The sequence below is a fragment of the Pseudonaja textilis genome, chromosome 4 (genome assembly GCF_049901715.1).
Source record: "Pseudonaja textilis isolate UNSWEBS1 chromosome 4, rPseTex1.2, whole genome shotgun sequence".
NCBI classification, from domain to species: domain Eukaryota; kingdom Metazoa; phylum Chordata; class Lepidosauria; order Squamata; family Elapidae; genus Pseudonaja; species Pseudonaja textilis.
In genome coordinates, this window is record NC_141993.1 from 87,933,232 (window position 1) to 88,002,879 (window position 69,648).

The 69,648-nt window shown below is 42.6% G+C and overlaps 2 protein-coding genes across 5 annotated transcripts in view; both read left to right on the plus strand.

Moving 5' to 3' along the window:
• Positions 1-15,648: 15,648 nt before the first annotated feature.
• Positions 15,649-48,243, plus strand: LOC113452021 (cytochrome P450 2J2-like). Of its 4 annotated transcripts, none has more exons than XM_026723427.2 (9): positions 15,649-15,914; positions 16,597-16,759; positions 20,689-20,838; positions 26,626-26,786; positions 33,671-33,847; positions 34,270-34,411; positions 35,107-35,294; positions 36,327-36,468; positions 47,845-48,243. In XM_026723427.2, exons 1-9 carry the CDS (start codon positions 15,744-15,746, stop codon positions 48,027-48,029), a joined length of 1,479 nt encoding a protein of 492 aa, XP_026579212.2. In that variant the 5' UTR covers positions 15,649-15,743; the 3' UTR covers positions 48,030-48,243. The 4 variants fall into 4 exon arrangements, with proteins under 4 accessions (XP_026579212.2, XP_087789762.1, XP_087789763.1 ...); XM_087933636.1 differs by having other exon boundaries at positions 15,728-15,914; positions 35,149-35,294; XM_087933637.1 differs by lacking the exons at positions 15,649-15,914; positions 26,626-26,786 and having other exon boundaries at positions 16,645-16,759.
• Positions 48,244-53,043: 4,800 nt separating this feature from the next.
• LOC113454783 (cytochrome P450 2D20-like) overlaps positions 53,044-69,648 on the plus strand; it is an 80,979-nt gene continuing 64,374 nt past the window's right edge. The window contains exons 1-6 of the mRNA XM_087933793.1: positions 53,044-53,126; positions 55,337-55,457; positions 57,853-57,994; positions 59,690-59,877; positions 60,391-60,532; positions 61,524-61,648. Coding sequence (XP_087789919.1) covers positions 53,044-53,126; positions 55,337-55,457; positions 57,853-57,994; positions 59,690-59,877; positions 60,391-60,532; positions 61,524-61,648 — 801 coding nt within the window. The remainder of the gene's footprint in view (positions 53,127-55,336; positions 55,458-57,852; positions 57,995-59,689; positions 59,878-60,390; positions 60,533-61,523; positions 61,649-69,648) is intronic.

Here is a 69,648-nt window from a genome sequence, read left to right on the forward strand (position 1 = left end):
CCTGAGCAGTGGGTTGGACTAGTAGATCTCCAAGTCTTCTCTTCTCTTCTCTTCTCTTCTCTTCTCTTCTCTTCTCTTCTCTTCTCTTCTCTTCTCTTCTCTTCTCTTCTCTTCTCTATTCTATTCATCTTTCCAATATCTCATCTCTTCTCTTCTTTTCTCTTCTCTTCTCTTCTCTTTCTAAAAGAGTCATTTTAATCTAGTGGTTAAAGGACCATGCTAGAAAGCGAGTGTCAGGTTCTTAAGATTTTGAGCTGCCCTGAAAAATTGTTCTTCATCTGATGGGTTGTTACCTGAATGAAAATTGCCCAAATAAGCAGTACTATGCATATGAATTATTGAGCGAGCTGTAAAAAAAAGATCAACATCAAACCCTTTCAGACTACAAGGAACTTTAAGACACTACTGAGGACAGACATCATCTTCAATAGAGGAGAATGGCGGCCTGATGAACCTAAATTGCTCCCAGTGCTACCATTTGCTCAGTAGGAGTGAGTTGTAAAAATGTATTGAAGAACTTCCATGTGATGTATAACTCATGTAGATCCTGTGGAGGATGACCTTGTTAGTCAATAGGAGCCCCAACCCCCAAAAAGTCTGGTCACACCCTTTCAGGGAGTCTTAAGACACTGTTGAGAGTGTCAATGCAGGAGAACGATTGTTAAGAACCATGAGGAGATGGGGGAGGAGAAGGAATTGTAAGGAACGATATTGGGGAATTAAAAGAAAAGATACAAAAGATGGATGAGAAATTTAGGAACAGACAAGTAAAAATGAACAGAGACTGCATGTGCTAGAATGAAGAATGCAGAAGAGAAAAGGATGGAAGAGCCCCACCAAGCTAGTGCCTCTGCCCGACGCCTGTGCCGCTGCAGCATTTGGAGATGCCGCCGCGTTTGGAGGTGTGCGGGGATGGGGACGGTGAGGGCTCCTCCCTGCAACCAGAGCCTCGCTGGACCGCTTGAAGCAGAGTGTTTCCAGCACGGCTCTGGTTGCAGGGAGGAGCCCTCACCGGCCCCACATGGCTGTGCCAAATGCCACAGCGACGCTCCAAATGCTGTGGCAGCACAGGCAGAAAGGAAAGCAATGGTGGCAGAAGGTGTCCCAATAGGAAGTGCCACGCTGACACCGATGCCAACATCCATACCGCCGCATGCCCACTGGCCCAGCGTGCAGGTAGCACCATACCTGGGTCTTCAGCAAAAGTACTTGGCGAGAGTAGGGAGGTTGGTGGCAAGGCATGGTGGCTGCCTGCAGGGCGCCTCTAATGACAAGCCCCCCCCCCACTCTCTTCCCCCCATTTCACATGTTTTCAAATAGGCCTAAATTTAGGGGGAGGGGCTTAATTTCATTTTATGCCTGTAAAACATACTGGGACTTCCTTTTGGGGGCGCGGGTGTATTGTTGGAGAAACACGGTCCCACTATCATGGACGGAGGCAGGGGTGGGATTCTACTAGTTTGGATCGGTTCTATAGAACCGGCTGTTAGTTTGGAGAACCAGTAAAGCAGGCCTCTGGCTGGCCCCGCCCCTCTCCACCTGCTTCTCTGCTATCTGCCCCGTCAGTCCCAATCGCACATGCTCAACCTCCCTGCAGCCTGCTTGCCAAGCCAGCCATTGCTGCCTGCCTTTTGCTGCGGTCCTGCCTGAACTGATTATCTCCTTGGGTGAGTGCAAGACCCGGTCGCCTTCCCCGCCACTTGCCTTTTGTTTTGCCCCTTCCCTCCCACCACTTGTAAGGCCCAGCCCTCCCTGTACCTCCCCCCACTGCTCCACCTCCCCTCACTGACCCAGGCCTTGCAATGCCTCCCCTCACTGATCTGGGGCCTCCCCTTGCCCATCCGGGGCTTCCCCTCACAATCCAGGGCCTCCCCTTGTCAACCAGGGCCTTGCAATGCCTCCCCTCGCTGATCCAGGACCTCCCCTTGCAGGACCTCCCCTTGCAATGCCTCCCCTCGCCAACCCAGGCATTGCAATGGCTCCTCTCAGCAATCTGGGGCCTCCGCTTGCTGAACCGGGACCTTTGCGCTCAGGGTGATGCAGCGATGGTAGTAGCAGCCGGAGCATGCCACGGCCGTTCTCTGCCTCTGCTGCGCTGGGGCTGAGAGGGGCGGCGCACGTGATCCCCATAGCTACTGAGAGCTCCTTGGGGCTGCTTGCCTTCGGTAGCTGCCGAATCTGCGCAGCACTGCCGCCGGATGAAGGGCGCAGCCCCGGGGTTCCCACCTCCCTTTCGGAGTGACGTCCCCGACTCCGCCGCCCAAGAGAAGCAAGCGGCAGTGGAGGTGATCCAAAAAGTGGGGGGAAGGGACTCCCGGGGCTCCTCAATTTCTTCTTCTCCCGCCACCCGCTCGTGTGTGTGTGTGTGTGTGTGTGTGATGAGAGAGAGTTTGGTGTGTGTGTGTGTGTGTGTGAGACAGAGAGAGATAAAGATAAGGAAGGGAAGGAAGGAAGGGCAAGAAAGAGGAAGGGAGAGAAAAAGAGCAAGAAAGAAAGAGGAAGGGGAGGAGGAAAGAAAGAGCAAGCAAGAAAGAAAAAGTGAGAGAGAAAGGAAGTGAAAGAAAGAAAGGGGTGGAAGGAAGGGGCAGAAAGAAAAAGAAAAAAGAGGGAGGGGAGAGAAGGAGAAAGAGAGGGGGGACAGAGAAAGAGAGAGGGAAAGAGAGGGGGGAAAGAGAAAGAGAGAGGGGGAAAGAGAGGGAAAGAGAGAATCCCACCCCTGAATACTTGTTTTTAATTTAAAAAGTTAAAATGTTGTGGAGCAAGTCATCAGCCTGTAGCATCATCCACAAGGAAAACCTTTGAATGCTATTTCAGTCACATAAGTGTTTGTAGGAAAAACAGACTTCCAGCTGGGCACTGCATTGATGTTGAGCTGAGGAGCGGATCGCCGCTCTGAAAGGATCAGATTTTCGCTGTTTGGTGGCTTCCAGGAGCATGTTGGACCTTGGACGGGTAGATAGACGAAAGGGGAAGACCTGGAGATCTCGGGGAGGTGCCTCGATCCCAGAGATTACAAGAGAATCCCCTGAAAACCAGCAGCAGAAGAGGGAGATCGTACAGATCGGAACTGTTAAGTTTGAGCAATGAGAGGCTGAACCAGAGCATGAGTGCAACAATACTTTATTTTACAATAAAGGGCTGACCGTGCTTGCCACGCCTGGAACTGGCTCGCAGCAATCAGCAACTGGTTGGACCCCGCAGCCTGCTTTTATAGCTGGCTGCTGGAGAGAACCAACCAATGGGAATGGGGGAATAACGCCCACACAAAGTGAGTGGACCTGAGTGAGAACTCCTAGAGTTCTCAGGACATAACACCCCTTCCCCCCAGATGCGAACATGCATAGTCCCTGAGGTAGACGGGGGGTTTGTGTTGGCGCCTGGAACGGCGCAGCTCGGGAACATTGTCTGTCTGTTCGGTATCAGTCTGTGACGGTTGAGCCGGCATAGTGTCGCCAACGCTCCCTCCGGACTGGGCATCCTCGGAAACCACCGGGTTGGTTACTGGGGTCGAGCTCTCGTGGGTTGGATCAGGCTGGTCAACTCTCTGGGCGCTGTTGTCCGAGTTTGGGTTGACCGGAGCGACCGCTGGTGCAGACTGGTCGTTGGGTGCGATGTGGCTGGGCGACGGATGTGGTGGTTCCTCTTCGACTGGAGACTCTGGATTCTTGTTGGCAAGGGTGCTGGGGCGCCTTCTAAGCTGGTCTATGTGTCTCCTCCAGGCGCGACCATCCTCCAGCCTGACCCTATACGATCTCGGCCCGGTGACGGCGATGACCTCGCCTGGAATCCAAAGTGGGTCCCCAGCAAAATTCCTTGCGAATACTGGCTCCTGTAACATAAAATGTCTAACCCCCGAAGTAGAAGCGAGGGGAGAGTCAGGGCAGTATTGAGGGTGAAGTCTGTCCAATACAGTCCTCAGGCGCCGGCCCATCAGAAGTTCCGCAGGTGACTTATTGGTGACTGTACAGGGGGTTGAGTGCTGGCTCATCAGGAACCGTGCGAGTTTGTGGTGCCAGTCATCCCTGCCAAACCTAGCGAGGGCCTCTTTGGTGGTCCTGACGGCCCTTTCAGCCAACCCATTACTGGCAGGGTGAAATGGGGCTGTGAAAATGTGGCGAATGCCCAGGTTGGCAGCAAAACGGCTGAATTCTACTGATGCGAACTGTGGGCCATTATCGGAGACAATGGAGTCGGGTAGTCCATGTGTAACGAACAGGCGCGTTAACACGTTGGTGATTGCTAGTGTGGTGGTCGTGGATAGCTGTGCCACGTCTATCCATTTGGAATAAGCGCCCACGACCACTAGGAACATCTTTCCATGCACAGGGCCAGCCAGATCGATATGGATTCTAGACCAAGGGCGCTGGCGCTCCCATCTGGTAGGGGTGGCGATGGGGGAGCAGGACGGGATTCCTGGCAAATGCTGCAGGAACTTACCCAATTGACAATGTCCTCGCCTAGACCCGCCACCACACGTAGCTGCGTGCTAATGACTTCATTCTCACGATGCCGGGTGTCCCTCGTGCAACGCCTCCAGGACTCGGGTACGCAGCGAGGTTGGAATGACCACTCGAGTGCCCCACAGTAGACAACCCTGCAAACTGGACAGCTCCTGCATGCGAGTCTTAAAGGGTGCGAATTTGTTATCAACGTTGCCTCCCAGCCACCCCCTCCTCACCCAGTCGAGCACCTGGGCGAGCGCTTGGTCTGCCTTGGTTTTAGCGGCGATGTCAAGGGCGGTGATGGGCAGGTCCAACTGGGTGATTTCGAAAATGGCGTTGACAGGAGCTGGGTCTTCAGCCGGAGCGGGTAAGGGGCAGCGACTGAGAGCGTCGGCGTGGGATAGAGTTTTGCCCGGGCGGTGAATAAGTTTGTATGAGTAGGCCGCTAGGAAAAGTGTCCACCTAGTCATCCTAGGGGAAAGGACTTGAGGTGTCTGTTTGTCGCCGGCCAGTAGGCCCAGGAGGGGCTTATGGTCGGTGACCAGTTCGAAGAAGTGGCCAAAAAGGAATTCGTGAAACTTTTTCACGGCCGCAAAAGCTGCTAGGGCTTCCTTGTCTATTTGGCTGTAGTTTCGCTCCGTGGCCGAGAGCGTCCTGGAGAAAAAGGCGATGGGGGCCTCGGCGCCATTGGGGAGTCTGTGACTAAGGACCGCCCCAATTCCAAAAGGGGATGCGTCTGCTGCCAGTACTAAAGGAAGGTTGGGGTCGAATTGGATGAGCACTGCCTCTGACGTAAGTAGTGATTTGACGGCGTTAAACGCCTGGTCTTCTTTGTGCCCCCAGTGCCACGGTGACTTTTTGTCTAGTAATCTGTGTAGGGGTTCGGCTACTGAGGCTTTATGGGGCAAGAAGTATGCATAAAAGTTCAGCAGCCCCAAGAAAGCTTGTAGCTCCGTTTTGGAGGTTGGTGTGGGAGCTTCGTGGATTGCCCTAACCTTGGACTCCAGGGGGTGAATGCCAGAGGCGTCAATTTTATAGCCCAGAAAGTCCACCTGTCTAGTGGCAATGGCGCATTTTTCTTTTTTTAACTTGAGGCCATGCTGTCTGAACCTCTCTAACACTGCTCGCACTCTCTGGAAGAGTTGGGGTCTGTCCCTGGCCGAGACCAAGATGTCGTCAAGTAGGGTACTACACCAGGGAGGCCCTGTAAAATCCGCTCCATGAGGGATTGAAAATACCCGGGCAACACTTACGCCAAATTGGAGACGCTTGCATCGAAGGCACCCCTGTGAGTGACGATGGTCTGAAGTTCCACTGTTTGGTTATCAACAGGGAACTGCTGATATGCTTGAGACATGTCCAATTTAGCAAAAATACTGCCCGGCTCGAATGTGTGTAATAAGTGCTGAATGACGGGCACAGGGTAGGCGCTAACTTGTAAATATTTATTGATTGTTGTCTTGTAGTCCGAGCAAATTCTCAGGCTACCATCTTTTTAAGGGGTGTGACAATGGGCGTCTCCCACTTGGCGAAATCTGTTGGCTCAATGACCCCTTGTTTTAGTAGTTTATCCAATTCAGCGTCTAGTTTTGGTCGAATAGCAAATGGAACTCTACGTGGTTTTAATCTGATTGGGACTGCCTGGGGTCAACGGTGAACGAGATGGGGGTTCCATTATAACACCCCAGCTCCTCGCTGAACACATCTGCGTAGTCAGCGAATAAGGAGTCAGTGTCTGAGGTTGAGACAGCATGGACTCCTGTTAGCCCTAGGCCGAGGTGGGGAAACCAATCGAGCCCCAATAAGGTGGGTAGATTGCCGTTAACTACCACTAGAGGTAGGTGGCCTTTAAAAGCTCTAAAACTGACAAAGAACTTGCCTCTGCCGATCACGGGAATGGCCTTCCCCTGGTAGTCCTTCAGACCGAACTGGCATCTCTGAAGCCGGGTAGTAGATAGGCTGGGATGGAGTCTCTTGAGGGTGCTCCACGAGATTATTGAGAGCGCTGACCCTGTGTCAACCTCCATGTGGCACGGTTTACCTTCTAGGGAAACGGAGAGAGAAATTTTACTAACAGTGTGGCAAGTACGCCTGGCAAGGCGGTGCGTGCAACAGTTTAATACTTGCCTCTGTGGTCCCGAGTGCGAGGACGGGGGTCTGTGTGCAGTGCTTTGAGGGGCTTGGCAGACTCTCACGGTGTGCCCCTCTTATGGCAGTTGTTGCAAGTGGCTCCTTTAAACTTGCAGGTGGCCCTTTGATGCGATCCCCACAGGCTAGGCACAGTGTGATGTGCTTGGGTGGACCGGTGTATTCTTGTTTGGCCCCTACCTGCGACCGTCTGTCGTTGGCGAGGCGGTGGACGCCGTTTCATCGTTGTGGGTTTCCTCCGCTCCACCTCTTCGGAATGGACTGGGAACGATGCCAACTTGGCACTTGGGCCCTGAATTTCGGTGGCTGAGTTCGTTGCTAGCTCAGCTGCTAGGGCCTCCTCGACCGCTTGCGCGAGGTTGAGGTCTTTTTGCTAGCAGGCGCCTCTGTAGGTTGAGATCCTTGACCCCACAAACTAATTGATCGAGGAGCATGTCCTCCAGGTATGTTCCAAACCCGCAGTGCAGGGCTGCTGTTCTGAGGGCGGCCATATATTGATTGATGGTCTCCTTACTTGATTGCTTCCTCATACGGAACGTGAACCTCCTGGCGATTTGTGAAGGCCTGGGAGCGTAGTGGTTAGTGAGGATCTCAAGCAACTCGGACCACGGAACGTTTTTCAATTCTCTCGGCGCCACGAGTGCTGCGGCGGTATCGTAAACGGTGGCTCCGCAGTAGATTAGGAAATAGGATTTTTCCGATGCTCTCCGCATCCGCCAGGCCGACCGCATCTATGTAATGATTGAAGCGGTTCTTATACGATTCCCACTTCTCTTCGTCTGGTTTAAACGCCGGAATACTGGGTTGGAACTCATGGTGCTGGAACGGCTGGGCTACCTGCGGAAAAGATCTCTCTGGGACAACGGGCGCTCGTGAGTTACTAGTGATATCAGCTCTGGAGAGGTTTTTTGCTACCCTCTCTTTTTCTCTCTGGGTTACCACGTTGGCTGCTAGCCGTTGGAGGTGTCTTGATTCGCGCCAAAAGTGGGCGTTAGTGACTTCCTACAGCGCTGTGCTGTGTCTCCTACTGGCTCGAAATTCAAATGACACCCGCTTGAATTTCGCGCCAAATACAGAGCGGCTGCGCTCGCAGCGCTTCACTTTCCCGTAGCGGGCTAACAAGCGGCTACAGACGCTTCTAACTTTTTGAACCAGACCGCTTTCTCTGGCTGCGGATCAGCGTTTGCTCTTTTGATCGCTCGTTTTGTTGGCTGACCGCTCTCTCTGGCTGCGGATCAGCATTTCCTTATCGCCAGCCGATCGCTCTCTGGGCTGCGGATCGGTGGCTAGTGACTCAGCGGTTGCATGGTGCTTCTGGTAGCCATCCCATCCTCGTCGCCAGTGTTAAGTTTGAGCAATGAGAGGCTGAACCAGAGCATGAGTGCAACAATACTTTATTTTACAATAAAGGGCTGACCGTGCTTGCCACACCTGGAACTGGCTCGCAGCAATCAGCAACTGGTTGGACCCCGCAGCCTGCTTTTATAGCTGGCTGCTGGAGAGAACCAACCAATGGGAATGGGGGAATAACGCCCACACAAAGTGAGTGGACCTGAGTGAGAACTCCTAGAGTTCTCAGGACATAACAGGAACCATAGACGTTGGCAGCCCAGCAGCTTAAAGAAGAAGGAAGGAAGCAAAGAGTGGAGAAGGAAGGAAGCAAAGACTGGCAATTTTTGATCCAACAAATTTATAACATGAACTTAGGCACTAACTTTGAAAATATTATAATTACAATTTATTCTACACAAAAGGCAAACATTATGGTAAATGGGGAATATACCCGGACATTAAAGATAGAGAAAGGAGTCAGACAGGGGTGCCCATTATCACCCTTGCTCTTCACACTATCCTTGGAAATATTATTAACATGAATCAGACAGAATCCAGAAATAAAGGAGTTAAAGATCAAGAAAGAAGAATACAAATTGCAATCATTTGATATGGTTTTATTGTTGAAGACCCAATAGAAAGAGGACAAGAATTAATGAAGGAATTAGAATGATTCGGAACTGTCACGGGACTTAAAATCAATAGAAAGAAATCAAAATTAATAACTAAAAATTTAACAGAAAAACAGATTTAGAGAAGGAAATGGGACTACAAGTGACAAAGAAAATTAAATATTTAGGCATATGGTTGATGGCACATTGTAAGACATTAATAGAGAACAATTATAATAAACTACTACAACAGGTTAAAAAAGATTTAGAATTATGGGTTAAACTACAACTTTCTTTACTAGGAAGGATTGCCGCTATCAAAATGATGATTCTCCCCAAATTTATATATCTATTTCAGACAATACCAATTAGAATAGAGAAAAAGTGTTTTGTGGAACTTAATAGGACAATAGCAAAATTTATCTGGCCAGGGAAAAAAAACCTAGAATAAACCAAAAGGCAATACAAGATACGAAGAGCAGGGGTGGTATGGCACTCCCGAATTGGGAATTACATTGTAACGCAGCTTCTCTAGTATGGTTGAAAGAATGGGTGAACTTATCTAATAAAAGAATATTAGTATTGAAAGGCCACGACCTACAGAGGGCCTGCATGCCTTTCTGTGGGATACTGAGACCACCAAACAGAAATACTTTCATAGACATCTAATTAGAGATGCTTTACTGTTTAATTGGATTAAAATTAGGAAAAACACTTTATAAAGATTCCAAGCTGGATATCAACAATTGAAGTGATGATTCATCCCAATAATCTGGATATGAATAAGATGTTAAAATATAAAGATTTATTAGACACACAAGGAAATTTGAAATCTTGGCAGGACCTACAGGAACAAGGGCCACAAATTGATCGGTGGGCATATCTCCAAGTGCAGAATAGGTATAGACAAGATAAGAAAGAATAGGGAATTGATACGAAACTACATCAATTAGAATTTTATTAGGCCCAGACAAAAAAAAACATAACAAAATTTTATAATTATCTATTGGAGATAGAATCAGAGGAAGAAATAGTCTAGGGTAATATGATAGCTTGGAGTCAAAACATAGGCTGTCATATTACTTTAATAGAATGGGAGAACCTCTGGAATAGAAACAATAAAGTTACAATATTGGCAGCATACAAGGAAAATGCCTATAAAATGTTCTACTGATGGCACCTCCCCACTTCGAGATTGGCAAGGATGTATCCCAACATGAGTCTGAATTTCTGGAAATGCAAAAAAAAAAAAGGGGGAGGAGGAACATACTACCACATGTGAAAAGGGATTCTGCAAAGAATCCCCAAAATATTGGCTGAGAATTAAAAAATGGTTGGAAGAAATTAGGAAGGAACAAACTGAATTAAAACCAGAATTATTCTTATTAGGGAAGTTTAGGAAAAAAATGGGAAAAAAGTTAAATACATAATATTACATATATTGATACAGCAGCCAGACTGGCCTTTGCTCAATGTTGGAAACAGGCCTTCACTCCACCAGAAGAATTGATAATTCAAAATATAATGAGTTGTGCAGAAATGGATAAATTAACCCTAGCCCTAAAAGACAAAGAATCACCAGAATATTACAAGATTTGGGACTGTTGGTATGAATGGATTGAGTGAAGACAGACTATATAATAAATGGTATAGGAAGATTAGTAGTAGCTGTAGTAAATATATATTCACATTAGATATCAATTATAAATATTGCACAAAACAACGTTACAAACAGGAAATCACAAACTGTCGATGTTGAAAAGTTTTTAATTTTTTTCTTTGTGTTGTTCATGTTGTTTTAACTGTAAAATTAATAAAGTTTATTTTAAAAAAGGACTGCAGAGACACCTCCTCGCTAAAGGTGATCTCATGCTTAAAATGGCTATAGAAGAATCTCAAGCCGCTGAGCTGTCAATGCTCTCAGCAGCAGAGATTCAAGGAGATCCTGTCAGCCCAGTAGCTCAGCTGTTCACTATGACGAAGCCTTCCCTGAAGAAAACTCTGACGAAGCTGGTGACATCAATCGCCTCAGACAGCCAAAAGCCACTCAGAGAAAAAACTGGTCTGCCACCAACCAGCCCCCATGGTCTCAGCTCATCTGCCTGAGCTGTGGGGGAAATCACCTCAGGGCATCCTGCAAGTTCAGAAATGCCATTTGCTTAAAATGCCCAAAAAAGGTCATTTGGCCAGATTTTGTCAGGCTGGGAAAACTTTCAACCAGCCTCAACAGCAATTTCCTCAATCTACATAACATTTCCAGGAGCAAGTAGAAGACTGCTTCACATGCTACCAAGCTAAGTCACTAAACAAAAATTCTAACAAAATAAGTGTCATTATTTCTTAGAAGGTAAACCTTGCAAGATGGGGGTAGACACTGGCTCAGCACTCTCCCATCATCTCATGGAGCACCTTGAAGTGAATCCTCCCTCACATGGGGAAGAAGAGACTTCAAGACTGCCATCTAACTCTGCGAGATTACCAAGGCAGACCTATTCCTGTCATCAGGAAAGGCAAGTTTTCAATTCATTTTCAAAAATTGAATAGTCGCTTCCCTTTAGTTGTAGTGGATAGGGCCCTTCCAAGTCTGCTGGGGTTAGACTGGTTCCCTGTCCTTGGTCTTCATATAGGAGGCATTTACTCTATTAACAACCAGAAGGTGGATGCCTTATTTAATGACTACGCTGATGTATTCAGCGAAGGCCTTGGGTGTTGTGTGGGAACCCCAATTTCATTCAGTTTAGACCCCCTAGCTGTTCCAATTCACATGAAGCCTCGCAGAGTGCCTTTTGTTATCCCTCCCAAGCTGAACAAGGAATTGGATAAGCTAATTGCCCAGGGAAATTTAGAACCTGTGGACTTTTCAAAATGGGAAACACCTATTGTCACGCCTCTCAAGAAAGATGACAGCCTGAGAATTTGCGCTGATTATAAGTGCTCAATCAATAAATATTTGCAAATCAGCGCATACCCAGTCCCAGTGATCTAGCATCTATTGCATTTGAACCAGGGACCATTTTTGCAAAATTAGATATCTCTCAAGCATATTAGCAGCTCCCTGTGGATGACACAGCTGTTGAGTTACAGACCATCGTAACTCACAGGGGTGCTTTCAGATGTAAGCACCTCCAATTTGGGGTCAGTGTTGCCCCAGGGATTTTTCAGTTGTTAATGGAGAGGTTATCACAAAGTTTACCTGGCGTGATACCTTATTTCAATGACATATTAATTTCTGCCTTAAACATATCTCAACTAATTAAAAGAGCTCGAAAGGTTCTTGATTGTTTCAAAAAAGCAGGCCTCAAATTAAAAAAAGAAAAGTGCACCATTGCCACACAGGTAGAATTCCTTGGTTACAAAATTGACGCTTCTGGCATCCACTCAATAGAATCGAAAGTACATGCAATCGACGATGCCCCAACCCCAACAAACAAGACAGAACTTCAGTCTTTTCTGGGACTGCTTAATTTTTATGCCTCCTTTTTGTCCCACAAGGCTTCTGTCGCAGAGCCACTTCATAGACTCTTAGATAAACAAGCCAGATGGCATTGGTGCCCCAAAGAAGCCTTCGCTTTCAGATTCTGTCTTGATCCAATTTAACAAGGATCTCCCTTTAGTCCTGGTTTCAGATGCTTCACCTTTTGGCATTGGTGCTGTATTAAGCCACAGGCTGTCCAATGGCTATGGGGCACCAACTGCCCTTTTCTCCAGAATATTTTCTCAAACTGAACATAACTATAGACAAATAGACAAAGAGGCTTTAGCTGCAGTTGCTTTATAGGGAAGAAGTTTCATGAATTCCTTTATGGTCACCATTTCAAACTTATCACTGACCATAAACCCCTTTTGGGACTCCTTTCAGGCAACAGGCAAACACCTCAGATTTTGTCCCCGAGGATGACAGATAGACTTTGTTTCTAGCAGCTTACTCCTACACATTATCACATCGAGCTGGGAAGCACCTTAGCCATGCTGATGCTCTCAGTCATTGCTCCCTACCTGCCCCAGTGGAAGACCCAGCACCAACTAATGCTATGTTCCAGATTGAAGACCTCAACCTACCCTTCACATCCTTGGACATTGCTGCTCACTCTGCCAAGGACTAGGTAATATCTCAAATCCTTGACTGGGTAGGAAGCGGGTGGCCTAAAGGCCCCTTTTCACCTGATTTATTGCCTTTTAAAATTCGCCAGCAAGAATTGTCATCCCTACATGGCTGCCTGCTATGGGGTCATTCCATCACAGCTGTAGACTCCTGTTTTAAAGGTACTTCATGAAGGACATCCTGGGATAGTCAGGATGAAAGCTTTTGCACGCAGTTATGTGTGGTGGCCAGGCATGGATGCCCAGATTACTAGCTGGGTTAATACATGCCAACCATGCCAGGTCACCAGACCAGTCCCTCCTGCAGCCACCCCAGAAAAATGGGCAAGGTCTGGGTCACCTTGGTCTAGGCTTCATATTGTTTTGGTAGGCCCCTTCCAGGGGTGAACATTCTTGGTGATAGTGGATTCCTTCTCAAAGTGGGTAGAATTGGCCTTAATGCCCACCACCACTTCTGAAACAGTAGTAAAGGTCCTTTTACGAATCTTCGCTACCCATGGCCTACCAGACACCATAGTATCTGATAATGTCCCACAATTTACATCCTATGTAAATCATCCTATGTACATCCTAAGCAGCCCGCCCCCCACCGGGCAGAACCCTTCCCGCTCCTCGGCAGGAAGATGCTCCCGCCTGCAAACTTTGCCTGTGCAAAGTTTAAGCCTGGAAGCCCCAAAACCCGAGCAACTTCCCAGCAACTTGCAGCTTGCTTTTTCCTCTCGGGCGCTCGTGCCTGGCCCTGAGCTGCGTGGTGGAGGGGGAGCCCGAAGCGCTGCCGGGTCGCCTCCTCCAAGCATCCTGCCCACCCGCTGGGCGGAACCCTTCCTGCTCCTTGGCGGGAAGACGCTCCCGCCAGCAAACTTTGCCTTTGCAAAGTTTAAACCTGGAAGCCCCGGATACCCGAGCAAATTCCCAGCAACTTTCGGCTTCCTTTTAACTCGCGGGTGCTCGTGCCTGGCCCCGAGCTGCGCGGCGGAGAAGCCCAGCGGGCGGGCAGGCTACTTGCAGGAGGCGACCCGGCGGCACTCCGGGCTTCCCCTCCGCCGCGCGGCTCGGGGCCAGGTGTGAGCGCCCATGAGGAAAAAGGAAGCTGCAAGTTGCTGGGAAGTTGCTCGGGTTTCTGGGGTTTCCAAGGTTAAACTTTGCACAGGCAAAGTTTGCAGGCGGGAGCATCTTCCCGCCGAGGAGCGGAAGGGTTCTGCCTGGCGGGCGGGCGGGCTGCTTGGAGAAGGCGAGCCGGCAGCACTCCGAGTTTCCCCTCTGCCACGCGGCTCGGGGCCAGGCGCGAGCGCCCGTGAGGAAAAAGGAAGCCGTAAGTTGCTGGGAAGTTGCTCGGGTGCTGGGAGCAAGCTTTTAAAGTGCCACCCAAGCAGGACCGCCGAGCCGGGAAACGGGGCACTAAGGCAGGGCAAGGCTCCACCAGCAGCGGCCTAGCTTTAGGTGGCTCCAAGCAGCCCGCCCGCCAGGCGGAACCCTTCCTGCTCCTCGGCGGGAAGACGCTCCCGCCTGCAAACTTTGCCTTTGCAAAGTTTAAGCCTGGAAGCCCCGGAAAAAAAAAGGGGATCGGCGGGGACTCACCTTTGGAGAGGTCACACTCGAAGGTGATTTCAAATTCCCAGCCGAGGCCTTTGCAAAGTTCTTCTTTTATTTCCTACCCCGAGAGTGCTCCGCACTGTTTTGCAGCTTTGGGGGGCACACGGCGCAGGGCAATACGCCATGGCCAGCAATTTTTTTTCAGGGGCAGGCCGGATTGGACAGACCAACGGGCCGGATATGGCCCACGGGCCGTAGTTTGCCCACCCCTGAGCTATGGTCATCCCTATCTTCAGAAAAGGTGACCCCAGCCTGCTTGAAAACTACAGACCAATCTCACTGTGTTGTGTCACGTGCAAAAACATGGAATCATTCATTAAGCAAACCATCACCCTCCATTTAGAGTTAAACAACCTACTCTCCAAAAAACAATTTGGTTTCAGGAAAAAATTGTCCTGCAACCTACAACTCCTACACTGCAAAAACATATGGACTACTCTACTCAATCAGGGTAAAGCAATAGCCGCAATTTACATAGACTTCTACAAAGCCTTTGATTCAGTGGTATCCTCACTGTATATCGGACATTAATACAATTGAGCAAGTCCAGGAGTATTTCATGAGAAGAGTACTACACTCCTCTGCTCGCAACAGAATACCCTTATCACCAGACTTGAAATTTAGGGCTTGGACAATCTTGAACTACACCGCCTACGGTGGGACTTAAGCGTAGTACACAAAATTATCTGCTACAATGTCGTATCAGTCAATGACAATTTCAGCTTCAACCACAACAATACAAGAGCACACAACAGATACAAACTCAATGTTAACCGTTCCAAACTTGATTGCAGAAAGTACGACTTCAGAAAAAGAGTGGTCAATGCCTGGAATGCACTACCTGACTGTAGTTACATCCTCTAACCCCACTCCTTTAACCTCAAACTAACCACTATTGACCTGACCCCATTCCTAAGAGGTCTGTGAGGGGCGTGCATAAGTGCACTATCCTGCCTCCCATCCCTGTCCTATTGTCCCCATTTAATAGTACCGATTTTCTGTATTCTTACTCATGTTTCTACTTATACCTATTGTTTTGTAAGCGATTGACAAATAAATAAAATAAAATAAAGTCCTGATGCTGGGATTTCAAGAGTAAATATGAGACATAATCCTGGACTAGATAATATCTCTTTGTGCCAACAAGAATTTTCTGTATATTTGGGCAGATTTCATGGTCATAAGGGAGACCACGATTGTCATCATGATTTTCAAATAATGCTGGCATACTATCGTGTTAATAAGGACATACTGAGTCATAAAGCCCTAGACTTTTTAAAAAATATCTCTATATATATTTTGAGTGACGCATGGTCAGAGAACCTCCTCCTGTGGATTAATGTAACTTGTTGGCACAATGCCAGTGACGTTCAACCTAATAATTAAAACTTGTCTTGCTATTCATTCCCATCAAGGATTACATAAAACAGGAGGAAGAGCAAAAAGCATCAGACAAAAGGGTACAACCATCTCCAAATCTACTAGGAAGCATCAAAGAAAAAGAACTAGCAGGACAATGATGATGATAAGGGCAATATTTTTTTTTTTGCTGTTTGTTCTGTTGATTCTCTTCTTCCTGAGACAATTTTGGATCCGAAGACATTTGCCTCCCGGTCCTTTGGCTCTGCCAGTCATTGGGACATACATGGCAGGTGGGCTGTGGTTCCGTGAAGATTACTTACTTAAGGTATTTAATTCTAACCAGTAGTAATCATGATAATTCTCAATTGTTTCCTTTATACCAAAATTATGGTATAATTCATTATGCCGCAATATTCAACTAATGCTGAAGGTTCTTTTTCAAGAGGCAACAGGACTTTCTGGTTTTTCTTTGAAGATGTTTCATTTCTCATCCAAGAAATTTCTTCAGCTCAGATTCTTGGATGAGAACAAAACGACTTCAAAGAAAAACCAGAGAGTCTTGTTGCCTCTTGAAAAGGAATCTGTGGGATCACCATGACCTGGATGACTGAGAATGACTTGTTTATAGTTGCTTCACTGAGAACAATGTAAAATAATGGGGCTGAATTTTTAGAAGGCAGATTCTAGTTCAATCTTACCAATAAATGTTTGATGATGGGACCAATCTTCAGAGAGAGGATGTAGGTAGAAATTTGATAAGTGAAAAAAATAGGCAAAACAAAAATAAATAAAAGGATATCCATTCTTAGGAAAATAATTCTTAAATTCAGAAAGATATTAATGGAAAGAATCTTAGAGAGGTAAAAAAGAATTCTAGAGATAGAATTACATATGGTGAAAAGTCTTAGAATTCAGGATTTAGGAGCACCTGTAATGACATATAGTATTAAATGGGAATAATCCATGTATTTGATTGTAACATTTCTCATTTTTGATTCACGTGACAGCTTGCAAAACAATATGGAAATATATACAGCTTGTGGTATGGGCAACAACTTACGATAGTTCTGTTTGGATTCAAATCTGTGAAAGAAGGAATGACCAACTTCCCAGAAGAATTCTTGTATCGAATGGAGGGTTCTTTCTTGAATGATTTAGGGAAAGGAAGGGGTAAGTGCAAATTGTAAGAAATTCTACCTTAATAACCATCAAACTCTTCCAATCTGTGGTAATATTGTGCATAGCACAGGAAAAAAAAGAGCAAGATGTAGTAAACAAAATGATTTACAGGAATGAAACAAGAAAAAGAAATATTGCTTAATTCACTTTACACCAAAATATTATACACGTCCATAGTTTTCTGTCTGGATTATTACATTCATATATTGATTTAGACATTGCCTTTTTCATTAAACATTTATCTCTTTTTTGTTTGAGGATCTCATCAACTTCATCCAACTACATGTTTCTGCATCTTCCCCTTTCTCTGGATCTCTTTCCTCTTCTTTCATACATTATTTCTGTTTTTGCAAATTTGATTTTTACTCATTCCTTCCATTTAAGCAATACACCTAAATGGTGCCGTTTCTTATTGACTGGCCACAAAAACATATATATTCAATTCAATTCATTGATCACCCATCCGTTAAACAATTTGAGAAGTGCTCTGATGCAGAATGGGAAATATTTAATTTTGTTGCATAGGATACTTCAGACAAACATAATTCTAAGGTATTGTTGGAAGAATTATCCTTCTGGGCTCAGCTCCAAGTGAGGAAGAAGACACTGGAAATATGGAGGCTGTTTGAGAAGATGGCTTAATGGTGGACAGGAACACATGCCTTGGACCTCCAAAGTAAAAAGGATGATCACATGCTCCAAGGTGAAAAGAGAAGATCAAGAAGAATGCTGATATGCTGAGAGTGCCTGTTTTTGTTGGATTTGAAGTTGAGCTTGTATTCTGAATGGTTGACAGACTCCCATGTGGCCACGCAGGGGCAACTCTGTAGGCTGTCCTGAGTTCCAGGCTTGGTTGAGCCTTGATGGATGATGATGCACTGAAAGGGCTTTTGACAATAGCTATAGCTTTATCTGGAGATCTTTGTTATATAAACTATTCTGGCCCAGGCCTTCTGAGGTGAGTTTCTGCTTCTGAATTTCCACTCTTTTTAGAGGAAATATTCTGCCTTTTTAATATTTCCTAGGATATTTCAATTTTCTATGAGAGGGATGGGTGCTAACTTCATACAATATCAAGTTTCAGTATTTTCTATATACAAGAATTAGGTGTAGTTGGATTTTTTCCAAGCTTCTAAAAGATCTAAAATGTGAATAATATCTGCAATTTTAATCATGTTATCCAAAACCAAAGTTAAATATTATTCACATTATTTTTATAATATATATATTAAATGCATAGTAAGATCATAATGATCAATGGATTTATTAAAATACATAATCCCCAATAGTTCTTATTCCACCACAGATTTTGAGCACTGGCAATCAAAATTAGTATTTCTCTACAAAATTTGAATTTCCAGTTTTCTATGCTTTCACAAGAAAAAAAGTTCTTTTTATGGGATTGTGGCTGTACGTCATTCTTACAATCTGCTAGTGTTGAAACACAGCAATCTTTTCTTAATTTAACTCTGAAGCAAATCTGTCGGAATCCATCTTTTGCTGCTTCACAGTTGCTTCTTAGTTGCCATGTACCCTAGGAGCTATTGTGTTGGAACATAGCAACATTCTCTTGATTTTAGCATAATGTTTGATAGAAATTGGCAAGGTGAGATGAGGTATATGTAAGATGAATTGAAAAGGGGTGTGGAAAAACAGGTAAAGTAGTTTGTGGGTTATGGGCCAGGTTTTTATGGCAATCAAATAATGATTAGAGCTGGTCAGGCCAGAATAATTTACCAGCAGTTGGTGCAAGTTGGATTGCTAATAGCCTTGGTCTCATGCTGTTGGCAAAAATAATTGGTGGCAGATAATAGGTCCATCTGGAAAAAGATGTTATGTAGACATGATATAATACCACTCTACAAAGTGTTAGTAAGACCACACCTAGAATACTGCATTCAGCTTTGGTCACCACACTATAAAAATATGTTGAGATTCTAGAAAAACTGCAGAGAAGAGCAACCAGGGTGATTGGGGGACTAGAAATTTAAGCATATGAAGAAGGCTTACAGGAATTGCGCATGGCTAGTCTAATGAAGAGAAGAACCTGGGGACACATGATAGCAGTGCTCCAATATTTGAGTGGCTGTCACAGGGAGGAAGGGGTCAAGCAATTTTCGAAGGCCCAGACAAGGAACAACGGATGGAAACTGATCAAGGAGAGATACAACCTAGAAATAAGGAGAAATTTTCTGACAGTGAGAACAATCAAACAATGGAACAGAAGTTGTAGGAACTTCATCACTGACTGCTTTCAAGAAGAGATTGGACTGCCATTTGTCAAAAATATTGTAGGCTCTCCTGCTTGGGGGGTGGGGTGTTGGACCAGATGACCTACAAGGTCCTTTTCAACTCTGTTAATCTGAAAAACTATCACGAAAGATGAATAAAGCATTTGAGCACTTTTTACTGGGGAACGTAAGTGTTAGGTTGCTTAGGAATTATAATCCCTATGGTAATATGAGCTTCCACCTAATTATTTCACCTCAATTCATAGTGACACTTAATTATAGAGTTAGTTCACCTCACAAGAAATGGTGCATGATCTGAAAATGGAGGACAGGCTGTTGGCAATAATAATTGGTGGCAGGTATTAGGTCCATCAGGCAAAAGCTGTCATCCAGACATGATATCATGATGAATAAACTATTTGAGCACATTTTACTGGGGAACATAAGGGTTAGGTTTTGTAGTTTCAACTACAAAAAGCTGTAGATGGGTCCAATGTTGCTTAGGTATTTTAATTCCCCACCTCAATTCGTATTGAGCCTAACACAATGTTCACTCAGAAGAAATGGTGCATGAGATGGAAATGGAGGACATTGTCATCAGATTTTTTGTCTTTTTTTTGTTGGTGTTACCTGACCACTGAAACTCATCCCCATAAAAGCAATTTAAAATATTTTAGTGAATCTTTGTCACATAAATGCAATAGGTATCTGATTAAACTTGTTGAATAAAAAAGCCATTTCTCTATTTTGCTGGTTGGTTTCAATATTGTGGGAGGAAGGAGCAGATAGAATCTTCCATCACTGAGAAGATCCTGTTTCTGTGATGTGGTTAGCCAGTAGCAGGTGCGGACGGTGGAAGAGAGCGAGGACTCAGATGAGGGGCCAGGACCATTAGGGAGTGGACTGCTGCCTTCAGAGATTGTGAGGCCTGGCAGCAGTGATGAGGAGGTTCCTGAGCAGCCTGTACCAACTGCGCATGCGCGCAGGATTGCTCGTAGGAGAGAGCAGTTACAATAGCACGGGCAACTCGGGAGTAAGGCTGCAAGGTAATGGCCCCTCCATCAAGAGGATAAAAGCCAGGTGTGAAGAAGCGTTCTTTGCAGAAGGCAAAGACGCTCTGAAACTCAGCCTCATGGACATTATAGCTAGTATTTGAAAACTGGTGTAAACTATTTCTTATCTGTGGGTCTTTGGCAGCCTTGAAAAACAATTTGGCAAGGCTCTTTCTTGTCGGAGCTAATTAGTTGGAAGCAGCCTTTTATCTGTGACAAAACTGAATTCGTAGATGAAACCTTAAAAAGTGGGGGCTGCTGCCTTTGTCTTGTGTTTGCTGTCTTGGAACCAGGTTAGGTCAGAACACTCTGGTGCCTATAACAGAAGTTCATGTACATGAACAATTACACCATCTTGGAAAGTTTTGATGTCCATCGTATATGACAGAGGTAGGCAAGCACTGCGCCTGTGGTCACTACAGCACGTATGTCTCCCTGTGTCCATGTGGATCCCAAAATAAATAAACATGTTGTAATGAAAAAATAACATGTCCAGAATTTTACAAAAATGGCAACATGTCACAAGATTTTGGTATTCCAACCTGAAATTCAGAGAGATGTTTGGCAAGAACGGGACCTGTTTTTTTAACACAAAGGTAATCAGGAATCATTTATCATTATCTGCTTATGCCCTCAGGCATTATTTTCTCCAATGGCCTCACCTGGAAACAGCAGCGACGCATTGGGGTCACTTCTCTGCGGAAACTCGGCCTGGGGAAGAAAAGCATTGAGCATCAAATAGAAGATGCAGCTCAGGTGTTGGTGGAGATCTTTAGACAAACAAAAGGTATGTCATTTGGGGTAATGATTCCAATCTCCATCTGCCAATTTGTTTTCCTTTTTGAGTATATTAAGCAGGGGAGAAAGAAATGGCCATTGTGTACCTGATTATAGCCGGGACAGCTGACTGACGCAAAAAGCGTGAAAGACTGAGGAACAGTGTGAATGATCTAGGTGAGATATTTCTAACTTCTAATTGCTATTAAGGAACGAGCCCCCTTGAAACTAGACTGGTAGAGAGTGAGACCAAAAATGCGGAGGTGGATTTGTTTTTCTTCCACCTCCCAAGAAAACAGTGAGAAAGCCAGAGAGCCATTTTTAAAACTGGAAAGAAAATAAACTTTTTTAAGAGAGTGAAAGAACCTTAAAACCAGGAAGTTGGACTGGACCTCAAATATAATATTGGCTAATTTGGAAAGCTTTGAGGGATTATAAAATTTGGCCTTTATAATAGATATAGTTATTTCTTTCTTTTTTGTTGGAAATCCCAGACTGAATAATACAATATAAAACAAAAGGGAGAGTAGCAGAGCAACAGTGACACCTGCTGGCAGAAGTGGGAGAGTTCAAGGGAGAAAATAAAATAATACATAACCTTGAAACCTTGAAAGAAGAAGATAAGGATTGGCTGTTAAAATAAATAACGTCTATACCAGCAAGCTGTTTATACCAGATAGCTGAGACAGTGAGTGAACCAGTGAGACTTTTTAAAGCTCTCGGATTTTAAGTAGAAGCTAAGTCGACAAAGGGTAAATACTTTGCTTCCTTTTTGTTTGTTGCTCTGTGAACTCTCCCTTTGAAGATACAAGACAACTGACTAGTTTGACTCTGGGATTGGTGGGCCTATGTGGATTACAATTTAACAAGAGAATGGACACTTTGTGAAGAATGAAGGGCTAGCAATTAAAAAACTCTTGGATTACAATTTATACTTTCACCTTTCTCTTGGATTACAAATAATGGTTTCATTGCCTTTGCTTTGTGGATTATAATCACGTGTCTCTGGATTACAATTAATTATAATCAAACTACAATTACAATTAAAGCATCATAAAATGGAGAAATAACATCTGCACCAGCCTCAGCATCATCATCAGTGGCATCTAGCCCAACAGGTCAAATATCGTAGGACGTGATGCTTCAACAATAAAAGATGAACACAATGCAGGCAGAGATGCAGCCCTTCTCCAAGTTATACATGAAGATCTTAAGGAAAGGATAGGTAATGTAGAGAATAAAATAGAAAACTTCCAACAAAAAATGGCTAAAAATGAACAACACATCCAGAAAGTGGAAGAGAAAGCTGAACAAACAGAGAAAAGAGTGGAGGAGGTTGATCATAGACTTACACTGGCAGATAAAAATCAGGAGAGAACAATGATATTATTAGAAATAGATAAGGCTGACTATTATTTTATTTATTTATTTTATTTTGTCAAGTGATTATAAGATAACAGGTATAAATATAAGCATGGTTATGAGTACATGAAATGAATACATATAAGAAAAAAAGAAACAATAGGACAGGGACGGTAGGCACATTGGTGTGCTTATGCACACCCCTTACAGACCTCTTAGGAAAGGGGTGAGGTCAATAGTAGACAATTTAAGGTTAAAGTTTTGGGGGTTTGGGGAAGAAACCACAGAGTCAGGTTGATCACTCTGTTGCTGAAGTCGTATTTCCTGCAATCAAGTTTGGTGTGCTTTACCTTGAGTTTGTATCTATTGTGTGCTCTTGTATTGTTATGGTTGAAGCTGAAGTATTCATTGACAGGTAGGACATTGCAATATATAATTTTATGTACTATACTTAGATCGGACTGAAGGTGGCGTAGTTCAAGGTTGTCTAGGTCTAGAATTTCAAGTTTGGTGGCACAAGGTATTCTGCAATGAGTAGAGGAGTGGAGAACTCTTCTTGTGAAATATTTCTGGACTTTCTCAAATATATTAATATCAGATACATAATGCGGGTTCCAGACTGATATTCAAGTATTGGTCTAGCAAACGTTTTGTATGCCCTAGTTAGTAATGTGATATTACCTGAGAAAAAGCTACGTAGGATTAGGTTAACAACTCCTTTTTGGCTATGTAGTTACAATGGGCTGTAGCCCTTAGAACATTAGAGATGAGTACTCCAAGTTCTTGACAGAGTTTGGATCATCAACAAGGTCTTGACTATTCAGCTTGTATTTTATTTTCTGATTTTTTTTGCCTATATGTAAGACAGAGCATTTATTTGTTGAGATTTGAAATTGCCATTTGTTTGACCATTCTGATACATAGTTGAGGTCTTTTTGAAGGGTAGTAGTATTGTCTGTGGTGTTGAATAGCTTTACATCATCAGCGAAGAAAACGCAGTTGCTCTTAATATGATCACAGAGGTCATTTATGTAGAGTATGAAGAGAATTGGTCCTAGAACACTGCCTTGAGGGACACCACTGTTGACAGGTATAGAATTTGATAGGATGCTCCCAATTTTGACCATTTGTTGTCTGTTTGACAGGAATGCTTCTATCCAGTTATGCAGGTGTCCAGAGATACCATAAGATTTTAGTTTTAGGAGTAGTTTGTCGTGTACCACTGAATCAGAGTTTTACAGAAGTCTATGTAAATTGCGTCTATTACTTTGCCCTGATCGAGTTGTGTAGTCCATATGTTTTTGCAATGTAAGAGTTGCAGATTACAGGATAGGTTTTTTTCTGAAGCCAAATTGTTTATTAAAGAGTAAGTTGTTTGTCTCTAAGTGGAAGATAATGGATTGGTTAATAATGGATTCTGTGACTTTACAGACGATGCAGCATAAAGAGATTGGTCTGTAATTTTCAACTAGGCTACGGTCTCCCTTTTTGAAGATGGGGATGACAGTGGCCAGTGACCATAGGTTTGCAAGGAGCTAGTCCTGAAAGATTTTTCAAAGATTATGCTTAGAGGATAGCAGTGGATAGCATTTTTACGAAGTAGGCACATATTCCATCCGGTCCAATAGATAGAGATGGTTTTAGATTGCGTAGTGCTTTTTCAACATTGTCTTCTGTAAAATCGATATGTATTAGATCAGATCAGATCAGATTAGATTGTAGTTGTCTGTGGTTCGACTAGGAAATACTGGGCATGATCCACTGCTGTTTACAAATACTGAGCCAAAGAATGTGTTAAAGAGGTTGGCTTTAATGGTGTCATTGTTGCAGTCTTTACCATTAGGTCCTTTCAGGGGTGGGATGGACTTTGAGTCTTTTAGTTTGCTGTTGACAAAATTGTACAAAGGGCAGGTGGAATTGTTGCATAGAAGGTTTTCTTCTTGTTAAATGTGATAATTGGTGCATTCAGTCTTTATATGGTGACATACATTTCTGTATCAGCTTTTGAAGTTAGCAACGTGACCAGATTTGTTTTTCCACCAAAATGATTTCTTTCTGGATTGAAGCTTCCTTTTTGTTATGGGTAATTTGTTTTTTTCTGGTTTTGGGAGTTCTTATTGGTACATATAGTTTGATTACTCTTTTAACTTCAAGTAAAAATATGTTGTAATGGTCTTCAACAGTATTGCATCCAGTGAATAGAAATTGCCAATCAAGGGATGAGAGATTGTTGTCTATAAGGTCATAGTTGCCTTTTCGAAGTTATAATTGGGGATCACATTGTTATGATGATTTTTGTGTGGACGTATGTTGAGACAAAAGTCAATTATGTTGTGGTCACTGTTGGAAAAGGATTCTTTAATTTGTATCCTGTAAATTGAATTCAAACTATTGCAGAAGATGAGATCGAGGTCCCAGATTTGTTACAGCATTGTAGAAGGTTGCATGTATTGGTTCAGTTTTACATTCATTTCATGTCCGGTTAACATGAGATAGATTGAAGTCACCAAGAAAGATACAAGAGTGTGGGCAGGAGGTTGCCCATGTTAGTAGTGAATTTATATGTACTATGTCATAATCAGGGGCTCTGTAACATAGTAAGAATCGAAATGTGATGTTTAAGGATAGTTCACAGACGATGGTCTCAGGAAGAGCAAGCTCCTGAGTAACTTGGATGTTTTTTAGATGTAGGGACTTTTTATAGAAGATAGCAACACCACCTCCTCTACGGATTTCACGATGTGATCGGTAACCATGATAGTCTCTTACTGTGGTAATGGAGTCAGGGAGAGATGCGTTGAGCCATGTTTCACAGACAAATATAATGTCGAATTGAGCCATATTTAATAAGAGGAGTAATTCAGATATTTTAATCACAAGGCTTCTTGCATTGAGTAGCTTGCATGTAAGGCCAATTGTAGTTGGAATTGAGGTAGTTAGGGGCTTGCCTAGTTTTGAGTGATAGTGAATTGGATGAGGTAGGGTTGAATGCAGAGTTATGGGTTGTGTGACTTACTTTTGATACAATCAGCACAGTAATCAATGTACAGATCCTTCTCTCCATTGTCTAGACATTTTTTCAATTTTGTGTGGAGTTTACGGGAGCGGATTCTTTGCAGTATGGATAAGTCTGGTCATGAGCGAAATTTGTTTTGGGTGGTATTGGTTTTAGCAATGGTATTTATTGTATGAATGAATATCCATTTGCTAGACTCGCTTTTGCAAACAACTCTACAAAATCTTGGGGCCACCGAGCCATCATTGTATTTGAACTCAGGGTCATCTCTGGTTATTTCAATGATATCTTCAGGAGAGATGTTTTTTGTATTGGAGTTGCTTATGATATTGTGAACTTTGGTGATATCATCAGATTCACTGGTGTCTTTAAGACCAAATAAGAAGGCATTTGGACGTTTCTGATCACGTTCCATGATGTCTCTGATGAGTAAGGAGATGTCATTTGTGGTATTATTTGAAGGGATAGTAATTATTTGTGGCTGTGGTTTGGTGGGTTATTTTTGGTTGTAGTTGTGATTGTAGTTGAGGTAGTAGTTGTGGTAGTGGTTGTTGAGTTGGTATTTGATTTTGAGCTAATAGGTATTCGCTTATCTGTGCTGTATTTTTTTTTTCAAGAGAGATTAGGCTTTTTTGTATAGATGTTTCAAAATGTGTTACTAAGCGTTCTTCTATTGAGTGCATGAATGATTCTATGGTTTCAATGCTGTCAGGCAGGTTACTTAGTTTGTTTAGCTTAGGTAAACAAGATGGACATAGACAAGGAAATGTATCTGATGCTTTTAGGAGATCAGCTAGGGTTTTGGTTAAGTTTAAGCAGGTGAGGTGGGCTTGATTGTCATGTAGGTGGTATTTAATGTTGTTTTCGCTTTCATTGATGTTTCAAGACATTTGAAGCAGTGAAATGCACTGACGATGTCTCTTCAAATAGTGGTGAAATGTTTGCAACCAAATTGCCAAGCCCGGAGCTCATACTCCGAGCCTAATCCTGGAAAGTGTACAAAGAAGTCAACAAGGATGATAACACATCTGGAGGTATGATGGGGGACTGAGGTATGTCTAGTCTATAGAAGAGAAGGATCAGCACGGAGGTGATAACTGTCTTCCAGTAGTTGAGGGGCTGTCGCAAAGAAGAGGCATTTGACTTATTCTTTAGGGCACCAGAGGGCAAAGAGAGAACCAACCTAGAAGTAAGGAGAAATTAATCAACAGAAGAGCTCACCTCCACTGTTGTGGGTGGTGTATCACTGCAAGTTTTCAAAATAGACTGAATATCCATTTGGCTGCAATGGTACAAAACTCCTGCCTTGAGAAGGGGGTTGAAGATCTCTGAAATTCCTTCCAGCAGTATGATTCTAATCCTAGTACAAACAGGTTAACAGGAAAGGCTGGGTTCATTATAAAATATCTTCCTTTGCAGGGCAACCATTTGACCCTTCATTTTCAGTACTAAATGCGGTTTCTAATGTCATATGTGCTTTGAGTTTCGGACATCAGTTTTCTGCAGAAGATGAAGAATTCCAGAAGCTGGTTAAAGCTCTTAAAATTATTTTGAAATTCGTTGGTGACTCTTTTCATGCGGTGAGTCGTGTTTTCTACTGAGGAGACAAAGCCCCCCAAAGAAACTATGTTTCCACCATTTTTTTTAAATAAGTTTTTTTTATTTTCAATATATTTTATGAACATTGCATTTCCTGGGTCAAGTCTTTTTTAAACAGCAAGAACAGTGATAATACTTATAGGTATATGTAATTTTAATCTTCCAACTTCCACAACTTCAACAGGGCTAATTTCTTTTCATATTTCATTTCTCCTTTCCCCATTAATTCATTTAGACATAATAACATTTCTTTCTGCCTTGTATTTATAGTCTCTAAATACTATTATTTAATATTTTCTAAGAATTATTCATAGTTCCACCATCACTTCAATATTCCAAATGTGTAGGGTTAATAATGCTAAATATTGACAATGGTTAATTAATCCTGGGAGTGTATCTCAAAATTCCCACACAGTTTCTAGTCCTCATCATCACCATTGAATCAGCATTTGATAGAAATCATGCTGGGGGCGGAGCTGGCATCTCGACAGATTGCTGCTGTCTTTGCTCCTGGACAGTCCAAACAGACCTAAACTGTCCCGAAGAGACAGTGAATGTAAAGAGCACATCCTGTCTATCCCAGGGATACTGTAAAGTCCCTGGTAGATCCAGGAGAAGCTCTTTTTGCCAGCGGCAAAGAGGCAGCATTTAAAGCTGCTGAAGTTGCGACAACTCCAAAACGAAAGAGGATAGAAAGAAAACGTGTGCCTCTTTGCTGAGAAGTTTTTCTTTACTTTAAGATTTAAAGGGACACCCTAAGGAAAAGAAAGAATCTGTAAAATCTCAGACAAAAGTAATTAAGTGGCGACTTCAAATGGGAAGTCAAGTTAATTTTTTAATTTTTTTTTTGCTGGACTCTATACGGTTTGTTTACTTTGAACTGGACTGGTCTTTTTTTCTATCTTATTTTTCCTTTTTGTTTCTTCTCCTTTTTGTCTTTACAATATTTTAGGCTAGAGATCCCCTTTTAGCCTTGTTTTTTTTTTTTTTTTTGAAACCCTTTTTACTTTTTAATTAACTTTTTTTATAATAATTTGTTTGGAAAAGGAGGAAAAGTGAAAACAGAGGAAACTGTAACACTGCCAACTAGAGGCTTAGAAATATTGTTTCTCTTTTTTTCTCTTTCGACCAGACAAAGCTGAGAAAGAATTCAGACTTCTTTTCAAAGACTTTGAGCCTGTCTGATAAGATAAAGGGAAAAGCATGGGAGAGTGTTATTGCAGGTGCTCTTCTGGGTTTCTATCAGTAGCTGAAGTCTGATGTTGAAGTATACAGAAAAAAGATGATAAGATTCTAGAGAAGAGAGCTATAAAAATTAACAAAAGCCTTGGACAAGTAAATAGGTGCAGTGTGTTCTTTTTCTCTTTTTTAAGTTGGGCTATTCCTCACACCCCTTCCTTATTATTTGTAATAGTTATTTGGATCTTGGAACCTGCTTTTGTTTTTCTTTTTGCTTTTGGAGCCTAATTTTTACATTGACATTCTATTTTAAAGAAAAAGCCTTAGCATTAATGTTTTCCTTCTTTTTTTAAAAAAGGGAATAGGAATTTTCTTTTTCTCTCTCCCTCTCCTGCATTTTTTATCTACCCTCCATATTTTTTTTGTGTGGCTTCTTTTTTTTTGTATACTTTTTCATACCTGCAACTTTCTACTTGGATTAAAGTGTTGAACTGAAACCCTTTTTACTTTTTTTTAAAACCCTAATTCCTTTTTCTTTTTTCTTTTTTACTTTTTATTTTTCTGCCTTTTATAAGATTTAACAATTTTTCCTTTCTCTGTTTATGGATTTTTTTTCTTCCTTTTTTGAGCTTTTACTGCTATTTAACTAAGAGATTGGATTAAGGTATACAAAAACCTGAAGAAACCTTTTTTTCCCTATCTTGCTTCTTCTTTTCCACTATTTTTACTTGGATTTACAATTGGCTATTTCACAAGTGGATTAAGGCTTGGAAGAACCTGAAGATTTTGAATTATCTGAAATGAGCAGGAAATTAACAGCAACTGGTTCTTCAATTCCTACTTCTTCCTCTTCACCAGGATAGGATAACGCTCAATACAGATGATGTTACAGCAAGAAAAAGAACAGGAAAAGGTGACATTGCAGATGATAATGCAAGGAATTCAAAGCATACAAGCAAGAACAGAGAATATTGAAAGGAGAACAGAAAAAAACTTTTGAAAAGGTGGAGAATATTCAACAAATGATGATGAAGTATGATGAGAAATTCAAAAAAATTGAAGAAGATAAACAAAGAGATAAGAAGATTGGAGATATTGATGACAGATTAACAGTGGTTGAACAAGATAAAAATGGGATGCTGAGATGGGAGATGGATAGATCAGAATTTTATCTCAGATTTCAAAACAGGAAGAAAAGGGACAAAGCTGGGATAATGATAGAAATCTTGGCTGAAGCTCTGGAAATAAACAAAGAGAAGATGATGGATGGAATAGATGAGGTTTTTTGAGTCTTCACAAGATATGCAATGAGAAATAGCTTACGAAGAGAAGTTCACATCAGATTTACAAAGAAAGCCATTAAAACACAAATATTACAGGTGGCAAGAGAGAAAACATTTAAATATAAAGATAAGGAGATTGTGGTCCTGAAACAAGTGCCTAGAAGAGTGAGAGAAATGAGAAGAGAATACTGATTCCTGGCTAAAATCCTACTTAAAAAAAGAGGTGAATTATAGATGGCTGATTCCAGAAGGTTTAATGTTCACATGGCAAGAACAGAGACATAGAATTGATTCAATTGAGAAAGCTGAATCATTTTATACTGAATACTTTGGAGGGAGAGAGGAGGAGACAGAAAAAGAAATGTCACTAATTGAATTCTAAAAGGATTGCCAAATAGCGACTGAAAAAGAAGAAGGTGCAGTAGGCGGAAAGGTGGAAGTTAAGGAACAATGTGAACCAAGATCTACAAGAGCTGTTAAACCTAATTGTAAACTATAAACATGGAAGAGAAAAGCTGATTACAATTAACATAAATGGACTTAATTCAGCTGCTAAAAGAAGGAAAACTTTCCATAAATTAGAGAAATTAAAATTTGATATAATCTGCCTACAAGAAGTACATATTAAAAAGCAACATGAACAACTGTTGATACAGCCAAGATTAGGGAAAAATGCTTACTTCTTTGACACAATGCAAGATAAGAGGAGTGGTTTTATACATTAAAGATATTATCCCAGCGAAGTTGATCAATATAGATGATGATGGAAGAGTATTAAGGGTGGAAATAATGGACAATAACATGAAAACATTCCTGATTGCAATCTGTGCCCCGAATGACAATCAAGAAGAATTTTATAGAAAACTACATATGAAAAAAACTGAACTGGACTATACTAATATCGTTATGATGGGAGATTGCAATGGAATTGTAGACAATAAATTGGACTATGCAACACAGAAAACAACAAAGCAAAACAGAAAGACTCTCCCTAAATCCTTTTTTAAAATGACAGATGAAATAAACCTAAAAGATGCATGGAGAGAGAAAAATGCTAAGACTAAACAATACACTTTCTATTCAAACAGACATTTATCATGGTCCAGAATAGATATGATATGGATGTCAACAGAATTGTTAGCCAATGTGCAAGAAATAAATATTGAAACAAGTATTTGGGCAGATCATAATCCAATGACAATTAAATGGAAAGGACAAAGAAGAAGATCTAGATGGGTGTTAAACAATACTATATTAAAAGAAAATGACTTCATACAGAGGATTGAGAAAGAATTGGCTTTTTTCTTTAAAGAAAATAAAAAAGAAGACACATCAATGCAGAATGTATGGGATACAATGAAGGCATATGCCAGAGGCTTGATAACAGACTATACAAGGAAAAAAAGTATCATGAAAAGACTAGCCTCTAAGACATTAGAGGATGAGTATAAAGAATTTGAAAAAGAGTTACAGAAAATGCCACAGAAAAAGGACATTAAGTTAAAAATGGATATAATTAAACATAAAATGGGATTAATGGAAAAAGAAGAATTAGCACAGAAAATCAGAGGCACGAAACAGAACTACTTTGAAGATGCAAATAAACCAGGTAGATGGTTAGCATATAAATTGAGAAAGGAGAAAGAATCAAGGAAAATATTGCAATTAATAGATGATAAAGGCCAAGTTTGCTATGGTAGTAAAGAGAAGAAGGAAATTATATGAGACTATTACAGGAAACTATATACACAAGAGAATATTGATGATGAAAGAGTTAAACAGTACTTACAGAAAGCTAACCTACCCCAGATACCTAAAGAGATTGAAATAATGTTAGAAAGTAATATAATGATGAGGGAGTTAACTGAAGCACTTATGAAGCAAAACAACGGAAAGACACCAGGCCCAGATGGACTTCCAGCGGAATTTTATAAAACACTACAAGAATCGTTGAATCTTCCATTGCTAGAAGTTATGAATGAAGTTATGTCAAAGAAGAAGATACCTAAATCATGGTCAGAAGCTTATACTTATCCCAAAAGAGATAAGCTTATACTTACCCCAAAACAGGAGGCCGACCCATTACAAATCAAGAATTACAGACCTATTTCCCTACTAAATGCAGATTATAAATTTTTGGCTTCAATATTGGCAGAAAGACTTAAAAAATACCTAAATAATTTTATTCACTCTGACCAAAATGCATTTCTGCCAAAGAGACAAATTAAAGACAACATGAGAGTAATCTTGGACACTTTGGAATACTACGAAGCACATCCTGAAAAATAAATGGCTTTGGTATTCTTAGATGCACAGAAGGCATTTGACAATGTGAATTGGCGATTCATGTTATTACAGCTGGAACAGATGGGTTTTGGTAAAAAATTCATCCAAGTAATAGAAGCTATATATCATAAGCAAACAGTAAAAGTAATGATAGAGGGAGAATTAACGGACTCTATTGATATAAGAAAAGGAACAAGACAAGGGTGCCCACTGTCACCTTTGTTGTTTGTGTTAACCTTGGAAGTGCTAAACAGAAATATTAGAGAAGAAAAGCGAAAGGCAAGGGAGAAAGATACACCCAATTGAATGCAGAATTTCAGAGAATAGCTAGAAGAGATAAGCATGCCTTCTTAAATGAACAGTGCAAAGAAATAGAAGAAAATAATAGTGTAGGGAGGACCAGAGATCTCTTCAAGAAAATTGGAGATATGAAGGGAACGTTTCATGCAAAGATGGGCACAATAAACGACCAAGATGGCAGGGACCTAACAGAGGCAGAAGAAATTAAGGTGGCAAAATCACACAGAAGAACCATACAAGAATGAGCTTAACGTCCCTGATAATCATGGTGGGGTGGTCACTGACCTCGAGCCAGACATCCTAGAATGTGAAATGAAATGGGCCTTAGGAAATCTGAGCAAAAACAAAGCTAGTGCGTCAACTCATAAAATAGCTCTATGGTCTTTTTAGAGTTTTATTTTTTTTTATTTGATTTATTTGATTTGTCAATCAAGATAATAGGTATAAGTATATACATAGTTATGAATACATGAAATGGGTACATATAAGAAAAATAAAAGAAACAATAGGACAGGGACAAGTGGTGCGCTTATGCATGCCCCCTACAGACCTCTTAGGAAAGGGGTGAGGTCAATAGGTTAAGTCTAAGGTTAAAGTTTTTGGGGTTTGGGGAAGAAACCACAGAGTCAGAGTATTCCAGACATTGACCACTCTGTTGCTGAAATTGTATTTCCTGCAATCAAGTTTGGTACAGTTAACCTTGAGTTTGTATCTATTGTGTGCTCTTGTGTTGTTATGGTTGAAGCTGAAGTATTCATTGACTGGTAAGTCATTGGAATGTATGGTTTTATAAACCATACTTAGATCAGATCGAAGACAGCGTAATTCAAGGTTTTCTAGGTCTAGAATTTCAAGTCTGGTGGCCAACAGAGTTGCCAACAGAAACAGAGGGGGGGAGCAGTGGGCAGCTTGCATTCCATAAATGTTTTCAAAGATAGATGGAATTCATGGAGAGAAAGACAGGCTGACATGGCAGAAGGGAGATTATCAGAGGAGAGCTTGCTGGAAGCAACCCAAATGCAAACAGAAGCTGACAATATAATTACAGCCAAAGTGGAAAAACCTGATCTAGTGAAGGGAAGAAAAACAGATGAGTACTTGTGGGAAACGAAACTCCCCATAACTTAGGAAGTTAAGCTACCCTTTCCCCTAAGCAAGCTGAGAAGAGTGGAATGGATGTGGGACTGGGAACAAGCCAGAGCCCCAAAGCTCCTGATGGGATCCCTGGGGAGATCGATAGAGCAGCTGAGAAAGGAATTTGACCGGGCTACCATTAGAGATGATGGTGCATTATGCCACCCAAAGCGGAGAGGAATTTCCACAGAGCCTTCTGAAGTAAGGAGAGGCAGGTGAGATCACAGCTCCCCTCCTCTACCCAGCAGAAGAAGAAAGAACCCACAGCAGCAACCAGTGCCTCTCCCACGCAGCAGTCAGCCCCATCCTCTTGTGCAACGTAGAGCTGGGGAAGAAGATCACCCATTGTATTTTATATCCCTTTGATTTTTCCTACTCATATGTAAGATTTTCCATGTGTTCCTTTCAAGATTTTGTCCTGTTCTCTAAGGTGTTTTCTTATCCTTATGGCCACCCATAATTTTTTGTCATTTCAGAAAGAGTGAGAAAATAATGCAAGGCCCAGAATGTAGCCATGTGATATGCTTGTCAACATTTCATTATAACCTGAAGCAGAGCACATAATAATTTCTCATTGGATACTATTGTGGACAAACAGGGACTCATGACTTATGATGTATTTGACTCTTCCCTGCTTTACCTGGATGGGAAATAAATAACTTTTCCTCTTCTTTTTCTGTTAGGTGTATGATTTGTTCCCACAGTTAATGAGGTACCTCCCAGGCCCTCACAAGAAAGTCCTGGCTTCTCTGGATATTATCCTAGCATTTGCAAAGCAGGAAATAGAGAAACACAAGGAATCTCACTCTCTGCATGAGCCACAAGATTTCATTGATTACTATCTTCTTCAGATGGAGAAGGTTTGGATTTATTATGGTTCAATACACGGGCAAAGAATTATTAGTTTTTTAGAAGTAACTTGTCGATTTGAAGTGCCTTAGTACTATGCTCACCATTTCACATGGTCTTAATTTCTCTGTCTACACTGCTGCATTCTACACCAGTTTTCACTTCAAAATACACTTCAAGGGTAGCCCCATGTAGAGCATGTTGCAATAATCCAACCAAGAGATAAACAGGACATGAGTGACTCCATGGACCTCATGATCCAGGAAAAGGCACCATGAGAAATTGCTCAAAGATTATCTTAGCTATGGCTGCCACCTGCTTTTGAGCAGGAGTTGTGAGTCTAGGAGAAGCTCCAGAAACTCAGAAACAAAAGCAACCATAGGAAAGCTATATAGAATTCATTGTAATTTTCATTTTCTATTTTAAACCTCAGAGCAAGAATGATCCCAACTCTACCTACAGTGAAGAGAACCTGGCTCAGTGTATTTTTGATTTTTTTTCTGCTGGAACAGACACAACCCTTGCTACTCTGATGTGGGCACTGCTTCTCTTGACAAATCATCCCAAAATCCAAGGTGAGTGAAATCTGGGCTGTGGGAACAAGGCCAGTGTCAGGTTCTAGAACACAGAAGAATTATTTAAAGGTATTTAAAATATTAAGGGTTGTTTAATGATGAACTGAATCTACATATTAATTTTCCTACATGACCATGGAAATGTCTTCAGAGAACGTTGGGTCCCTTGACTAAGAAACGGAGAGGAGCAGTGCCCCCTAGAGTCAGACATGACTGGTCAGAAAAAAACTTGATATTTAGGCTTTATGAGCTTCATTGTGCCCTGATGGATAAGGGGCCACTGAAACTACAGTTCAGGTCCTGTTACATTATTCCCTCTATAAGGATTCTGCCCTCATTTTATAACTCCTTATCAGGTAATATATTCTGGGAAATTCTCATTTCTGTTATGTACAGGTGTTACTATTGCATCAGTATGACACAAGTTTCTCTGAAAGTAGCTAAACTCTTCTATAAAATTAACCAGAATTGCCCACCTATTGATGATCTCACCATAAACTGTAAGGTAATATTATGTCTTTTTCTGTTTAATTTGTAAAAAAGTGTTCATTTTTAACTCTGGTCTGTGACACTAATAAAGGATTGATTGATACTTCTGAGGATTAAAATTGGGAAATGAATAAATAAATGAACAAAGGAATAAAAACACAATATTGAACATGAAGCTTCTGTTTTCATTATTATTATTTTTCCAGAGAAAGTCCAGAAAGAGATTGAAGATGTGTTTGGTTCCTCAGGGTCGATTTCCTACCAGGATCGGAAGAAGCTACCCTACACCAATGCCGTGATTCATGAAATGCAGCGTGTAAAATATGTCTTGTTCTGTGGGATTCCCAGGCAAAGCACAAAGGATGTGACAATGAGGGGATATCACATTCCAAAGGTGAGAAATGTGTTCAGGTTATATTGCAATAGCCCAACATGGAAGGAAGAAGAGAACAGGGCACTTGGAAGGTCTCTGTTCAGGAAGTCGCAATTAGTCACGCCAAACTGAATAAGCAAGAGTGGCAAAACCTTTTGAGGGATTGTTGTGGTTAGCCGGCAGCAGGAGCTGATGGCTGAGGAGAGCAAGGACTCAGATGAGGGGCCAGGACCATTAGGGAGTGGACTGCTGCCTTCAGAAATTGTGGGGGCTGGCAGTAGTAATGAGGAGGTTCCTGAGGAGCCTGTGCCAAGTGCACATGTGTTCAGGGTTGCTCGTGGGAAAAAGCAGCTGCAGCAGTGACTCAGGAGTAAGGCTGCAAGGTCATGGCCCCTCCTTCATGAAGATAAAAGCCAGCTGGGAATCAGACATTCTTTGTAGGAAGCAAAGATGTTTTGAAACTTCAGCCTCGTGGACATTGCAGTATCTTAAGTTGGTATTTGAGGACTCTTGTGTTGCAAAATATTTCTTATCTGTTGTTCTTGGCAGCCTTGCAAAAATTTGGCAAGGCTCTTTCTAGTTGGAGCTAATTAGTTGGAAGCACCTTTTATTTGTGAAGAAACAGGATTCATAAATGAAACATGAAAAGGTTATGCTGCTGCCTTTGTCTTGTGTTTGCTCTCTTGGAACCAGGTTTGAGTCAGAACAGGGATGAATTATGGGTTTAAATGCAAACACTCCTCAGCTTTTAAAATTACAACCTTAAACATTTTATTTTTATCCTAGGAAGATGATAAGAGTTATGGGGCTGAACTTGAGATCAGAACTGCAGTCATGTTTCTTTGTCCCCTTCGTCAAGAGACAGGGTGACTTTAGTTAAGAGAAAGGAAGCTAAGCCGTTGAGCAATCACTGCTTTCAGAAATTGAGAAAGGAACAAGCATGGATCTGTAAAGTCAAGCTATGAGCAAGGGTTTCATAAATATTGTTTGAACTTCTTTGCTTCTCTGCTTTATGAAGCTGTTCTGTTTGATTCATCTTTTTTTTTTAAACAGGGGACCTTTATTATTCCAGACCTGCGTTCTGTTCTTCTTGATCCTGAACAATGGGAGACACCTGAAAAATTCAATCCAAATAATTTTTTAGATAAGGATGGGAAATTCATTGACCGAGAAGAGTTTCTGCCCTTCGGATTAGGTAAATCCTTAAGCCAAAAGTAGCTTATTCATTTCTTATTTCATTTATACTCTGTAGAATAGATTATGACCCCCTTTAGGCATGCTTTGTGTTAAGTCACGGGAAAAATCAACTCGAGACCAGTATGACTTTCAGCACTTTATTTAGTTCTCAGAATCTGCTCTAACCACGGAGCTGCGGCAGCCTCTTTTAATAGCGGCTGCTCGCGGCTCACAGCCAATGACGGCTCCTTGAATCTCCTGCCGTCAGACGGACCAATCACAAGGAAGCAATATGAACCAATCACAGTCGTGTTGATGGATCAATCAAAAGGCAGTATTGGCGGACCAATCAAAAGGCAGTATTACAAGTATGTAAATGTAGAACACCCCTCCCCACTTGGTTTAGTCCAACCTATGTTACGTAGTCACGTAAGTAGGCAGGGCTTTTATGGTGTCTACTTGACCTGCGCAGCTCAGTTGCGTTGTTGTCTTCGGCCGGTTCGGATGGGATCGCTGTTTCTCCCATCCTTCTCCATGGAACCTCCTGGAAGGTGGAGTCAGCCATGCTGCTCCCGCTTGGTCTGTCTGGGCTGGTAGAGTCAGCTCGGCTGCTCCCTTCTGGAGTGGCTTCATGTTGGTTTTCCGCTGCCTGCTCCTTTCTACCGAAGTCATCTCCAGGTAAGTTATTGTGGTTTCTTACTGAGGCTGCCAGTGGTGTTGGTCAGTGGGTTGTTGTTGGAGTTTGTTGCGTTGTTTCTCCCCCTCCCCTTTTATTTGCATTTGAGGGGTCTTCCCCCTCTCTGGTTTGGTTATTATTTTTTTATGTTTGATGTGGTTCTGGCGTGTGTGTGTGTTCTTCTCCTTCGCACCTAGGTTCGTTAGTGTTTCTTTCTACCGTTGGTTATCTCAGTTGATCTATATGTCTCCTCCAGTTTCTTCTGTCCTCTGTCTCTAATCTGTATGATCGGGGGCCTGTTACCTGGGTTATTTTATCAGGTATCTACAGTGGGTCCTCTATGAGATTTTTTGCGTAGACCAGGTGCTTACTGTAGGAGTCTGTTGGTTTTTCAGGGTTGTATGTGGGGTGTAATCTATGTAGGTTGACCTTAATTTTCTGCTCATCAATAATTCTGCTGGGCTTTTATTTGTTGTAGTGTTAAGTGTGATGTGTTGTATGGTTAGCATTTTGCAGATTTTTTCTTGGATGTCACCCGTGTCTAGTTTCTCTAGAGTCCCTTTTGTATACTGAACCATGCGTTCCGGTCGACCTGGAGCTGTCAGGGCATGCCTTATGCCCGGTTAGGCGAAGAACTTTTTGAATGTCAATGCTGTGAATTGCGGCCTGGTGTCTGAAACCAATAGGTCCAGCAACCCATGTGTTGCAAACAGCTTCCTCAGCTGTCTGATGACTGCTTCTGTTGTTGTGGAGTTCATGCCGCTTACCTCCAACCAATTTGAGTAAGCGTCTACTATTATTAAAAATGTGTGTCCTTTTGTCAGCCCTGCTAAATCTATGTGTATCCTTGACCAGGGTCCCCTCGGTGTTTCCCAGTTGAGCACAAGTGCGGCAGGGGGCGTAGGTCTGGATTTTTGGCATTGTGTGCACGTTCCCACCCATCTCTCAATATCCTTATCCATCCCTGGCCACCAGATGTCACTCCTGGCCAGGAATTTCATTCTAACAATACCCGGGTGTCCTTCATGCAATATATACAGTACTTGTTCTTGAAGTATCTCTGGTATGATTACCTGATTCCCCCATAGTATACAACCTTTTAAAATCGAGAGTTCCATTTTTCTGTTTCAGAATGGTTTAAAAGTCTCGCTGTAGTTCCTTTCTGTTTTAGATAATGTTTTTGGAATAGAACATGATTGGCGCTTCTCTCCCATCTGGTAGAGTGTGGCTGAGTATGGCTCCAACGCCGACTGGTGATGTGTCACAGGTGACTCTCAGTGGTAGGGTTTCGCTGTATTGAATTAACACAGATTTGGATGTCAGCAAGTCTTTGATTTCCTGGAATGTGGCTTCTTCTCGTCGCTCCCAGGTCCAGGTAGTTGTCTTATCCAGGAGTCTGTGTAATGATTCCGCCGTCGTTGCCTTCTGTGGCAGAAAGACACTATAAAAGTTAATGAGTCCACAAAATGCTTGTAGATCTGTTTTATTTTTGGGTCTGGGGGCTTCTTTTATTGCTTTGATTTTCTGTTCTGTGGGGTGGATTCCTTTTCTTTTTTTTTTTAAATAAACTTTATTAATTTTACTTTTTTTAAAAAAAAGACAACAACACAGCTATAAATTATATACAACAAAGAGACGCACCAGTCTTGGCATAAGCCAAGAGGGAAAGAAAGGAAAGTTTGAGAGAGGAAAGAGGGAAAGGGAAGAGAAGGGGGGAAAAGTGGGGAAAACAAAGGTAGGAAAGACAATTATAATAAAACCATATTTTGTGACTGTCAGTAAGGTCTTTTCTTCTTCAAAGCTATCGTCGGCCTTAGTCTTCTTAGCGGTGAACTATCTTTGATTAAGCCAAATATACAAAGGATTCCAATTGCTAGAATAAATTGAAGATTCTTTATTTTTAATGCTTGGGTTAGATTGTCCATTTCTGCACATTGTAAAATTTTCTGAATGACCATAAGTTCAGTGGGGATAGAAGGTAGTTTCCAGCACTGGGCAAATGCCAGTCTGGCAGCAGTTAAGATATGGATTGTAATATACTTTGATTTTTTGGATATTCGTTTATCAAAAATTCCTAGAAGGAAGGACTCGGTTTGTACTCAATCTGTTCCATGGTTATTTCCTCTAGCCAGTGCCTAATTTTTGCCAATACTTCTGGGTTTCCTTGCATGACCACCACATGTGGAAGAAGGTACCTTCTATGTTTTGACATTTCCAACACTTGGGGCTCGTGTTGGGGTGCATCTTGGCCAATCTCGAAGGAGGCAGGTGCCATCTATAAAACATTTTATATAAGTTTTCTTTATAAGCTGCTGATTTCGTGATCTTAATGTTCCTGTTCCAGACCTTTTCCCATTCTGCTAGGGTAATGCTCCGACCCACATTTCTGCTCCACGCAATCATATTTCCCTTGACAATTTCTTGTTCCAGTTCTGTTTCTAATAAATATTTGTAAAATTTAGATATATTTTTTTTACTTGGTCCTAATAGAATTTTGTCTAGAGTCTGTAGTTTATTGTAGATTCCAAATTCTTTAATGTCTTGTTTGTATTTACTATGAATTTGAAGGTACACCCACTGATCAATTATAAATCCTCGTTCTTGTAATTCTTGTCGTGTTTTTAAGTTTCCTTGTAGGTCTAATAAATTTTCATACTTAATCATTTTGGTTATATCCAAATTATTAGGGTGTACTATCGCTTCCATTGGAGACAGCCAAATCGGTATTTTTAGATAAAGTTTTTTACGTACTTTTTCCAATTAGTTAATAAAGCGTCCCTAATAAGATGCCTATGGAAATATGATTGCCTGGGTTTCCCTGATTCCCACAGAAAGGCATGCCATCCTTTCTGCATATCGTGGCCTTCTAATACTAGTGTTCTTTTGTTGGTTAGGTTTACCCAATCCTTTATCCATAGTAAGGTGGCTGCCGTATGGTATATTTCCCAGTTTGGCAAGGCTAACCCTCCTCTGCTTTTCAAATCTTGTAGGGCTTTTACGTTAATCCTAGCTTTTTTCCCCTGCCAAATGAAATTCAATGTTATCTTGTTTAGTTCCATAAAAATTTTTTTATTTAGTTTGATTGGAATTGTCTGGAATAAATATAGAAATTTTGGCAGAATATTCATCTTAATCAAAGCAATCCTGCCTAATAAGGAAAGTTGTAACTTGCTCCAGAAATCCAAGTCTTTCTTAGATTGTTGAAGAAGTTTGTCATAATTATTTTCTTTTAACGATTTACTTTGTGGAGTTAGCCAAATTCCTAAGTATTTAATTTTTTTTGTCACCTGTATTCCCATTGTTGTCTCTAGCTTTTTATTCTGGTCTCCTGTTAAATTTTTAGTCATTAATTTTGTTTTTCCCTGTTTATTTTAAATCCCGCGACTTCTCCAAATCGTTCTAGTTCTTCTAATAAGTTGTGTCCTTTTTCTATAGGCTCCTCCAGAAAAAAAACCAAATCATCAGCGAAAGCCTGTAGTTTATATTCTTCTGATTTGATCCTCAGACCTCTAATTCTCAAATTTTGCCTAATGTACGTCAGAAGAGATTCTAGGGCGAATATGAAAAGCAGAGGGAGAGAGGGCAACCCTGTCTTACCCCCTTTTCTATTTTTATCGGGCCAGTTTGTTCCCCATTTATTAGAATGTTTGCCTGTTGAGTGTGGTAAATTGTTGTGATGACATTTTCAAATCTGGTGCCAAGATTCATATTATATATTTTTGAATTAAGAAATGCCAATTTAAATTGTCGAATGCTTTTTCAGCATCCAAGAACATAAATGCAAATTGTTTTTCCGGGTGGGCTTCATAGTATTCTGAAATGTCTATCACTGTTCTTAAATTATTCTTAATTTGTCGAAATGGGAGAAATCCATTTTGATCTTCATGGATATAAGTGTTTAAAACCTGTTTTAATCTATTAGCTATTATAGAAGAGAATAATTTGTAATCTGCATTCAGGAGTGAAATTGGTCTATAATTATTAATAAGTCTGTGGTCTAGGTCCTCCTTCGGGATCAGCGAAATTAAGGCTCCCCTCCACGAGTCCGGCATCTTGGCTGCTAAGAGTACCTCATTAAAAACATCCAGCATCAGTGGTCCAATTTGTTCTATGATAATTTTGTAAAGTTCTACCGGTATCCCATCCGGTCCAGGTGCTTTATTGTTACTTTGCTTCTCTATTGCTGACTTCAGTTCGGACCATGTTATTTTTTGATTTAATAATTCTATCTCTTTCTCTCCAATTGCTTTATCATTCGCTTCCTCCAGGTATTTCATTATTTTATCCTCAGAGACTTCTTCTTTTTGTATAATTTCTCAAGTAATTAAAAGTAATCTCTTTTTCTTCTCTATCTCCTCCTGCATATTGCCCCCTCATCCATTAATTGGTGTATCAATCTTTTTCTTTCGTTTTCTTAAGTTTGTGGGCTAACCATCTCCCTGGTTTGTTTGCATGCTCAAAGTAGATTTGTTTAGTCATTTTCAGACTAATCTCCAATTTTTCTTGTTCCAGTAAATTTAATTTGTGTTTAGTTGTTATTAACTGGTTCTGTATTCTTTGGTTTTTGGGGTTCTTTTGTAATTGGATTTCTAAATCTTTAATTTCTTGTTGTAGATTACTTTGTTGGGCATACTTTCTTTTATTTCTCATAGCATTGTAAGAGATTGTTATTCCTCTTATAAATGCCTTAAATGTGTCCCATATATTTTGTTTCGAAGTTAGATCATTATTATTTTCCTTTAAGAAGAAGTTCAGTTCTTCTTTCAGTTTATTAATATATTCTTCTTCTTTTGTTAAATGAGTGTTAAAAGTCCATCTTTTCTTTGGTTTTCCTCTACCTCTCCAGGTTATTTGAATTGAATTGTGGTCAGCCCAGTCATTTGGTAAGATTTCGCTATCTTTGATTTCATTAATCAATTCACCGTTTATCCAAGCCATATCTATTCTTGTCCAAATTTTGTGCGGGTTAGAATAATAAGTAAACTGTTCTTTTTTGGGATTTAATTTTCTCCAGATATCTACCAGATTCATTTCATTCAACATATCCTTACATGGCTTAGAAAATTCTCTATTCCCTTTTTTGTTCTTACTCCTATTACTATGATCCTTCCGGTAGTCAGTAATAGAGTTAAAATCACCAATCAGAATAATATTACCATTTTCGAATTCTGTTATTTTTTGATGGAGATGTTTAAAAAATTTACCTTGATCATCATTTGGGGCATAGATTACTACCAGTAAGAGTGTAATGCCATTAATCGAGATTTGTACTACCAGCGTTCTTCCTTCAGGGTCCGCCCAGATTAACTCCGCTTTTAAGTCATCTCTCACATAGATTGCGATGCCTTTCTTTTTGTGTTTATCTGCAGGTGCTGTAAATAATTTTCCCAGTTTTGGACACTCTAGGAATTTCTCCTCACTTTTCCTAACGTGTGTTTCTTGTATGCAAATTATATCAACATTTTGTTTTATTAGTTTGGTTAGAGTCCTTTTCCTTTTAGCTCTTGAATTTAGGCCGTTTATATTAATGGAAAGAATTTTCTTTCCTTCGTCCATTTACTTAAGTCTGCCTCGCTTTTTGTCTCGTAACTCTCACGGCTCTCTTCTTGTGGTTGATATGGAGTTGTTTCTTCTCTTTCTCGATGTAAGTTGTCTTTCCCTTGAATATGGACAGATCCTTCTTCTTTGTTCCTATGGCGGTTACGATCCTCCTGCATATTTCTTTGGATTTTCTCCCTAGTGAGTTGATCCTCCGTGGTTGTTAGCTGTTCTAGAAAGTTTTGTGCTTGTTCAATTGAGTCTATTTTAATTTTTCTTCCCTTCCACGATATTAGCATCCCTTCTGGGATTAGCCATTTAAATGAGATTTCGTTTTTATTTAAGTAATTAGCTAAAAATTTATATTCTTGCCTCATGGCCCTCACTTTACTTGGAATCTGCTTAAGAATTATAATCTCTTTGCCCTTATATAATATTCTCTCATCTCTGGCCTTTCTATATATTAGGTCTCTCATGCATCTTCTTGAAAAACGGATATGGATCTCCCTTGGGCAATTGTGACGCCTTGCATAGCTGGTATTCACCCTATAGATTTCATCAAATTCCTTGAGTAATTCATCTTTCTCTTTTTCTACTAGTTCAGCCAACAAACCTGCCATTAATTGTTCTAATTCTTCATTTTTGGATTCCTCCACATTTTGGAACCTTAAGTATGCAGCTGCTCTGTCCATCTCAAGTTGGACCAAGGAATCTTCCATTTCTTTATTAACATTTTTGAAATCTTCCTCAGTCCTTTCTAGGTTCCTCTCCACTTGTTCCGTCCTGTTCTCTATTTCTTTTATTTTTAATTCAGTTCTTTCCATGACCAATTGCATTGTCCCAACCCTATCTTCAACTCTCTGTATATCTGCTCTCATCTCCTCTTTTAATTTACCCATTTCTTCCTGCAGTTCGCTAATATCTGCTCTGGTCTCATTATGATTCCTAATCATAATCTCCTGCATTCTAGACATCGATTCTTGCATTAATTCTTGCAGGGATAATAATGTCACTTGTAAGTTGGCATTCGTAACAGTCGGTTGTTTTTCTCCTTTCAAGGTCTCTTCTATAGTTTTCTGCGTTGTTGGGGAGGCAGATGCCAGAGTTGTCAACAAGGTCTGATTGTTCTTCCTTCCTGTTTTCAGGGCCATGGTTGTTGTGGAAGTCATCTCTGCTAAGATTTGTTTTTGCAATTGGACAATGTTAAGAATATTATCCCAAATCACCATTCGATGTAATAGCCCTTTAAGTGTGATTACAAATCTATTTGCTATGCTTACACCCCAGATACTTTTAGCTCTCTTTCTTTGGCCCAATCTGTCATTCAGGCAAATTAAATTCCAATTCAATAGAGTGTTATCAGTTACTATACAATACTATACAATAGGTGCTATACAATAGAATGAAATCAAATATTATGTATTATGTATTATTCTCTATATTAAATTCAAATACCAGAGTTAATTGTATTTTACCCCTAGTAAATCATACTTGTTTAAAGCATACAACCAACTCTAGAATTTCTCACTCTATATATACTTTTGTCCTATAGTATATATAAATATTTAAGATTCCATTCTATCTGAGACAACCCTATTAACAGTCCTTAAGATTTTTATATATCCAAGAGAGTCTAATCTGTAAACCCTAATACCTGTAACAAGCAGTTTGGCTTTATACTTTATACTTTATACTTGTATTTTTAACTATTATAAAAAAAAAGAAAGACCAGAGAGAAAGGGAGAGAGAGAAAGAGTGCCAGAGGAAAGGGGTCTTTCCAATTATAGGAAATCACTAAGCACGTATCTGTAGGATTAGTTCCATAGAAAAACAAGTCTGAGTTAGGGCTGGCGTTTAGTCTTTTAGTCTCTCCTCCTGGGCGCACCAAGGAAGCAGGGGAGGAAGTGCTGACTAATTGCTGTCAGCGATCAGTCTTGGCCAGGCTTCCGTCTGTCTCCTCCTTCTTCTTCCCTCCTCTTCTCCCCTCTGCCAGCAACCGTCAATCCACCGTCACTTTGGGTATCCGCCTCAGATTGATCACTTTAAAAATCAGTTTTTGTAGACAATAATGCTAAGAGGAAAGGATCTTGCATATAAAAGTCAGTGCGACGTTTTCCGGCTCTCCACCTCTCGCTCTGCCCTCCTTCACAGCCAAAATCCTCTCCTAGTCTTCCAGCCTTCTCAAGCACTGATCCTGGATGGCAATCCACTTCCGAGTTTCTTAAATTCCCACCGCCTTTTTCTCTCCTCAGCAACGCTCCAATCCACACTTTCACTCTGAGTGTCGAGCCACTCTAAACGCGTTTATCCCCCATTCACTTTTCAAACTGCTTTTCTAGCCGCTTGTCTCCAGCTTCCCCCCCTGTTACTCACAATGAAACAGGGAGAATCGGACCGATCACTCTCACGGCTTTGTAATCCTTCTGCCCTTTTCCGCTCAGACCCTTCAGACTGTCACTTTTTGCTTCGTCAGTTCAGTGGCAGACCGGACTTTGGAGCCGCCATTAGCTGGAAGCTGGCTCAATCGCGCTGGTCTCAGAGGCTCTTCCTTCGTTGCTGGGGAGTTGCCTTCCCCCAAACAGCAACCCGGGGGTCCTCTATTCTGACACGAAGCTCTACGGGTTTCGTGTATCCACTGGGGATCCCTCCAAACGCGAGAAGAGGTGTTCGAAAGCCCCAGCTGGGCTTCTCCACCTCTGGACGTCCCTGTCCTGCCACCGGAAGCTCCCCTGTGGGGTGGATTCCTTCTTTATCTATGAGGTACCCCAGGAATTAAAGTTTATTGGTAGCTAGCTGGCATTTTTCTTTTTTTACTTTGAGTCCCGCCTCTTGAAAACTTTGTAAGACCTCCCTGAGGAGGCTTTCCAGTTGGTTTTTGTCACTAGCAGATACCAGCACATCGTCGAAATATGGGACCACCCCTTTTATTCCCTGTAATAGGTGCTCCATTAAGCTTTGGAACACCCCTAGGGCCATGCTGACTCCGAATTGTAGTCTTTTGCATCTGAATGCCCCCCTGTGAGTCACAATGGTTTGTGCCTCCGCTGTTTCGGGGTCAACTGGCAATTGCTGGTACGCTTGTGCAAGGTTGAGTTTTGCGAAGACCATTCCTCCCCCCAACGAATGTAGAAGGTGTTGTACCACCGGCACAGGGTATGCGCTTTGTTGTAGCGCGTGGTTGAGGGTGGCCTTACAGTCTCCGCAGATGCACACGGACCCATCTGACTTAATCGGAGTCACAATTAGGGTTTCCCATCTTGCGTGGTCTATTTGTTCGAATACACCTTGTGCGATGCGTTTATCCAATTGCTCATCGATCTTCTGTTTTAATGCAAAAGGGACTCTCCTTGCCTTTAACCGGATTGGGGCTATGTTCGGGTTCAAATTAAATGAGATAGGGGACCCTTGGTACTTGCCTAGTTTTCCATCGAACACATCCTGGAAGTCCTTCATCAGGCTTTCCTCCCAGTCCGCCTCTGTGACGCTGTTGATCCCGGTCACTCCGATTCCCAGAGGCGTGAACCATTCAAGTCCCAGTAGGCTAGGATGATCCCTGTCTACTATCGTCAATGGAAGAATCACCATGCGCTTTCTGAATTTTACCTGGAAGTGTACAAGTCCGACTACAGGAATCCTGTTCCCTTGGTAGTCCTTCAGTGTTAGTCTTTGGTTCTCTAGTTCGTTTTCCTGCATACCTGGTATCAGGCTCTTTAGTGTGTTCCACGATACCATGGACAGGTATGAACTGGAATCCACTTCCATCTTGCAGGGTCGGTCTTCAATGGTGACTTCCACGCATACCTTTCTTGCATCGGTTGTGTTCAAATGGCCAATGGTTATCATTTGGTGTGTTTCTTCCTTCTGGTTTGTTTCATTGAACCGCTTACTTCTGTTTTCTCGGCTCCAATGGCTCCCTGTCTGTCTTTCTTTGGTTTGGGGGGGGGGGATGCTGTCCCTTCGCCTAGGGCTGTAGCTCTTTTTGTTCTGGCAGACCCTAGCTAGGTGCCCCTGTCTCTCACAGTGCCTGCAAATGGCATCGAGGAAATAGCACTCGGAACCTGGGTGGTCTCCTCCGCACCCGGCACAATGGAATTCCAACTTCCTTTCTCTCCTCTCTTGTCTATTCCGTTCCGACTGGAGTCTATGTATCTCTTCTTCCTCGTCGTCGGTGCCGGGCAAGGATTCGATGTCCTCATGGTGGGTGGGTGTGGTGGTGGGCTTCTAAGTGCCTTCTGGTTTCTTTTCTCGGACTTGGCTTGGTTCACCTTGAATTTCTTGGGTTGCCGTATTCATTAGCCGCATAGTGGCTGCTGATTTTTTCACTGCTTCAGCTGCGGTGGCTTCAGCAATGGCCTTGGTCATGGTGATGTTGGGTCGGGTCAGCAGCCAGCTCTGCAGGGTGAGATCTCTCAGTCCGAGGACCATGCAGTCCCTCATGGCTTCATCCATGTTGAGGAACTCGCACACCCCTCCAATGTCATTCATTCATTCGAAATTCCCGATGCTCTCAACTTCTCTTTGGTCTCACTTATAGAATTCATGTCTCCGGATAAGGTTGGAGACGGTCAGCGCATAATGGGCTCTCAGTTGGTTTAAATCTGGCCACGCCATCTGCTTAACATCCTGGGGTTTGGCCAATGCTTTGGCCATTTTGAAGACTGTGGGCCCACAGTGCGTCAGGAACATGGCTCTCTTCCTTTGATTGGTTATCTCCTGTAACTCATTGCTCTCGAGGAACATGAGGAATCTGTCGATGTATGATTCCCAATCGTCTGCCGCTGGGTCGAATGGTGAGGGTGGAGACTTGCTGCTGGCCATTTCATTGGTTGCTCGGTTCTCGTTGCCACATGCTCAACTGGTCTCCTTTGTCTCAGTATCCCACCCTCGTCACCAATGTTAAGTTGTGGGAAAAATAGACTCGAGACCAGTGTGACTTTCAGCTCTTTATTTAGTTCTCAGAATCTGCTCTAACCGCGGAACCACGGCAGTTTCTTTTATAGCGGCGGCTCGTGGCTAATGACGGCTCCTTGAATCTCCCGCCGTCAGACGGACCAATCACAAGGCAGCAATACAAACCAATCACAGTAGTGTTGATGGGCCAATCAAAAGGCAGTATTGGCAGACCAATCAAAAGGCAGTATTACAAGTATGCAAATACAGAACACTTTATCTTCTCCACAGGTAAACGTGCATGTGTGGGAGAGCAGCTGGCAAGAATTGAGATCTTCATCTTTCTGACCAGCCTGTTGAGGGTCTTCAACTTCCGCTTGCCTGAAGGAGTGAAAGAACTCAACGAAGCCCCTGTTGTAAAGTTGATAATGCACCCACACCCTTACAAACTGTGTGCTATTCCCACACAGGCTTAAACTTTAAAAAACAGCATGAAAAGCATAAAACTGTTTCCTATAGGCCTGTTCTCTTAATTGAACTTTTGCTTTCATTTATTGTACTTTAAAACTTTTTCAGCCTAGTTCACAAACATACTTCACCAGTTCAACCAGTGGTGTGTGAACAATATGCTAAGTAAATTTGTTACGTTTTACCTTAGCTTTCTTTTGCCAATAAACCTATTACTCTCCATTTAGTCCCAGACATTTTCTTTTCACGTTTAAAAGCAGCAGTCTAAACCCAGGCCAGGTCTACTTATCAGGTAAATGAGGTAACCGAATGATGTGATAGCAGTGTTTCAATCATGGTGGGATTCAAATAATTTAACAACCGGTTCTCTGCCCTAATGACCAGCTGGGTAGGCATGATCATATGACTGGGTGGATGTGGCCAACTCGATGTCACTTACGTCAAGGGGTGCTTTTCCTCTCCTTGCCTCTCATGATTGTAGGGATGCTGCAACAGTTGTAAGTGTCAAAAATTGCAGGGGTGGGATTCTACCAGTTTGCACCTATTCGCTAGAACCAGTTGTTACCATTCTAAGCAGTTCAGAGAACTGGTTATTAGAGGAAATTACTGGCCTAATCCTGTAAGGAAGGCAGGAAGGAACATTCTGGTGTTGCTTACAGAAACTGCCTCTCCATTAACCCTTATTACATTCTTGGCAGGACTAGACTTCCTGTCTCAGGAACTTCTCTGGAGTTTTTTCCCCCTCCTTTGCTGGTACTTTGCTTGTGTGGAGTGACCATTCAAAGTTACAGTGGCACTGAAAAAAGTGACTTATGACCATTTTTCACACGACTGTTGCATCATTCCCACAGTCATGACAGGCCAGGCAAGGAGATGCGTGCCTCGATGTGAGTGATATTGAGTTGGCCACACCCAGTCACATGACCACCAAGCCATGTCCACCACCTAAGCCACGCCCACATAACCTGTTGTTAAAAAATTTGAATCCCACCCCTGAAAAATTGCCATAAGTCAGTTTTTTCAGTACCATTGTAACTTTGAATGGTCACTAAATGACCAGAAAAATACAAAAAGCTTCTTTGCTTGCAAAAAGCTGCCTTAATTACCAGTCATTAGATTAAAAATACCTGCAAGCCGGAGTTACAAATCAGGCAGGGTGTCAGAGCACCTTGAGGAATTAAAATAGTTAAAATGCAATGATAACTTTCAGCAGTCAACTCTTGCTCAAAAATTGAAACCCTTTAGTGGAAAAGTCATTTAAGCTCTCCAGAAAGAGCACACCCAGGAGAAGCAATCCATAAATCCATTTGCACCTTTTAAAGATACCAGCTGGCCTCACCTCACAAAATATCCTAAGGAAATCATCCAGATTTAAGGAAAGATTACATGCCCTCCAGAAAGGCAGTAATATAATCAGTGCCAAGCTTGCATCCTGCCTCTTGGAAGTACACCCCAAAAGGACACTGCCAGGAACAACTAAAGCAGTGAAGGGAGACCCCCGCCTCCTCAGATAGAAAAAGAAACCATGAGGCAGGAAAAAATTCAAACACAATACAAATAATTAAATCACAACAGTAGCTCTTGCTTGTTAAACCAATCAACAGACCAATAGACACAGGAACTAGACAGATTTTTCAACCCAGTTTCTTTTCAGGAACACAGATTAACCTTTTTTCTTCCAAACAAAGCTGAATATCAATAGATACAGGATTAAACCAAACCTCAGAAAAGGTATGTAAACTCACGTTTGAATGTCAATCTTTCTAGCCAGCCAAGAAACCTTGCTGAATTCACTCATCGTACTTCCTTGCCATTAAAAGCTTCTTTCTGTCAGCTCTGCTTCATTACTCAATTATTTCTTCAAAGTGTTGATCATTGCATCCCGGCTGGATGAATTCCAACAGGGGAGTATTTCCTTCCAACAGCAGTATAGCTTTTATTTGTGCACTGCCCAGAGTCACTTAGATGAAATGGGCAATGTATACATTTGATAAACAATCAAAATAAAAATATTAAATTATAAGAATAGAAATGATGAGAATAGACCTAATATTAACATTACCAGGTGTTGTGGCTCCGGGCTTGGATTCAACTCCTGTGACCAATATGAGTTCAAGTGAGGAGGTCATGGCAGAAAAATATGAGCCGGCATGGCTCAGTGATTGGACTGATAACCAGGATGAGGAGATGGACGTGACAAAGGACGACAGACCTGATGTATTAGAATTTTCAGGACCTTTGACCTCCTCTGGTTCCTTATCTGATCAACAGCCGGGAATGGCTGACAGGGAAGTTTTGAGAGAGTCTTCTAGTGGAGATGAGAACTTGGAAAATTTGTGGTTAAATGTAAAAAACAGAAGACGGTTGAGAAGGCAAAATCAGCTGGAGCGAATGAGGAGAGCGAGTCAGTAAATTAGCACGTTGTCTCAATGAGTATAAAAGGACACAGCTGGGCTGGTACAATTTGCCAGGAACAAAGTGACTTATTTGAGTGAGGACGTTACAGCAAGAAGCTCTGAGACTAGAGATTTATTGCCAGGACTGGTTTGCCGGACAGAGTAAAGATTTATGCTGTGGATTGAGATTCCTGCCAGCCGTTATCTTGTAAGACTTCTTTCTGTTTGATTTAATCTGAAATGGCTGCTTTCTGTTTTGTTCATTGGAATTTTGAAGGGGAGTCATAACAACCAGGTAGACCAGACGGGGAAAGCTTTTGGGAGCCACTTCCTATCAGTTCACCCGATCCAGTGCAAACTGGCTGAATACCACCACTGATATTGATCAATCAATATTAAAAGATAAGGAATTTACTCAATTTAGGGAAAAAGAATTAGACCTTTTCTTCAAAGAGAATAGAAAAGAAGACTCACTACAAAATGTATGGGATACAGCCAAGGCATATATTAGAGATTTGGAAACATCATTTCTTTTCTAGAGAAAGTCCAGAAGGAGATTAAAGATGTGTTTGACATCTCACAGTCCATTTCCTATCAGGATCGGAAGAAGCTGCCCTACACCAATGCTGTGATTCATGAAATGCAGCATGCAAAATATGTCATGAGAGTTGGAATTCCCAGACAAACTACAAAAGATGTGAAGGTGAAAGATTACCACATTCCAAAAGTGAGAAATGCTAAGAACAGCCAACTGCTCTCAGAAACTGTTTTGGAAATAAACAAATATGATGTCAGCCTTCAAGATTTTCTCCCTTTGCTTTGCATCTTTCGGCTGTCCTAAGTAACGGGGGGAGGAGGGAGGGAAATTATGGGAAGTGAGCTGGAGGTGTTACAAACTAGAACTATAAACTGGGGGGGGAGGAGTACATTCTTGCTTAGGTTTCTATTCCTTGCTTAGCTTTCTTTTCTATGCTATGCGCAGCTGCAAACCTTTATCAAACTATGCCAAGGTCAACGGACAGAAGCCTCATCACCACCTGGAGATGTCCACATGATGATATTCACAACTTTTAATTGGAAGAACCATTTGAACTATTGGGGGTGGGAACATTGCCATTACTTTGTATATGTGATTTACGCGCCCATTTTCTCAGATTCAGAATTCTTTTGTTGCTACTACTTGATTTCCAGTAAAATATATCTTTTCTCTAACTAAAAGAGTCTAAAGTATTTCTTTCTTGGATTTTGAATGGAGCACTAGCTGATATTATTCTGAATCTCACATTACCAGCCCACCCGGAGAGATAATACAATTTCTTCCGAGGGGGTCTGAACATCATGTCAAGTCCAGCCAGTGACCAAGAAGACCTGGGAGCAACTGGAGGACAAGATTCTCTGCTGCTAGAGGAAGCAAGGGAAGCTGACTTGTTAGCAGAACTAAATCTTGGAGAAAAACCAGCTGTAAAACCCAAGTGGTCCCTGGGAGTCAGCTGGAAGGATCCTGAGGAAAAGCCTCCTCCAGGAGTGACCACTACCCGCTGGTGTAGAAGAGAAGAGCCATGGCAGGAGAAGGACAGGAAGAATTTTTTACTAACTCAAGCCAGGAATCTTCTAAATGAAGCTATCGGAGATCCTCAAACTGAACAAAGGTATGAGGGAGAGGAGGGGAGGCAGCCCCAGCCAGCAGAAGCAGAGCAGCCACCCCCATAAATCAATGCGGGCAGGCAGCCCAGGGCCCCATTGCCAGAAGACAGAGAACTCCAAAGGTGCCTCCGTTGGAAGTAAAATATGGGGGGGGGGAGGGGAATCCCAAGGAGTTAGGATTTTTCCTGGCACAAGTCTGGAGCCATATGGAGGAATACGGAGGGGATTTTTCCTCAGAAGCAGCCAAAGTTAGATGTGTTACCAGGGCTCTGGAGGGAACAGCTGCATAGTGGATGGTGACTTTGCATAATGATAATGCCCCTCAGCTGATGAATTATGACCTGTTCATGACTGTGCTGCGGGCCAGGTTTGAAGACCCACTTGCTGAACGTAAGGCCAGAATTAGGATGAAGACCATAAATCAGGGGTGGAGATCAGTGGCTGACTACACCCAGGAATTTAGAGAGCTGGCGTGTCATATTCAAGTCTGGTCCCAGGGAGCCCTGATAGAAGCATTCAAAGATGGGTTAAATGAAGATGTATATCAAAGCTGTATTGCCAGAAGAGGCCCCAATGTGCTGCAGGTGTGGTACGTGCTGGCAGCAGAGGTGGAAATTGATCTAACCCGAAACAGATGCCGGGGGGGTTCTGGTTGGAGCAAGTCCTCCCCCACCCATCCTCGAGAAGCCTTAAAACCCCAAAAGGGAGGGATGGCGGTGAAACCCAAGACCTCTGCTTGCTTCCAATGTGGGAAGGTCAGCGGGCTGCAGATTGCCGGGCCAAGTTGGAACCAAAGAGGGCGCCAGGAGGAGGAAAAAGACCTGAAAAAACCCTAGCAAAGCCTTGCAAAACGGCGCTTAAAGTGGACGAGGTTGTAGAGTTCGCCCCCCCGAAAGGAGAGGAGCTGGGAACTCCAACCTCTTCTGAAGAGAGTGAATTCAAATCGGAAGTCGACTCACTGGTAAGTCCAAACAAGGGCCCTATGACCATTCCAGTGAAGTTAAGGTTACCCATATCGGGGGCCAAAGGGAAAATGCTGGCCTTGTTAGACTCTGGGTGCACAAGGTGCGTGGTCAGCTCGGAAGTAGTGGAGAAAATGGGCTTAAGACTAAAGACCTTAAATATGCCCATAGCTTTTTGCCAATTGGATGGATTGGTAGCTGGGGGCGTCCCTACACATTTCATAACAGAACCCATAGAAATGACAATGGGGAAGCATAGAGAGACTTTGTGTTTTATTGTGGCCCCTGCGGTGGAACAGCCGCTAATACTGGGATAGCCCTGGCTCCGGAAATGGAACCCCCACGTCGATTGGAGGAGGGGGTCATTGCGCATATGTACTGACCAGCGCCCGGAAAGGGAGGGGCAATCTCAACCGAAATTCAAGAATCCCACTGAACTGGCCTCCACGGGTACTGAGAAACTGAAGGGGGGGAGAAAATTCCGGAGGAATATTGGGACTTAAAGGAAGTATTCAGTGAAAAGGCCTCAGATGAGCTTCCACTCCATCGACTGTAGTATTGAAATTTTACCCGGGGTGAAACTCCCAAAACCAAAGCTTACTCAATGACACCGCGGGAGCTAGAAGAGCTGCAGTCATTTATCGATAAGAATTTGGAACGTGGTTTCATCCAACCCGCTAGACCCCGGGTAGCGGCCCCAGTGTTGTTCCGTGAAAAGAAAGATGGCTCCCTTGGCTTATGTGTTGATTATAGAAACCTGAATGCTATTTCCATGGAAAACGTGTACCCCTCCCCTTGATGAAGGACATGTTGACCCACCTGTGGGTGCAGAAATCTACCTTTCAGATTTATTACTTGTTTTTGGCCTAAATTACATATAGAAGAGCAAATTTCAGCATGAAGAAAATAGAAAAAAATCAAAACTGTGGGCAATGAAGCCCCAGGTAATATAATAAAGGGTAGAGACTCCTGGAATTTATAATCCATCAACATCTGGGAGGTTATAGTTCCTCAAACATAAACTGGGATTAGAATTAGAATAACAGCATTGGAAGGGACTTTGGAGGTCTTCTACTCCAACCAGGAAACCCTATACTATTTCAGACAAATGGTTGCCTAATCTCTGTTTCAAAATTTTCAGGATTGGAGCATTCACATCTTCTGGAGGCACGTGTTCCACTGAATTGGTCGGACTGTCAGGATGTTGATTTAAGGATAAAACAATCTCTCTTTTTGGTATTCTAATGACCCATGTTAACTCTGTTAAGAGATATACAGTAGGAACTCAGGTGGCGATCATAATCTATTCTATGAATTCGGTCGTCGCCCAATTTGGTTGTCACCAGAAGTGTATATGTGTAAAAAAAATAATGGCATGGTGCAGAAGGTCAAATCCCTGTGGCTGTGTTTGGTTGCCACCTGAGCACCCATTTGCGACCAGAGGTAAACAATTTTAGTTGTCACCTGATTTGGTCGTGAATGGAAGCCTTTGTGACCAGAGGTTCTACTGTATGTGGAGCAACCTAGTTTGAAGGATTCAGGCATTCCAAATTTTCCTCTCATCACATAGTGTTTGAGGTGGAACTGGTCCAACTCACTGTGTGACAACTGTCTATGGGACAATTCAAGAAAACAAATTAATTATTTAAAACTGATGTGAGCACATTTCACTTTGTCCCTCCTTTTACATTGTTTTTTAATGATAGTGATAATATTCCATCATTTCTTTTATATTAGTATAACTCTTGTTCTACGGTGAGTTGGCCCAAGGAGAGTTGGCTGTAGTAAGTTGGCCACAGCAAGTTGGCCATGGCAAGGTGGATGGGGAGAGTTGGCCATGGTGAGTTATCCTAGACTCTGATTGGGAATGCTCTTTCTCTTATTGGTCTTAGCGTTGTTGTTGTTTCCTTTATATGATGCTTTAGCTTTTCCTCCTGATCGCTGTACTCCACTGATGGGAAAGTAAAAGCAAACCATCTTTTGATGCTTCATCAAATGACTGCTGGTATATTTTTAACAAGGTATTGTGATATTAAGGTATTTTTAACAAGGTATTATGATCAAGGTTCACTTACTTTAAATAGGACAGGAAGGGATTTATTTCTTTTTGCTTTTAAATCAATGGCAAGGACTGGGGTAGGGGCAAAATCAGTCAGGGAAAGTCACTCATTGCATAACATCTACAGTCCCTTTGGTGAATGGGACAATTCATAGATTTAGTGAACAAGCAAATTAATTACAACTGAGAAGGGAATTCAAGGAGAGAACTGGAGGATTCTTATCCTTGTGACATGGGCCAATTACCAATTAAAGGTCCCATGAAGGGAAATGGTGGAATGATTCTAGGAACCAAGTGAAACATGAGTCCTTCTTAGACTTCTGCTCTTTACCTAAGGAGAAAAAAAAACCATATGGAGCTCAGGAACAAGGACAGGTGTGAGCTTCAATTTTTTTTTTTAAGATTAAGCTTTCAGGCTGGGCTCAGAATGAGATACATCATAGCAATCAGTAATTTAATTGTACGGAATAATAAGTATAATAAAAGTATTGGGCCATAAGAAAAAAACATAATATCATAAAGGATAATTAGATCCTATTCAAGCCACCTGATCTCTTTTGGGTTTAATGATACTTCAGAGTTGGCTAATTGTCCCTGCAAAAACTTTACCATGAATCATTTTCAGATGTGGTCATGGGTTAGGCAACTGATTGGTGACATCATGTTTAGATAGGTATTTCTAAACATTTATAGCTCTCTACCTATAATTTGATGCTTGGATTTAGGACATCTTTCAATCAATAATAGTTGCTGCAGAATTTATTACAACAGCTCTGCTTATAACCATGAAGATTACACTTATTTTATTTGCAAAAGGCTACACAGCATCAGAGACGATGCTCAACAGTATGAAGCCTTCATGAAGACATTCCTTTATTTGTAAGCAAAACTGAGTGAGTTCTTCATGCTAAAATCCTGATGCTAGGCTTGCAAGGATATGAATGAGACATAATCCTGCCCCCATGGACACAGAGAGAGAAACAGAGGGAGGGAGGGAAAGAGAGAGAGAGCAAGAGAGACACCGAGAGGTGGGGGAGGGAAGGAGAGAGACAAGAGACAGAGAGAAAGAGGGGAGAAGAGAGAGACACGACACACACACAGAGAAAGAGAGAGGGGGGAAAGAGAGACGAGACACAGAGAGGGAGGAAAAGGTAGAGACAAGAGACACGTACAGATAGGAAGAGAGGGAGGGAGAGAAAGAGAGAGGAGACAGGGAGAGAGTGGGACAGGGAGGGAGGGAAAGAAAGAGAGACAAGAGATAGAGATGAGAGAGATAGAGAAGAAAAGGGGCATTGACTTCCAACTCTTCATAGCACACTACAAGGTAAACACACTCCAACCTCAACTTTTTCCTTTTACACATTAATATATAACTAGCCATTCCTATAATACCGAATCCTTCTAATCAACAAAACCAAAGTCAAAGTTTGGTCTTTTTTTTCTTCACAAGTATAAATTCCAGAAGTGATATCCAAATAAAAACATATTTTCCTTTTTGAATAAAATAATCCCTTTCACTACTCCTGCTTTATCTTCCTTGCTATGGAAATAATGCATATTTCTATTTGTACCTACCATGTTTTCAGAAAATAAGCCCTACTCAGAAAATAAGCCCTAGCTTGATTTTTACACATGCTCCCAAAACAACCTCTAGTTAAGACCCCACCCACTCTGTTGCACCTGGTTGGGTGGGGCGAGGTGCACAGATAAAAATCAAACTAGGGTGGGGATGGGGGGATGGAGCTGCTTACCTTTGGACAGTTGCAGCTGGGCCTTGCACACCCTGTCAGCTGAGTTGCCTTGCAGCTGCTTGTGCATGTTGCCCCTGGCCTCCGATTCTCTGACAGAGGCCTTCAGGAAAGAAATGATCTCTGGATTGATGTTTGTGGCATGCCCCCCACCTCCATTTTGCCATCAGAAGCGCTGTCAGATCTTGTTTCTCAGCTGCCGAGGCCTTTCATGAAGGCCTCTGATGATGAAACGGAAGCTGAGGGATGATGCATGAGAGTGGTGGCAAGTGGCCACAGGAGCAGTGGATGGGAGTGGCCACACAGGCTCTTGCTTCGTGGGTCTGTTGGTGCTGCCAATAGGTGAGACAGTGAAAGGCTTCCTGTGACAATATGACCTGCTGCCTTTTTTGGCAGTGGGGATCGAACAGAAGGGAAATGGGGCACATGGAGGCTGAAAACAGGGTGCGGGGAGGCCAAAAATGGGATGCAGATGCTAAAAATGGGATGCACGGTGGCGGCAACTGGCGATGGCAATCCAAGCAACCTGAAACAGCTGATTGTCAAGAGGCCAATCCAACCGACAATCAGCTGCTTGTGCTAATCAGGCTGTGCTGAAGCTGAAACAGGCTGTTTGCTGTTTGCTGGAAGGAGGCAAATTATTGGGAGGCAGAGGCCGAAGGGTGGGGGGCGGTGGGTGGGCAGGGCTTCAACAACATTCACTGTATAAGATGCACAGACATTTACAGCCACTTTTGGGGATAGAAAAAGTGTGTCTGATACTCCAAAAAATACGGTAATATGTGCCAGTTGCCAAGCACCTGAAGTACCTGTAGGGATGCTGTAATGGTATGAAAACCATTTTGTAACTCACTTTTTTCAGTGTGAATCTACCAGTTGAAGGATTACTTTCCTGCACTGATATTCCTACATAACCACCAGGAATGTATTTACTCTAGAGACTTGAGATACCGAGATAAAAAATAACTACAGAAATCTGCATAGAATTCATTGTAATTTTCATTTTCCATTTTAAACATCAGAGCAGGAATGACCCCAAATCCACCTACAAAGAAGAGAACCTGGCTCTATGTGTTTTTGATTTGTTTACTGCTGGAACAGAGACAACCATGCTTACTCTGATGTGGGCACTTCTCCTTTTGACCAATCATCCTAACATCCAAGGTGAGACAGACATGGCTAGTGCAACCTAGTGCAACAAAAGTTACTCCAGGTTTTAAAATTGACAGAAATTATTTTAAACCTATTCTTTGTAATAATTTCCAATGTAGATTCTTGATTCTATAAGCAGGAGTATGAATTTAGCAGGATTAAAGGAAAACAAAGAATGTACGTACGGAAAGGCTACCATATGCTAAATAAATAAACAGAGATCCTCCTTTGAATCCTCAGTAAAATATTCAGTGAGGAACTAGAAACTGGAAATCTGTGCAAATCAGGTCAGATTTCATGCTTTCAAGGCAGAAATCTATCAAGCGAGGGCTGGAAGGGGCTGAACCAAACTAGGGCCCTTGTCTGCAGCATTGAGGGACATATCCAGGATGAGTGTAATGGATCCTTCTGAAGACCCCTCTCTGGATGTGAATTCAGAGGAGGAAGAGGAGGATGAGCCAGGTCCTGATATTTTGGAGAAAGAGAGCATGGGAGCACCAGAGAGAGATGGATGGGAGAGTGCAGGGTTCCAGCCTGACAAGGCAGCCACAGCCAGGACTTTTGGATGGGTGACAGGCTGAGATAAAGCTGAGGGAGCCGCAGCTGTGGCACATGAGCCTGGATGACCCAGACAGGAAGAATGAGCATCTGCCCCAGTGGTGGGATTCAAATTGCTTTACTACATGTGGGCGTGGCTTGGTAGGCATGGCAGGGGAAGGGAAATAGGTAGTATTTGCCGGTTCTCTGAACTACTCAAAATTTCCATGACCGGTTGAATGCCACCTCTGATCTGCCCACAGTCAAGTGAGGATAAGGAGGTAGAGTCCATACCTCCTCCTGATCCAAGGATGTGCATGGAGACAGGCACAATGCTGGTTGGCCAGGTTATTCACGATGAAGCAATCTCACCCATTATGAGGGACTGTACTGGCATTGCCTATTTAATCCTGCCCAAAGTAATGGGTGTTTCCCGAACAATGTGTCCAGGTTCTTACCTCCTGTTCTTTGTCACTTGATTTGTAACCTTGGGTGTGGATTTAGAACTGGATTTGGACTGTCTTTGGCATTTCTTGGACTGAATCTTGTTGAGATTTTGTCTCATGCTGAGCTTGGTAATCAACGTTTGGTTTACTCCTAAAACTGGGATTTTGAATAATGACCTTTGAACTTTCCATTGTGAACATCTGTGCAAGGGAGGGGTAGCACAATGAGGGTTTGGTGGCAGGTAGTGAGCCAACTCTGAGTCTAACCTAGTGCCAGTCAGAAGACATTACCAGTCTGGAGGTCAAAGTGGAGAGTGTTTGCTAAGGCCAAAAGGCTAGTGGAGGTGTATTGAAGAGCCAGCTTGGTGTCGGAGCTGCAGTCCTGAAGAATGAGAAGCAGGGACTGGAAGCCAAAACTGACCAAGAAAGTCAATAGGGACCTTGGCAGTGAAGTACATGGCTGGGATCAAAGACCAGCAGGAAGAGTGCAATGCCCAGAGATCAGAGATGGATTTGGAGTCCTCAATCAGGTGGTCTGGGGCAAGTAGCAGCATAAAGGTCATTGAGATGGCAACTGGCATTGGAGTTAGAATTGGCACTGCAAATTTGGAATTCCAATCGAAGGGGAGCCCAGAAGCTTACAATAACTTGAAGAAGGCCAGAACATTGGTGGAACAGGCTTGAATGAACAAAATAAAGCATCTATTTCCATCATTTTTTCTAGAGAAAGTCCAGAAAGAGATTGAAGATGTGTGTGAATTCACACGGTCAATTTGCTATCAGGATCAGAAAAAGCTGCCCTACACCAATGCTGTGATTCATGAAATACAGCGTGTAAGATATATCTTGACAGCTGGGGTTCCCAGGAAAAATACAAAGGATGTGAAGATCAGGGATTACCACATTCCAAAGGTGAGGAACATGTTCAGGTTCTATTGCAGTACAGCATGGAGGGAAAAGCAGAATATGACATGTGCTCTCTGTTCATAACTACCAATGTAGTCATGTAAATTCAAATAACCAAGAATAGCAAACTCTTGTGGGGGATGGATTATGAGTTTAAATCCAAACACCTCTCAGATTTTAATGTTAGAACCATTAGTATTTTCTATTTATTCTAGGAAGATGATACGTGATTAATGGCTGAACTTCAGAAGTGTAGTCATACCTGGACTTGTTTCTTTGTCCATTTCTCGGGGCAGTCGGATGTGACATATAGGCAGCCCCCTCGTGGTTTTAATGGAAAAAATGGAAGAATGAAGCTAAACATTGGGCAGCTACTGCTCTCTGAAACTTCTATGGAAATGTAGAAATGTGAGTCCATAAAGGCAAACTAAAATCAAATGTTTAATCAATGTTGTTTGAACTTTTCTGCCCGTTTCACTTATGAAACTGGTCTACTTAATAATCTCTTTTTCTTAACAGGGGGCTGCTATTCTCCCAGACCTGCGCTCCGTTCTTCTTGATCCTGAACAATGGGAGACACCTGAAGAATTCAACCCAAATCACTTTTTAGATAAGGATGGGAAGTTCGTTGACCGAGAAGAGTTTCTGCCATTTGGAATAGGTACATCTATAAGCCCAAAGCAGCTAATTACTTATAGATTCTCACCATTCACACCCCTGAGATGATCTGAGGTCATCATGGTCTGAACAGGAAACCAAGGAATCCTTGGTTTCAAAGCTAAGAGAGTCTGAACATCCCTTAGGGTATAAACTTTGAACTACAAAGGGATAGTTAGACTGCAATTCTACTATTGGAGCTTTGTAAGATATGGATAAGATTGTATCTCTGGTGTTTGGGGAGAATTACTAGTTAAATCCAAAGAACACTCAGTTAATTGTAGCTTTTTCCTGATGATCTGGACCACAGAGTTATGATATTCCTTGCAGCAAATCCTTCCATCCTCCACCATTCAGTCAGAGCTGAAGAATCTTCTTGGATGAGAATTGATCTTCTTGGATGAGAACATCTTCAAACAAAAAACAGTCTGGTTGTCTCTTGAAAAAGCACCTTTGAGGCAACCCTGACCTGGATGCTTGAGAATCTACACAGATATTTTCCCAGGCAGCTAAAAGGCATCTGAAGAGATTTTAAGCAAGGAGAGCTAGAGCTTTCTATCTCCCTACCTTGGGTGGTAGAAAATATTAAACACGGGATAATGTTTTAGTGGCCCTTCATCCCTGCAGAACATGGTCTGCAGAAAGTAATCTCCAATTATTGCAGAGATTGATTTCCATCCAACATAATGGCATCCACATCCATCTATGGCTCTAAGAGTTATCCTGGCTCTTGTTCAGATAGAAACAAAACATCAGCTTCTGGGGTCCGATAGTAGTTGAGACAGATCCATGGCAGCCACAGAAAAGCTGACATCCTGGACTATTACTCCTCAATTCCTAGGCAGCACTAGGAATTGAATCTGCTAGAAAATATCAGAATTCAACATGAAAATCTATTTCATCTGTTATGGATCTTTTCAGATTCCCTTGCTAATGGGATATACTCTAGAGAAATGATTATTATTCACTTTACGAATGCTTTGTCTCATCACCAGGTCAACGTATATGTGTGGGAGAGCTGCTAGCAAGAATTGAGATCTTCATCTTTCTGACCAACTTGTTGAGGACCTTCAGCTTCCAGTTGCCTGAAGGAGTGAAAAAACTCAATGAAGGATCTGTTGTAAGAGCAACAGTGCAGCCACACCCTTACAAACTGTGTGCTATTCCCAAAAAGGCTTAAACTTAAACACCATAAAAAGCATACACTTATTCAAACAGTAGCTATTATGATAAATGTTTCCTCTATATTTCTATTCACTTAATATTGTTCTTTGCTTCCATTTAGTCAGTACCAAAACTTATGTTTGACCATTCTGATCCATAGTCGAGGTCTTTTTGAAGGGTAGCAGTATTGTCTGTGGTGTTGAATAGCTTTACATCATCAGCGAAGAAAACGCAGTTGCTCTTAGTATGATCACAGAGGTCATTTATGTAGAGTATGAAGAGAGTTGGTCCTAGAACACTGCCTTGGGGGACACCACTGTTGACAGGTACAGAATTTGATAGGACGCTCCCAATTTTGACCATCTGTTACCTGTTTGACAGGAATACTTCTATCCAGTTATGCAGGTGTCCAGAGATACCATAAGATTTTAGTTTTAGTAGTAGTTTGTTGTGTACCACTGAATCCAAAGCTTTAGAAGTCTATGTAGATTGCATCTATTTTTTGCCCTGATTGAGTTGTGTAGTCCACATGTTTTTGCAATGTAAGAGTTGCAGATTACAGGATAGTTTTTTTTTCTGAAACTAAATTGTTTATTAGAGAGTAGGTTGTTTGTCTCTAAGTGGAAGATAATGGATTGGTTAATCATTGATTCCATGACTTTACAGGTGACGCAGCATAAAGAGATTGGTCTGTAATTTTCAACTAGGCTGGGGTCTCCCTTTTTGAAGATGCGGATGACTAAGGTACACACACAGGAATGTATAATACTCTAAGAGAAAAAATTAGTACCAATAACGGTGTCAGTCAAGGATGTATATGTCTATGGAGACTCTCAGTCATCCTAGTCATAGTTGTCTCAAAGGTGCTTTTTCAAGAGGCAATTGGACTTTCTGGGTTCTTTCTGAAGATGTTTCCCTTCTCATCCAAGAAGCTTCTTCAGCTCTGACTGGATGGAGGGGAATGGAAAGATTTATACTCCCTGCAGACAGCTGGTCATTTGCATTCTTTTAGAGAGTCATTAAGATCACCTGGAGGTTTAGCTGTGTTATGAGATCATATTAAGAGCAACTGTGTTCTCTTCTCTGATGATGTAAAGCTATTCAACACCACCGACAACACTGCTACCCTTCAAAAAGTCCTTGATTATGTATCAGAATGGTAAAACAAATGGCAACTTCAAATCTCAACAAATAAATGCTCCGTCTTACATATTGGCAAAAAAAAATCAGAAAATAAAATACAAGCTGAATAGTCAAGATATTGTTGATGATCCAAGCTCTGTAAAGGACCTTGGAATACTCATCTCTAATGATCTAAGTGCTAGAACCCACTGTAACTATATAGCCAAAATGGTATTAAGAATTGTTAACCAAATCCTGCATAGCTTTTTCTCCGGTAATATCACACTACTAACTAGAGCATACAAAATGTTTGCTAGACCAATGCTTGAGCACAGCTCATCAGTCTGGAACCTGCATATCTGATATTAATACAGTTGAGAAAGTCCAGAAATACTTCACAAGAAGAGTTCTCCACTCCTCTACTCATTGCAGAATACTTTATGCCACCAGACTTGAAATTCTAGACCTAGACAACCTAGAAGTACACCGTCTTCGGTCCACAAAGCTCAATCATGTTAGACCACAAAGCTCATTCCTGTTAGCCCAACAAAGACCCAATGAGAGGGGAGGTCCAAAGTTGTCTCAGGAGGAAGAGAATCCACAAAGCAAGCAGCAAAACGAACAAAAGTGTCCCTATAGCAATCATAGTCCAGCTGACCCTTTTTCTTTGATGCTTACTAGTGTATCTGTGATGGTTCTGTCCTCTTTTTTTACCTTCCTTCCTCTTATATACGCCATTCAGCCCCATTATTTCTCATAGTTCTCTGTGAAACAGCTATATTTATACACTGAGTAAATAAGTAAATTAACAATCAGCAAGACTGTGATCCAAGGAGAGGATTGGGGATTCTTATCCATGAAGCCTGGGCCTGCACCCAATTACCATAAAGGGGATCCTACGAAGAGATAATTCTGGAATGACCCTAGGAACCAAGTGAAACCTATGTCATTTTGAGTTCTTGCTGTTGAAGAGTAGGAATTTTTCATTTTTCTGCCAAGGATGTGCTGAAGCCAAAGCTGGTTCTTTGGCAGTGCTGCTCCGTGGATTAGAATGAGAGCACTCAGGAATGACCCAAGACAGGTTTTGGGTAGCCATAGACTCTGCTTGGAAGGAGAATCTTGAAGATTTCAGGGCACCAGTCATCCATCTCACTCTCAGCAGTTTTTTTTAAAAGCATGCTTGGGTTTTAACTTCATTTTTTGAATCTTTTGTTTGACTTTGCCTTTTCTCTTTAAAAATTGAGTGACTGGCTGAATGCTGATTTATTTTAATCCCTTGCCGGACTTCATCATTTTTTTTCCTTTTCCCTTTGATTTATGTAGTGGTTTTGAATAAGCTGCTTTTCTGTAAGAAAACACAGCATGTTTTTGGATAGTAGAAGTTCTTCCATTTGATTGACATTTATATTTGACTCTCAGCAATGAGAGTATTACTTCTTTCTGGCCTAAACTGCATATAGAAGACCAAATTTCAGAATGATAATAAATATAGAAAAATAATCAAGATAGTGGGAGCAACCAGAGTGCAAAGCCCAGAGATCCCAGGTGGATTTGGAACCCTCTGGTAAGGTAGGCCAAGGCTAAAGGTCAATGAGCTGGCAACTTTTTATGTTTTTAATCTTTTTTATTTTTCTTATACGTATCCATTTCATGTATTCATAACTATGTTTATACTTATACCTATTATCTTGTAAGTGATTGACAAATCAAATAAATTAAAAAAAATAAAATAAACTGAGGTTGGAGACCTAGCTGGGGCTGTGAACTTTGGTATTCCAATAGAAAAGAAGTCCAGAAGCCAGCAATAAATTGAAGGAGAAGGTCACATAATCTGAAGAACATTGGTGGCAATAGGCCTCTAAGGATTAAAATTTGGAAACATCATTTCTTTTCTAGAGAAAGTCCAGAAGGAGATTAAAGATGTGTTTGACATCTCCTATCAGGATCGGAAGAAGCTGCCCTACACCAATGCTGTGATTCATGAAATGCAGCGTGTAAAATATGTCGTGAGAGTTGGAACTCCCAGACAAACTACAAAAGATGTGAAGGTGAAGGATTACCACGTTCCAAAGGTGAGAAATGCTAAGAACAGCCACTGCTCTCAGAAACTGTTTTGGAAATAAACAAATATGGGTCCATAAAGACAAGCTAAAACCAAATCTTTCATCAATATTGTTTGAACTTTTTTTGCCAGTTTCCCTTATGAAACTGTTCTGTTTAATCATCTCTTCATTTGCAGGGGACCATTATTTTTCCAGACCTGCGTTCTGCTCTTCTTGATCCTGAACAATGGGAGACACCTGAAGAATTCAACCCAAATCACTTTTTAGATAAGGATGGGAAGTTCGTTGAAAGAGAAGAGTTTCTGCCTATTAAGTATGGGAAATAAGAGGCTGAACCAGGGCTTAGTGCAACAAGGTTTATTTATAAGGGCTGAACGTGCTTGCTCAGCCTGGGACTGGCTCGCAGCGAACAGCTGAAGGGCTGGACCCAGCAGCCTGCTATAAAAGCAGGCTGCTGGGGAAACCCAGCCAATGAGGAGGGGCAGCCGCCCCCGCAGCGCGAACGGACCTTGGTGGGAACTTCTTCAAGGTCCAGGGACATAACACCCCTTCCCCCCAGATGCGAACACGCATAGTCCTTGAGGTATACGGGAGGCTTGTGCTGACGCCCAGAGCGGCGCAACTCTGGTGTGCTGTTCAGTGGATCAGAGTCCGTTGGCGACTGTTGGCTCGATGATGAGTCCCGAGTACCACCCTCGGTCGGAGTAGGTCCGGGGTCAGTAGGGCTGGACGCTGGGAGTGTCCTCACGCCGTCTGGCTCGGATGGGTTGGACGCTAGGTCGCCGCAGTCATCATTTGGATTCTCTGGTCCGGCTGGAGACGTTAGCAGGTCATCGGAGTCGATGTCGCTGTGTGGAAGTTGCAGCGGACTCTCACCGGTCTGTGCCCCCGAGTCGCGGCTGACAAGGGTGCCCTGGCGTCTCCGAAGCTGGTCCAGATGTCGTCTCCAGACCCGGCCATCTTCCAGCTTAACCCGGTATGATCTGGGTCCTGTGATGGCTACGATTTCTCCTGGGATCCACAATGGGTCGCCAGCGAAGTTTCTCGCGAACACGGGTTCCTGCAAGACAAAATGCCTACTCCCGATGTGGAAGCGAGAGGAGAGTCAGGGCAGTAATGTGGGTGGAGCCTGTCCAATACAGTTCGCAGGCGTCTGCCCATCAGAAGCTCGGCCGGGGACTTGTTGGTTACTGTGCAAGGGGTTGAATGCTGGCTTAACAGGAAACAGGATAGTTTGTGGTGCCAGTCATCCTTGTTGAACCTGGCCAGGGCTTCTTTAGTGGTCCTAACAGCTCTCTCTGCTAGCCCATTACTGGCAGGATGAAAGGGGGCCGTGAAGATGTGACGAATGCCCAGGTTGGCCGTAAAACGACTGAATTCGGTTGACGCGAATTGGGGACCATTGTCGGAAACAATGGAGTCTGGTAGACCGTGCGTTACGAACAGGCGAGTCAATGCCTTGATGACTGCTTGTGAAGTGGTCGTGGATAGTTGTGCCACATCAATCCACTTTGAGTAAGAGTCTCGACCACGAGGAACATTTTGCCATGCAATGGGCCCGCGGGTCGATGTGAATCCTGGACCAGGGTGCGTTGGCACTTTCCCACTTGGTGGGGTGGCAATTGGAGGATGGACGGGAAACCTGGCAGGGATGGCAGGAGCTTACCCATTTGTTGATGTCCTCATCAAGGCCAGGCCACCAAATGTAGCTTCGCGCCAACGCCTTCATTCTGACGATGCCAGGGTGGCCTTCATGCAACGCCTCCAGCACTCGGGTGCGCAGAGATGTCGGGATGACCACTCGAGTGTGCCCCATAGCAGAGCAGCCCTGTAAGCTCGACAGTTCCTGTAAGCGGGTCTTAAATGGCGTGAATTTAGCTTCAATGTCACTGCCCGGCCACCCCCTCCTCACCCAGTCCAGTACCTGGGCGATCGTTTTGTCCGTTTTGGATTTATTGGCAATATCAAGGGCAGTGATTGGTAGGTCCAGTTGGGTGACTTCAAAAATGGCGTTGACCGGGGCAGGGTCTTCAGCTGGGTCAGGCAGGGGGCAGCGGCTAAGAGCGTCTGCGTGGGACAATGTTTTACCCGGGCGGTGCACAAGTCTATACGAGTATGCTGCTAGGAAAAGGGTCCATCTGGTCATTCTGGGGGACAGAATTTGAGGGGTCTGCTTGTCACCTGCTAGTAACCCTAAAAGCGGTTTGTGGTCGGTGACTAGCTCGAAAAAGTGGCCAAAGAAAATTCGTGAAATTTCTTCACCGCTGTAACAGCTGCCAAGGCTTCTTTATCAATTTGACTGTAATTGCGCTCTGTTGCAGAGAGCGTCCTGGAAAAAAGCGATAGGGGCCTCGGGCCGTTGGGCAGTCTGTGACTTAAAACTGCCCCAATGCCGAAAGGAGATGCGTCTGCGGTGGTACTAATGGGAGGTTGGGGTCAAACTGGATAAGCACTGCCTCTGATGTGAGTAGCGACTTGACTGCGCGAAGCGGAGTCTTCTTTGTGTCCCCAGTGCCAAACCGTTTTTATCCAGAAGTCTGTGGAGGGTTCTGCCACAGAGGCTTTATGGGGCAGGAATGACGCGTAAAAGTTCAAGAGCCCCAAAAAGGCCTGCAGTTCTGCTTTGGAGGTTGGAGTGGGTGCCTCGTGTATTGCCTTAACCTTGGACTCCAGGGGGTGAATGCCTGAGGCGTCAATTTTATAACCCAGAAAGTCCACCTGTCTAGTGGCAATGGCACATTTTTCTTTTTTTAACTTGAGGCCATGCTGCCTGAACCTCTCCAGGACTGCTCTAACTCTCTGGAAGAGTTGGGGTCTGTTCCTGGCCGAGACTAAGATGTCATCAGTAGGGTACTACTCCAGGAAGGCCCTGTAAAATCCGCTCCATGAGGGATTGAAAAATGCCTGGGGCAACACTTACGCCAAACTGGAGACGCTTGCACCGGAAAGCACCCTGTGGGTGACAATGGTCTGAAGTTCTGCCGTTTGGTCATCAACAGGGAACTGTTGATATGCTTGAGACATGTCCAATTTGGCAAAGATAGTGCCAGGTTCAAAAGTATGTAATAAATGCTGAATGACGGGTACTGGATAAGCGCTAACTTGCAAGAATTTATTGATTGTGGTCTTGTAGTCTGAGCAAATTCTCAGGCTACCATCTTTTTAGGGTGTGACGATGGGCGTCTCCCATTTGGCGAAGTCTGTAGGCTCCAGGATCCCTTGTTTTAATAATTTATCTAATTCAAGGTCTAATTTAGGCCGAATGGCGAATGGAACTCTGCGAGGTTTTAACCGAATTGGGACTGCCTGGGGATCGACTGAAAATGAGATAGGGTGCCATTATAACACCCTAACTCATCACTGAATACGTCTGAGTAATCAGCAAACAGGGAGTCCGTGTCAGAGGTTGAGGTAGCATGGACTCCTGTTAGACCTAACCCGAGGTGGGGAAACCAATCAAGTCCCAAAAGTGTAGGGAGGTTGCCGCTCACTACCACTAGAGGTAGGTGGCCCTTAAAGGTTTTAAAATTAACAAAAAACTTGCCTCTGCCGATTACAGGAATGGTCTTCCCCTGGTAGTCCTTTAGGCTAAGCTGGCACTTCTGGAGTCGGCTTCTTGATAGGCTGGGTTGAAGCTCCTTGAGGGTGTTCCAGGAAATAATGGAGAGCGCTGACCCCGTGTCAACCTCCATGTTGCAAGGTTTACCTTCTAATAAGACGGAAAGAGAGATTTTACTAATAGAATAGCAAGTTTGATTAGTGCGGCAGTTTAATACTTGCCTTTTGGGTCCGGCATGTGCGAATGAAGATGCCCTTTGTGCTGCGTTGTGTGAGGCTTGGCATACTCTTGCAATGTGCCCCTTCTTATGGCAGTTGTTGCAAGTGGCTCCTTTGAATTTGCATGTGGTCCTCAAGTGAGGTCCACCACAGGAAAGGCACAGGGTGATGTGCTTGGATGGCCCGGTGTTATCTTGTCTGGTTCCTACCTGTGGGCGCCTGGCGTTTGTGAGGCGGTGAATGTCGGCCTCGTCATTTGGGTCTTCCTCGTTGACCACCTCTTCTGAGTGGACGGGAACTGCTGTTTGCTTGGTGACAGGACCTTGGATCTCGGTGGCTGAATGAGATGCCAGCTCCTCTGCCAGGGCTTCCTCGATGGCTTGAGCGAGGTTAAGGTCTTTTTTGGCGAGCAGCCGTCTTTGTAGGTGCAGGTCCTTGACCCCGCAGACCAGCTGGTCTAGGAGCATGTCATCAAGATAGGTGCCAAACCCACAATGGAGTGCTGCAGTCCTGAGAGCAGCCATGTACTGATTGATGCTCTCTTTGTCCCCCTGCTTCCTCATTCTGAAGGTGAAACGTCTGGCAATCTGTGAAGGTCTAGGAGAATAGTGGTTAGTAAGGATTTCTAACAGTTCTGTCCAGGGGACATTCTTTAACTCACGTGGAGCCACAAGAGCTGTGGCAGTATCGAAGACGATGGCTCCACAGTAGGTCAGGAAATATGCTTTCTTTCGGTGTTCCCCTGCATCAGCCAATCCGATGGCGTCGATGTAATGATTAAACCGATTCTTGTATGATTCCCACTTCTCCTCATCCGGCTTGAACGCTGGGAAGGCTGGATTGGAGTTCATGTTGTGGGTCTACTGGTTAACCTGTTGGGGAAAATGCCTCCTCTCTGGGTAGCAGTAGAGGTTTAGTGCCTGTGCTAGGCAAGTGACTTCAGCTCTGGGTAAGTTTCGCAATTCCCTTCTCTCTCTCTGGAGATGGACCACCA

Bases quoted from the DNA above. Each gene is read 5' to 3' on its own strand.
- LOC113452021 (XM_026723427.2), top strand. From the start codon at position 15,744: ATGATGATGATAAGGGCAATATTTTTTTTTTTGCTGTTTGTTCTGTTG. The intron at 16,760-20,688 runs GTAAGTGCAAAT...TTATGCCCTCAG, and splicing joins TGATTTAGGGAAAGGAAGGG to GCATTATTTTCTCCAATGGC. The intron at 20,839-26,625 runs GTATGTCATTTG...CTTCCTTTGCAG, and splicing joins GATCTTTAGACAAACAAAAG to GGCAACCATTTGACCCTTCA.